Source organism: Abrus precatorius, unplaced genomic scaffold, assembly GCF_003935025.1.
Source record: "Abrus precatorius isolate BTA unplaced genomic scaffold, Abrus_2018 Scaffold2, whole genome shotgun sequence".
NCBI lineage: Eukaryota > Viridiplantae > Streptophyta > Magnoliopsida > Fabales > Fabaceae > Abrus > Abrus precatorius.
Window position 1 is genome coordinate 15,959,057 of NW_020874362.1, and position 60,948 is coordinate 16,020,004.

The following is a 60,948-nucleotide window of genomic DNA, read 5'->3' on the forward strand; positions in this document are numbered from 1 at the left end:
AGGATTGTTTTGAATTAAATTGTAAACAATAGAAAAGAAAAGAACAAGGAATAATTATAACGAAACGAAATATGAAATTCAACCAAATCAAGATCTCAATCACTACAACACAATTCTCATTGTTACACGAATATAATTCCAACGAATTTCCAATCAACACTAATTCAATACGACATTAATAACCCAAAATCTAAATCTAGATTATGAATTTCATCAAAACAAGAACTGCAATCACAAATCCAATGCTCTAACAAAATTCAGAACAATTGATTTATTGAATTAGGTGAATTCATTTATTTCAAATCTGAAATTCTCATTCTCTGTTTAGAATGCAAACAAAAAATCAATATCATGAAAAACGTAATTATCCTAATCAAAAAAGAAGAGGAAAAGCGCGAATTCGATAGAACCTAACCCAAAACTCAAATGCAATGTTGTTCTTGAAACCTTGAACCGATTGATGGATTAGCCTTGCTTCATGATCATGTTTGCTTCGGCCAAAACCAGAAAATATGAAAAGACGGAAGGTAGAGAGACGAAAATAGAGGAAAGAATTTAAAATAAAGACTTTTGTAATTCTAAAAAATTGCAGGAAAAGAAAAACAAGGATTCGTACATAGACTCATAACCTCTATTTAAAGATAAAATAATTGGGTTTAATTAAGGCCCAACTTCCTAATGAGTTTCCTAAACACCTAACTAAGTAAAAGACATAATAATTGGGCTTAATTAAGACCCAACTCCCTAACTAAGTAAAATCAACAATACAATCAAATTCTGAAAATTTTAGTGCAGGGCCGCAACATTGTGACGCAATTTTGGACTTGAAGATGCTCGAACTGGACTTTTCTCCCAACAGAGAAGTTGTAGATCTCTGTCTTATCTTTCCAGGGACACCAATTTTGTCCAATTCCTAGTAGTGTAGCTCCAGATATGGTCTTTACAAGAAACTGCATCAAAATAAGAAATTATGGCGGGAATTAAGAAAGATTTATATTTAAATCCTAAATTACTTACTAACACAAATCTAAACTAACACATCAAAATAATGCACTAATGAAGTTCAATTAAACCAAAAACATGGAAAGAAAGATGCACTAAAATAAGATTATCAGGGGTGTACTGAATCATCCATTTATATATGTAGGTGCATATCCTTTATTTTGATATTGCCTGAGATAGATGTGTGATTACTGATTTTAGTTCTGTATTGATGAAAACAAAGGCATGTACATATGTTAATCTTACCTCCACATGTAGAATATATATTAATTTTGGATAAATGTACATATATATATATATATATATATATATATATATATATTACCCTTGTGTTGGTCTAAACCAAATATTTGCGCAAAGACGAAGAAAACTTGACAGTGCAAATATAATATGTAATACATAGGTTCTACTCTGGGAGAACTGATGCATGGGTAACGAAACTAGGCAGAATTATAATTAATCCCCAGTGTTGACTAATGAAATATACATAGACAGTAAATCAAAATAAAAATAAAAGTTAATTATATAAGCAATCTTAGAATCTAAATTGGGATAAAAATCCCTAGACACAAGAATAAATAAAACTAGTCCATGATTCACCATGATTATTAAAAATACCATAAAGATACTAAGAGCTATCAATTGAACTAACACTAGATAAATTAGAATATATTATGAGTAATTTTGCCTTCTACCGCATTCTAAACTTACCATATAATAAATTTTGGCCTCAAGAAAATCATGTTGTAATCTGCCTATTAGAATCTGCATTATGCAATTGTGCCACATTAGAATCTATGTCAAAAATTAAAAACTATAATAAAATCTGTTGTATGATCGTTTGTGCCCAATAAGGGAGTCTTATACTATATTTTGCTGCTTGAACTTCCCTATATTAAGGGAGTGTTACTCTGTATTCTCCTACCCACCTATTTCTACATGAAAAAAATATATAAATAAGAAAACTGCACCTTGCTGCATGTTTATCCCTAACACAAAAGGATGAGTTATTTAGTATTTCACTACTCTCCACATGCTACACTTGCTGCATGATATTTTTAAATAAAAGAAAATTGCACCTTGCTGCATGTTTATCCCTAACTCATTTCCAATACATTAAACAAAAACAGTCACAGGCAGCATTATCACACAACTCATGTCAATTTAACATCGATGCACTCATGCTAGCCACACTCATTGTGGCACTGTGATCACAGATTTACACCATGAATGGTCGCCGGTTACCCTCGCCTCACGGATACCACGTGGGCAGTCACGGGTTGCTCAGCAAAGGTAGTGGTCAGAGGTCTAGTCAGGAAGAGAGTGTGTAGCACGTGGTGCACCCGTTCTACAGTCGATGTCACCACTACTCCCTCTTCCCCAAGGTATTTCTACCATCCTTATCTTCTACACCCCCAATGTATCGCTGAACCATTCACAGCACATCGCAACAGCGCTACATGCCCCATTCACATATATTTCATTCATGCACGCAATATTCATGCTTGCACACGGCACACAACTTATATTCAATTCACAGCACACAGCACGTAGCCTACAATTATGATTCAAATTACATGGTCCTTGGGCCCACATTTTCACAATATTCATTCAAATATACGGCACAAGTGCCCATACTCATTCTATCACACAACATTTACATATAATCCAAATCCATCAATTTCGGATCAACACACATAATGTTCATATATCACGGCATACCAATTTCCATCAAACACACAATTCCTACTCTCTATCTCAGCCACATTGTATTAATTAACAAAACACACAAGAATTACAACACATTTGAGATAGGTAGAGTCCCCCCTTACCTTGGATCGAAGACCCACAAGCTAAATCCACCAAAAAATGCTCTCCCGCATGGATTGGGGCCTAAACACATGGAAGAATTCCATTAGAACCCAAGGAAACCACAAAAACAGAGAATGGGGTTGAAAAACAGAAACCCTAATCATTAAAACTCACCTCCAAGCGACCCCCACATGGATTTAACCTTCAATCAAGCATCCGAACAGCTTTGGAGGCAATATAATCGGTAGAAAATGGTTTGGGAATGAGAGGATCAAAGGGAATTCGAAGGGAGAGGGAGAAATAACCCTCCTCGAACCCTAACCCCCTTTAAATCCTTTTCTGGTTGTGACATTCTCGCTACAGTGAGATATTTTCACTGCAGCGAGGTCCCCTCGCTACAACGACACGCCCTCACGCTGCAGCGAAAATATCAGACGAAATTGCACTCTGGTTTCTGCAGAATCTCGCTACAATGAGACCCTCTCGCTACAGCGAGACTACACCCAGAAATGCACCCTAAATTATCACTCTGTCGCTGCAGCGAGAAGGTGACAGTTCTGGTCCTTCCTCCCAGGGCCCTCTCGCTGCAGTGAGAATTCTCTCGTTGCAGCGAGAACAACCCAGAATTACTCCCTGCACTTAGGCATTTAGCTCATTTTAGCCCTATCCAGTCATGCATACACACAATACACACATCCATATACTTAATACACATAAACATCATTATCAAGTAAATAACACACATATATATGCATTTAGATTTATATAAATAACAAAAATTAATATTACAAAATTTGGGACGTTACAAGTATGAGGCCTGTGGTGTCTTTTCTCTCTATTTTCAATAATTTTTATGCAATCATGGAAAAGTATTCACCACCCTTATTTCTCCTAAATTCTCACAATTGCCCCCGTCTTCCACACTCTTAGTGTATCTTTGTGACTATCTATACTTATTCTCAGCATTTTTCATATCATTTTCTTTTCATTTCCACATACCTTTCATAGATCAACATGTCAATATGAGTTATGATTATATAAATCGATGTATTATAAAACATGTATTATAAATATACCCTTCCATGTATCATAATACATATATTGTAATACCATGAATTTTGTAATGATATTTTGATTATTAATATAAATATATGAATTGCTACTTGAATGTGCATTTGACTTGTGTGGTGATGTGGATATGTATATAAATACATAGAGATGTGTATATATGTGTATATATACTACGATTGAAATATGGATGTGAAATTGTGATTGGAAACATAGGTTGATGTGTACTGCAAGGACATTCTCGCTGGAGCAAGAAGGTCCTGGGCAAGTAGCGTGACTCTGTTGCATTCTTGTTGTAGTGAGAAAGCATCAGGAGATGGGAGTGCCTCTGTTGCGTTCTCGTTGTAGCGAAATGGCAACAGAAAGAGGGTGTTTTCTGGGTGCAGTCTCACCGCGAGGGAATTTTGCTGTAGCGAGATTATGCAAAAATTGGAGTACAGTTTGATCTGATAATTTTGCTGTAGCGAGAAAGCGTCTCTCTATAGCGAGAGTTCCTCACTGTAGCAAGAGTATCGCAAATCCTAGGGTATTCGAGGGGTTTAGGGTTTGGGAAACTCATTTCTCACTTCTCCCTTTGAACCCTCTCTCGATTCTCTCTACCCTCAACACATTTTCACTAATTATATTGCCTTAAAACCATTTGTGGGCTAGATTGAAGGTTGGAATAACATTTGGAATGTTTGAAGGTAAGTTTCAAAGCTAGGGTTTGCGTTTTTCAATCCTTTCTCGGTTCTTTTCAATTTCTCGTGGAATTCTTCCATGTATTTAGGATGAAATACTGCGTGAGGGATGTTTTCTATCAATATTTCGTGTTGGGTCTTCATTCCAAGGTAAAGGGGACTCTACCCTATCTCCTTGGGTTTTAAATTCGTTTGTAATGTTAGATAATGAAATGTGGTAGGGATAGAATGTAGGAAAATGCGTGTTTTAATGGAAATTTTGTATGAAGCATGACATGGTAGTTATTGGATGATGTGTGTGATGAAATGAATTTGATTCATATAGGATTGTGATGGAAATTCAGTATGGAATATAATGTGATTAATTGTATATGTTGACATGTCATTGGTTGATGATGAATAGTATAAAATGGGTGAGAATATGTGTGGATGGCATGTGATGCGAGTGTGATTGTAATTGCATTTGAAATGTTGAAAACTATGAATGGTTACAGCGATACATTGGGGGTGTGAAAGATAGGGGCGGTAGAAATACCTTGGGGAAGAGAGGGTGGTGGTGACACCAACAGTGAGCATGGATGCACCACAGGCCACACACTCTCCTCTTGACTCAACCTCTGACTAATACCTTTATCGAGGGCCGTGACTTCACAAGTTGTATCCGTGAGGCGGGGGTTAACCGACGACCATCCATGGTGTGAAATTGAGTAAGTCCCTAAGGTTGAGGGCATTAGGAATCTGTGATTATAGTGCCACAGTGAGCGTGACTAACATGCAGTGAGCTGATGAATCCATATTTTTACTGATATTTTAGCATAATTCTAACATATTTGATAAGAAAAATATATGAAGAAAGCAGAAAAACTCAGAAAAAGAGAAGGAATTGAAGTTTTGTTTAAATATGTAGTTATCTTAGCAATTGTGGAATTTTTGCTTAAGAATTAAGTTTTTAATCTTGTTTTTGAAGGAATAATTTGAGCAAGGATCATGAAAATGGAGGCTTGATGACAAGGAAGAGGAAAGAAGCAAGTCTGGACTCCAAAAACACAAGAACAAGAAAATGCAGATTGGGCGTGATCACTATTGTCAGTAAAAGTGATCACTCCAGAGTTCAAAGAAGAAGAAAGCTTGGGCGTTACCACTTTTGCTAGGAAAAGTGAGAGATCTGGTGAAGTCTCAGACTCAGCATGCTGGGCGTTATTACTTTTATCATTAAAAGTGAGCGTTCCAGAGAGGCAAAATATCAGGAAAGCTCTGTGTAACCACTATTGTCGTCAAAAGTGATCGTTCCAGAGAGCCTTCAACTTGGCGAGTTGCGCGTAGTCACTTTTATTCATAAGAGTGATCACGCGCAACTACCTGGACTCTGCGTAGACACTTTTATCCGCAAGAGTGATAGCTCTAGAGAGTTCTCAATATCAAGAAAGTTGCGCGTGACCACTTTTTCTCACAAAAGTGATAACGCGCAAATCTGGGAAATTCTATAAAAACCAGAAACGCTCCGGAATTAAGAGGATTCTGTTCATTTTCAGTTTTGTTAGTTAGATTCTCGTTGGAGGAAGTGAGAGAGAGGAGTGGGGAGTCGAATCTTAGAGCTTCACGAAGAGACATTGGAGTGGAGCACGTTGCCATGACGATTCTGAGTTTCTTCTTCTCTTTCTTTTCCTTTCTCTGCTGTCATGGCTGTGTAATTTCTTCATAGTTAGGGATTATAGATCTGAAACGAGCATGTTGAATTGATTTTAGATATCAATTTTAAGCTTTGGAATAGATTGAGTGATTGATTCTGCATTTTACGTAGTAATTGAATGGAAATTTGATTAACTAATTTCAGAGGAACTCTTGTCAATGGAAATTGAATTTGTTCTTCAGACCTGAACCAATCACCGAGATTATAGTTTTCTTAGGGATAAGAGACTTTGATCTTGCAATCTTGTGATTTCTTACACTTAAAGCAATATTGAATTAAATCAGATCTAAGGAATTAGAATGGCTTAATTGAATGTTAGGTTCACTAAGTTAAGGAATTAACCTCTAAACAATATAACGTGAAACTGATTGTCATTCTTTCCAATTGCTTGCTAATTCAGAACTTTATTGATTAAACATTGGAGTTTTGGTGAAGCAACTCCCTAGCTATGGTTTCTCCATCTGTTATCACATAATTTTTTGTTTATTGTTCTGTTTTTCTACAAGTTTCTTTTACTCCTAATTGTTCTGGTTTGCTGTTATTACATGTTACAACTCTCTTTCCAAACTCGTATGACTCAAATAGTTATAATTCTATGAAGTGGTACTTGAAATCTAAATTCCCTGTGGAGACGATATTTGGATCTTAATTTTACTCATTACTTGTTGCAATCCTAGTGCACTTGCTAGTGTTAGATTGCGAACAACATGAGCGCACGTGTATGTGTGGAATGTTAGGAGTGTTTGAAAAGCATGAATGTATGTTATTTAATGCATGATTTGATTTATGTTAAAAACATGCAGAATTTGCAAGGTAAGTCTCTATGCTTGTGTGTGTGTGATAGTATAGAGTACTCATCCTTACATTTATTTTTCAGGTGACCAACATGCAGAAACTGCTATAGGACTTTAAAAATTTATTCTGAAAATTGTGATGTATTGATAGGTCTTGTAGCAATGATTTGATTCAAAATTTGTAATCCATCCTTATTTTGAAATACTTTATTGAAACTATGTATTGGGAATAATTTGAATGAAATTTTTTTTTATTTCTACTTATTTCAAAATTTATTTATTTGGAAAATTAAATTAAGGTGTTACATATATCATAATCATATCAATCAATCTGTTATGACTCATGTATTATAATTACACATCTCATAATTCCACGTTCATATCACTTTATTCACTTTTGTACATAACACCCTTTCTTAATCCGAGGACATTCGCACATCTCATAATTACACATCAATAATATAAATCTATCAATTTTAGCATATCCCAGCTATCATACAACATCCATGTTCATTACACAGAAAGATTATCAATCAGTTTTACATCACATAGATTAGTATAATATGTTGAAGGTCGAACACCTTTAGACTTAACCCAAGCGTACAATTTCAACACACACACTTTCTCAGTATTAATAAAGTTGTCTATCCTAAAGTGTGGCATCACCTAATATTCATAATATGTTTATTATTCAAAAGTATCAAATAGTAATCGCAACTACCTCTGAATGGTGTTCACTAATAAAATCATAATATTTCTCAAAATGGTTTCGTTTAAAGCTTTTACTATAAATTGTATTTAACTAGTTCTGAAAATAATCATAGGTTTCTCATGTCAAGAATCTCTATTCCTACACTTAAGATTTTAAGAAAACTTTAGTATTCTAGAGTTCTAATAGAAAACTTAGTATTTTCAAACCAAATTACCCATAAGGAGTTAGGGTTTAGGATCAACTTCCCTTACCTAGAAATGGGTCTCTTAGACTAAGATTTCCTAGAGATCTAAGGGAGAGGCACAATGTCCAAATAGAGGATATCGTCTTAAGGGTTAAGGTCTCCTTAAGTATCACAAAGTATATAAAACTTTAGATTAGAAAAAATTGAAAAATAGGAATAAAGTTGGAGAACCAAACTCCAAGAAACTTACTTGGATCTGAATGGTTTGAACTACTAAGCCCGAATTCAAAGGAAGATTCAAGTTTAGAAGAGTATTTCTGAGAAAAGAGGGTGAAAGATAAGAGAAAACAGAGGAGAGGTCAAAAATTAAGATTGTAATCTAAATTTTCTAGGTTGAAGATCCTTAAATACTCCTTAACTCGCAATATTCTTGCTATAGCGAGCTATCTGTCGCTACTACAGCGAAAAAACCAGATAACGTTTTCCTTTGTTCCTGTCATTCTTGCTACAACGAGAGCTCCTCGCTATAGTGAGAGAATTCTGGCTACAACGAGAATACTATTGGGTTGTCCTTATTCACTTCTTGTTACAGTGAGGATCTCTCACTACAACGAGAGATTGTTAGAGAGCCTAATTTTGGATGCTCTTTTTCACTACAGCGAGAGATATCTCACACAACGAGATACCGTGCACCAGAATTCCTATTTTTTCATATGTGGGAAATAAAATTGAAGGTATTATGCTTGGGTTCCTTAAATACCCCTCCAAACTCACACGTTCTCGTTGAAGCAATCATACTCTCCCTTGAGCAAGCCCTACTCTCACCTAGGTGAGACCATCCTCGCATGAGCAAGAAAATCAAACAGTAATATTTACCTAGTTAGCTACTATTTTTGCTTGCACGAGATGCATTGTTGTCTGAGCTAGAGGCATTCTTGCCTAGGCAAGAAGAGGTCTAGAGAGTTCCCTATTTTTCTTGCGAGGCCGCTTGGGCAAGACTCCTTATCGCCTGGACGAGAAGACAGTTAGGGCGGTATTATCCTTTCTCGCTTAAGCGAGACTAATCTTGCTTGAGTGAGACTGCTTTAGAATGCCATGTTCAACACGATTTAGCCTCGCTTGAGCAACACATACAAACATACCTCACTTGAGAGAGAACTCTTACACCAAAACTCCAATTTTTTCAGATTGAAGAAAATGTAAATAAGGTTTTATAATAAGAGGCTCTGCTATATTCATTACGTTAACACACACATAAAACACTTACTGATCGATCACAAACCTTCACTACTAATTACATCAAATAAAGAAACCAAATTGCATTGCAAACGCACAACTTTTATTTGACAACTGCATAACTCATCCATTTTATATACCAACATAAATAAAAATTCATATAGTTCAAGCAATTACAACCCAAATTAGAAGGAATAATATATTACATACATATATAAATATATAGCTTGACAATTATTACCTTGTGTTCCTAAAAGTTAAATTTTAAGTTTTCTAAATTAGCTTACATTCTTCTTAAAACGTGTTTGTGATTGAATATTTTTGTTCAAAACACTTGGAAGTCCTTCATCCCAGAATTTCTATATGACATTCTCCCTTATTTCTTCTCTTTTGTAGCTTCGATCCTAACTTCCAATATTATATAAAGTGTGGTAAAAACAACATTACTATGACATGCTATAGGAACTGCACATGATTTTTCATCCATCTCCTACTCAAGGCACATTTTCATTATTTGGTTATAGGTAATGCATTAGAGGGGCAGAATGGAACTTTCTTGTCTCACTTTTCCAATTATAATAAATGATGATTCATAATTACTTCTGTCAAGTAAAAGACATTTCCATTGTTTACCTCTTCAAATTGTTGCACTGTACTCCAAATTAATCTAGGAAAAAGAACCTACCAAATCCTACTCATCATTAATTTAGAGAAGCTTCTAAGGTCACTTCATTGCTGACGAAGTGGCTTAGCAAATGGGGAAAGATTTACTTGTCATATCACCTCTCACTTGCTCCACTAGGATTGCTTATAGCCACCTTGTCCCTTACCTAAATTCTGACCGAGACAAGCACATACACAAGACCCCTCCACCTTTTAATTACTCATCCATTTTCACATTGCAAATGACGTTAAGAGGAACTCTCCCAAGGAAAATCATCTCTGGTTCCATTTTGTCATGTCTTAGAATCATGCTCTAACCTTTTTTTTTCCCTCTCTTTTCCAACTCCATCCCCATCTAGCCTTATCTTCGTTCTACCAAGCGTTGGCTTTCCATTGAAGAAATCTAAAGAACACTACAAGGTGAGCGCTCTTAGCAATTCTGTACCTTAGTGTGTTCTCACTCTTTCTCTCATTTCGTCCATTTCTCTTCATTTTAAGGTGCTTAATACTTCACGGTGAAGAAGGATTTGATAAATTCAGATTTTGTTGGGTTTTCAGTTAGTTTTCTAATATCTTTTTAATAGAAAAATGTAGTTTAGAAGATAAAACTTCATAAAAATATAATTATTCAATAAATTCAATTTTTGTTTTTAGTAATTCAAATTGTTTGAATTAAATAGAATTCTTATGTAAATTTTGTTGTTGAATTGGTTTTACAGAAAATTCTAAGGAAAAACACCAGTTAGAAGCACTAAGAGGTCAATTGGGCTAAGTATAGTCACTTTCAATGTAGAAAGTAAACGTTCCAGGGGCTTTGGGGGTGAAATATGATTAGCGTAGTCACTTTACCCCCAAAAGTGAGCATCACAGAGGCTTTAAAGATGAAATATGGAGTGCATAATCACTTTTGAGACAAAAAGTGATCACCTTGAAAGCTTTTAAAAGGGTGTATGGTGCATGTATTCACTTTTACATGCTAAAAGTAATCACTCTGAAAGCTTTAAGTAGGTATACATTGCGTGTAAGCACTATTTATGTTGAAAGTGAGTGTTGCAAAGGCATAGGTTAAGAGATACATTGCGTGTAAGCACTCTCAATGCCAAAAGTGGAAGTTCTAGTGCTTAAGGAGAGAGAAGGAGCCATAATCACTTTCACCATTGAAAGTGATCACTTCAAAGTGCAATAGTGACTAAAGGCCTGCGTGTAAACACTCTCAGTGCCAAAATCATTCACTTCAAAAGCTGTGACCTTAAGTGTAAACACTTTTAGTGCAGAAAGTGAGTGTTCCAGAAGCTATCAAGAGGAAACAGCCTACGTGTAAACATTTTCAGTGGTCAAAAGTGATCATGCCAAAAGCATAAGAAACTATTAAATAGCAAAAAACTTAGAATTAAAAGGAGTTTTTCTCATTTTTTTTTCTTTTTTACACTCTTAGAGAGTTAGAGAGAGAGAATTAGGGACATATTTAAGGCTCAATTCAAGAGGAATCAGGCTTAGGGCTTAGAGTTATGAAGATTTTTTGTACCTTTTCTTCTACTCTTTCTTTATCTCATTTTTCTACAATCATGTTCTGATTTCTTTTTGGTTAGGAATTTATGGATCCTATTTTAAAATTGTAAATTGATTGTGGATCTGAGTTCTAGATTCTTGATTGTATTCAACATTTAATTCTTTCCTTAATGCAATTCTTAGATTAGTTATTCAATTAAATTGAACTTAGAGACTTAAAATCAATGGAAGTTGAGTGAACATTTCATATCTAAATTGAATATCAAGATTTATGATATCTTAGGAATAAACATTCATTAGCTTTGGCTTCTTAATTTCTCATGCTTATTCCAATGTTTGATTGAATTATACCTAAGGAATTAAGGTAATTGATTAGATATTAGAATCATTAAGTCAATTAATTAAACTTTGATTAAATTAGTGAAATTGATCATTAATCAATTAATAAAGTAAGAAATTTAGAATGCAATTAGTTTTGCAGTTGACGAATAGGTGAAATCAACCCTAACTTCATTTGGTTAAAAATCTCATTTCTCAATCATTCACTTTGTTCGTTAATTCTTTCTATTTTACTACACTTTTATGTTCTTGTCTCAAACATTCAAACCTTATCAAATTTTGATTAGCTCAAATAGTTTTTAATCTTGCAAATTGGTAATTGATTGTTTCAATCCTTGAGAACAATACTTAGAACTCACAATTCTACATTTTATTACTTGCTACAACTACCTAGTATAGAATCGTGCAACCACCATTTCTTTTCTCTTTCTCCACCAAAGGAATTCCTTGTCACAAGTAAAGGGGGAGTTCATTTTATTGAGGTTTTTGCTAGATATTACTTGCATGCACATTGGGAGAACTCTCATTCATTTTGAAGTTGTTGTATGTTGATGTGTGTGGCGTGTAGAGCCAAAACCATGACTAAAAGAGTGTTGAATTGCTTAACTTTCTCCTTGCATGTGGTGTATGATTTTGATGAATAATGTTGGAGTCATTATATGTTGATGTGTGTGGTGTATGGAGCAAAAATCGTGACTAAAAAGGTGTTGGATTGCTTAGTTTTCTCCTTGCATGTGGTGTATGATTTTGATATATGATGTTGGAGTTGTTGTATGTTGATATCTATGGTGTATGGAGCCAAAACCATGACCACAAGTGTCAGGCGAGTGTTATGTGTATACTTATTTACTTTTAAAATTGATGTTGTAACCCATTATTTATGACGTCTTTTTACTTTATTGTGATGTTTTATGTTGGTTATGGTGTGAAATGACTTGAATTCATGTATGTATAAAATATATGGTTGTTGAGTAAAAAGTTGATGCATGTTGTGTGAGTTTGGAGGATTTTGGTAGATGTTGAACTGCAAGATATCTCGCTGTAGCGAGAATTGGTCATCTAGAATAAGGTTTTCTGCAGCTTTCTCGCTGTAGAGAGAGAGAGTTTTGCTGTAGCAAGAAGTGGATGAGGTTGACCCGACTAGCACTCTCATTGGAGTGAGAAAGTCTTGCTGGAGCGAGGAGATTCTTGCTGTACCAAGAATTACACATAGCAATGAAAATGACACATAGCAAAAAGGTTCCACTATCTGGTATATCTCGTTGTAGCGAGAGATGCTCGCTGTAGCGAGAAGATCAGGAGCTGAGGGGTATTTAAGGGAGTTTTGAGCTAAAAACTTTCATTTCTCACCAAACCATTATTCCTTCTCACCTTCCCTCTATTCTCTCACCTCCCTCCCTCAAAGAAAACCTTCTCAAGGCTAAACTTCTTCTTGATCCAAGTGAGAACCTCTACTTGGTGCAGATCTAGGTGAGTTCTTGTGACTTGGTTTCCCATTCTATCCTTTTGTTTTTAGTTTCTCTTTGCAAAGGTTTCTATTTTCTAAATAGTGAGGAGATATAAGCCTTTGGACATTATTTTTTTCTCTGGAACTCTCGTGGACCTAGATCTAAGAGAACCCATTCCAAGTAAGGGGAGCTTATTGAGCTGGCCTTGTTCATTCCATAGATGTTGAGATATTTAGGTAAATAATTTTGTCTTAACTGAGAATAATTTGTTGTATGAGCAAATCTTAGGTTAGAACCCAAAATATACGTGGCCGAGTTTATTTCTCTATTATTTGATAAATGTTTGGAATGTTGTGGTGGAAAATGACATGTTGAAACATTTGATAAGTGTTGTGAGCTACTTATATATGGTTGTGCTACTGAGACTGAATGAAAGTGCATATGTAGTTGTATTACTAAGGCTGAGAATTTGTATATAGTCGTGCTGCATCATATTGATTTTCATCATTATAGAGTCGAGTTACATGTTTAGGTGGTTAGACATATAATGATAGAAATGTTGAGCTGTGTTGTGTCTAGATCCAAATACTTGGATGGGTCGCTCACAGACCAGGAATAGTTCCTTCTGAAATACTTAGGCTGTGAAACCAGTTGGGGCTGAAATATTGCATTTGCGTTAGATGGGCTGGAAATGGGCTGAATTATGGTGTTGAATTGCTGAGAATTGTAAAAGTTGTTTAAATAATTATGACATTTTCATACTCTTTAGTGATATTTGTTGGTTATATAAGCTCACCTTTGCATTTTTTTGTATTGATGTGTGTACTGCGATGATCGTACGGTAATACACGAGCAGATGTTACAGATGATGCATCTACTTCTCATGTTGAAAGGTTTGGCTGAGGGATGCGTAGAGTTAACGTGCTTTTGGGGAGATTGTAGTTTTATTTATTTTGTTAGTCTAAATCTTAAAGGTAGGTCTAAACTATTTAGCAACAGTCTTCAGAAATGTAATTGTTGTTTATAAATTGTATTTTGAGCTCCATGACGAGTAACTCTGATGTAAATACTGTTAATGGATGATTATGTATAGTTATATTCAAAATTTTATTATGAGATCTTGTTTTATTATTGAACGGTGGACGTTTACATTTTGCTAATTTTTATCCTTTAAAAATGCTGAAATTTTATACTGTAATGAATTATTTAGTACGTCATAGATCCTATATAAAAAGGGGTCTTGACAAAAAGGGTGTTGGATTGCTTAGTTTTCTCCTTGCATGTGGTGTATGATTGTGATGAATGATATTGGAGTTGTTGCATGTTGATGTGTATAGTACGTGGAGCCAAAACTGTGACATTTTTCTAGTTACAAGGGACAAAACTAGGGGTTTTCTCTTAAATGGTGTAGTTTGAGAAACTAAATCTCAATTTAGAGTCACAGGAAAATAAATTTCTTGTATGGGTGAAGAATGACACGTGAAATAAATGTCGTAACACACATTATTGACATCTCTTTTATTTATTTATTTATTTTGAGTATCATAAAATATGATATCGATACTAGCACCATTAGACACATGTCGTAATAATTAACGAGAAGAAAACTAGAAAGCGTATCAAAGACTAGAGTCGAGACACATGGCAACGTTCTAAAGTGTTGGTTGGCTCAACTCCAGTTTCTCTGTTGGCACTGTTAGGCCTTGCCTCTCTCCCTTACATTCGTCTCTGCTTATTCTTCTACATTCATCTAAGCTGTTGCCAAAAAAACTAGTAAATTGGGTGGGTTATCAGCACAAAAAATTATAGCATTTTACAGCAATGAGTTCACTTTTTCAATATTATACAAGAGAGAAAGAAGTTATTTTGTATTAAATATAAATATTAATATATTTTTATATATTTACATTTATTTAACGTTTTAAGAAAAAATTTAAAGAAAGCCACAACATCCGGTAGGAGTGAAAGTTTTTTGTTACATCCACGTGTCCAACAACAGAGGTGAGTAAAAAAATAAAAATTACAAAGTTTTTATAGTTTTTTGTATTTATAAAATAGAAAAATAGAATTTTGTATTTAGAAATTACAAAGTTCCGATAGGTATTTAAAATTTATATTAGATTATTTTTATTATTTAAAATTTTGTAGGTTAAAAGTATTATTTAAAAGTAAAACTAATATAAATATTATTTATTATTATAATTATAATTTTGTACATATAATAAAATTACAAACATATATAAATCTAAAAAAACTATAGATATATTTAAATAATAAAATTATATAAATATATGAATTAGAATTACACATTTATTAGATTAATAAAATAAAATAATATTTGTGATAAAAATTATAATTGTATGTATCCTAACCATTATGATAGTGCATAGGATCCTAATCACCAAATATAATCACAACTTCATTTTGTTTTGCTTTCCATACTTTTTTTTTTACTATGAAATTGATTATCCAAATTGTCCACTAATTCTCTCTTAGATTAATGAAATTGGTACTGATGATTCTTATTTCACCATACCTCCCATTTATAAAAAAAAAAATGTGTCAAATTATTATATTTAAACATCATTTCCAAAATTTCAAACAAAAAGGACATTATCTTCAAATTCACGTACCAAGAAAGTATGAACAAATAAAATTTGAATCTAGTTTTGTGTGTTCTTGAACAATCATTATATTTATGCATGTATGTGTACCATCCCATTTTGTAATTTTTCACTTATTTGTATTTTTTGACAACTATACTCTTATTCTCCAAGGACATCCAGAATTATGATTTACACAATTCACAAAATGAATTGTTGTTTTTGATTCAACCATAAAAAAAAAGTTTGATGTTTCCTCATTGCATAATATTTTACAACTATTTTAACATCTTTTTTAGAGTCAAAGAGTTGTCTAACATATAATGCATCTCCTTATATCAATGATTATGACGCATGCAACTCAAGAAAATTCATTTCTTGATCAGGGTGTTCCTAATTAATCTCAGTATAGTGTGAATATATATTCCAAAAAGGAATTATAGATCTATATTAAACATCCACAATGTTGGTTATTAAAATTTCACAAATAATTCATTGTATAAAATTATACCTCTTGATTATTGTTAACATTGTTATTTCTTTCAATATTTGGAATATTTATCATTGAATCAAAATCATCATCTAAATAAGTATCAAAAGAATTGTCTAATAGAATTTGTCCTTCATCTTCTTCATATGTAGATAGATCCTACATGTTCAGATATATTATTAATAAATAAATAAATAATATATATATATATATATATATATATATATATATATATACGGGAAAGGATTTTCTTATACCAGTATAAGTTTAAAAACTCTTATAATTAATTTGAACCTTTTATTTAACTTACATCTAACAGCCAATAAAATAATAAATTATAACCCGTTAGATATAAGTTAAATGAATGACTCAGATCGAGTATAAGAGTTTTTAGACTTACACCAGTGTAAGAAAATCTTGCGCCTATATATATGTATATATATAATAAATTTAAACATAATATTATTTAATAAAGTATTATATATTACCTCTTCCAATTGCATACTCTTTTTCATTGTCACTAACATTAACAAGTGAGAGTGATAAATTTAAAGCTAATGGTTATGTAACAACAAGAGAAGTTTGCCCAACTGCAAAATCCACATATAACTTCTACATTTCTTTGATGTTGTTGTTGGCATGTACTTATCGTGCAATCAATGTTTTCATCATCACATACATATAAAACTGTGTGGTTTCAACCTCTTGCATCAACTAGAATTTGTAAAATCAGTCTAGAAATTGCATTACTATTAGCAATCTCAATTTTGTATATATCTTTCTTTTCAACATCTCAAAGGTAATCCCACATTCTATCATAATCATCTTTTTGTTTCCTTTAAAAATTATACCATCATTTCCTTTATACACTCTTCCATTCTAATATAAGATAACCACAATTTTAATCATCTTGTGTACCACCTTTTTTCCTTCATTACTTTATTATTAATATTTATTATTGAATTTTGTTTTAAATTAGAAAAGCATGAATGTTAGCAGCTGTAGAGAGTCTCGCTCAAGCAAAACTGAGTTCTCTAGACCAGGCGTTCTAGAGTGGTCTCACTCAGGCGAGAAGGCATAGGGTGAATGAGGAGCTTTTTGGACCCATTCTCACTCAGGCGAGAATACCCCTTGTATCACGACCCCAAGGGCAAGGTCATAACCATAATCCCCTAAATCTCAGCAATACACAATAATCACTATTAATTAAGCACTCATGGATAATCATCAAGGAAATCAACATGTATTGATTGAGAATAATTCTTAAACAATATAAGTATTACAAAATATGACTTAATTTGTCATTACAAATAAATATTACAACAATAGTCGAATACACGAGAAGTTCTAACATAGCCTAATGTCTAAACCTCCGCTTCTCCATCAGCTACTCTTGTCAGCCTGGGAAGCTGAAGCCTCACTTGCCTGATCTGCTCACGTACCGAGGTACGATCATCGCAGCACAAACATCACAACAACAACAAATGCAAGGGTGAGCTTACGAAAGAAAGAGCATATTAAGTAAAATAATCGTAGCAAATCAGCAAGAAACACCAATTTCAGCCCATGCGGCCCACCCAGCTCATGCTCATGCAGAAATGAGAAACAGTGTCCATCTGGCCTTTATCAGCACATTCAGCAGGTCCAGAGGAACTGCGCTAGTCCGGGAGCGACCCATTCCGGTATCTAGATCCAGATAGTACAGCTCAGCTTTCTAAAGCCATGTGACTACCCACCTAGCATGTGACACAGTGCCTATCATGACAGCCCTATTCAGCTTTAATATGATACAGCAATCAGCATATTAATAATTTTAGCAATAGTAATTATGTAACAGCTCAGCTAATTCAGCAAATTTTCAGCAATATACAGCATTATTAACTCAGCAAACAGCCCAGCAATTTACTACACGTCATATTCAGCACATTGGGTCATCCTCCCTAGGGTTTTTCACAGCATACAACCACAATACTCAATCATTTGGCTATCAAATTACTTCTCCTAAGATTCAACAACAATCAATCACATCAATACAACAATTTCATTTCAAAAACACAGTTTTAGCCCTCTCTCAACACCTCTCATCACTCCCAATTCATCAAAATTACCTAGGGCAAGCTCCCCTTACCTCAATCCAGTGATTTTCAAGGTGCTCTTGGTCATTCAAGTCTAGAATCCACAAGAACTTCCCTACAAATTCAGCCAAGCTCAGAAAATCGAATGGGAGTTTGAAGGAATTCCAGAAATCTCAAAGGAAACCATGGAACTTACCCAAAATGGCTTCAATCACTCCCATTGGCCTAGAATCACGCAAGAGGTTGGGGTTTTCTAGTGATTTAGGGCGAGAATCAATCGAAAATACGAAGGGAAGAAGAAAGGGGTTGAGAGAGGGCTAGAACTGTGTTTTTGAAATGAAATTGTTGTATTGATGTGATTGATTGTTGTTGAACCCTAGGAGAAGTAATTTGATAGCCGAATGATTTAAGGGAAAAAGAGAGGGGTCGAGGGTTTTGATTAAATACAGTCTGAATCGCGACACGCTCGCTACAGCGACATGCTCTCTCGCCACAGCGAAAAACTCAGAAGAAATTACACTCTGGTTTCTGCAGAATCTTGCTACAGCGAGGCCTTCTTGCTACAACGAGACTGCACCCAGAAATGCAGCCTAGACTGTCAGTCTCTCGCTACAGCGAGAAGGCGACAGACGCAGGCCTTTCTCCCTGAGACCTCTCGCTACAGCGAGAATCCCCTCGCTGTAGCGAGAAGGCCCTACACCAGATTTTTATCCCTCTCATTCGAATTCAGCCACTACGTAATATATATATATATATATATATATATATATATATATATATATTCACACCAGCTCAATACACAGCACATTCAGTTATAATTCAATAATCAACACAATAAAACAAGATAAACAGATTCATTTATGGCAACATTACACTCAAGTCTTATCATTTCAACACATACAAACCAAGGCATTACACCTTGCTCAGGCAAGAATATTAGAAAATTTGGGGAAAACTATTGACTGAAGTTTTTACTTAGGCAAGAGAGGTCTCGCCTAAGCAAGAATAGATTTTGCTCAAGCGAGAATTCACGAGTTTTGAGGAATATTTAAGAGATTTTTATTCTAAAACTTGCAATATAATTCAAGTCAGCTTTTCTCTCACTTTCTCTATGATCCCTCATCTTCCTTCCTTAAGCCTTCTTTGAATCCGGACTTGGACTTTTGTTCTGATCAAATCCTAGTAAGTTTCATAGCTCGATTCTCTTATCTCTATTCTATTCTCTCTGTTTTCTATTTTTCTCAAAATACTCTCTCTTGTGATATCTGGGAATAACTTAGTCCCTTAGAGGATATCCTTCACAAATTTTCTTCTAAATCTTCATTTTGAAGTAAGGAGAACTTTATCCCATCATTATAACATAGTGAATATTTTTGGCTCATGAGAGTATTGTTGTGTATTTCTTACCTGTGAATATATGTTGGAATGATATTTAAGTGTTGTGAAAATTGATGATGCATTGTAATTTCATGATTGTATTGTATTTTCGTCATATATGCGTAATATGTCTTGAAGTATCTTACTTAGACATGATCTTTTTAGCTAAATAATGAGAATGAAATGAAATGAAATGAAGTATATTATGTGTAAAAAGTAATTAAGGAACTAGTGTGAATAGTTATAGAGATACACTAAAAATTTAGAAAAAATATAGGGTAGTAAATGATATTTGCATATGTGTACACAATGTAACGCCCCGAATTCTGGTAATATTAATTATTATTATTCTTATATATATATATATATATATATATTCATATGTGTGTTGATTTATTTGAAAATGATGTTTTATATGTATTAAGTACATGGATGTGTGTATATATGTGTATGTGTGACTGGATAGGCTGAAAATGGGCTAAGTGCCTAAGTGCAGGGTGTAACACTGGGCTGTTCTCGCTGCAGTGAGAGATTCTCGCTATAACGAGAGGGCCCTGGGAGGAAGGACCAGAACTGTCGCCTTCTCACTGTAGCGGGAGACGTCTCGCTGTATCGAGATTCTAAAGAAACCTGAGTGCAGTTTTCTATGGTTTTTTCACTGTAGTGAGAGGGCGTGTCGCTGCAGCAAGAGTATCGCGACCAAAAAGGGATTTAAAGGGGGTTAAGGTTCGGGAAGAGTTATTTCTCCCTCTCCCTTCGAAATTCCTTTGATCATTTCGTTCCCAAAGCCCTATTCCACTGATTAATTGCCTCCAAAGTCGTTCGAGAGCTTGATTGAAGGTTGAATCCGTGTGGGGAACACTTGGAGGTGAGTTTTAATGGTTAGGGTTTCATTTCTCATCCCAATTTCTCTGTTTCTCGGTTTCTTGGAGTTCTTTCATGTGTTTTAGGCTGAAATCTATGTAGGGAGCACGTCCGTGGTCAAATCCAAGTGTGAGTCTTCAATATGAGGTAAGGGGGACTCTATCCTACTCTTTTGTGCATGAATTGTTGTTATTTTGCTTGATATTGTGTTGTGGCTAAGTTAGTGGGTAGGAAATTGCTGAAAAATGTAATGTGGGCCATGTGTCGTGATATGTGAACATTATGTGTGTTGATCCGAACTTGATGGATGTGGATTGTATGTAATTGTGGTGTAATATAGATGAATATTGGCTATGTATCGTGTAATGTGAAATGCAATGTGGGTTGTGTGCCATGTGTAAGTATGATTATTGCATTCGTGAATGGAATAAATGTGTGAATAGGCGTATTAACGCCGTTGTAATGCGCTGAATGGTTCAGCAATACACTGAGAGTGTGGAAGATGAGGACGGTAGGAATACCTTGGAGAGGAGAGAATGGTGGTGACACCGACTGTGAAACGGGTGCACCACGGGCCACACACTCTCTTCCTGACTAGACCTCTGACCATTACCTTTGTTGAGCGACCCGTGACTGCCCACGTGGTATACGTGAGGCAGGGGTAACCGGCGGCCATTCATGCTGAGAATCTGTGATCACAATACTATAGTGAGGTGGCTGGTGTGCGTATGCGTGGATTTGTGTTTTGTACTTATGGATGTGAAATACTGCTTGTGATTGTGTTTGTTCAATGTGTTGGAAATGTGCTAGAGGTGAGACACTACGTTGATTATGTGTTTTTGGGTAGTGTAGAGTACTCACTGTTACATTCATTTTTCAGGTAATCAAGATGATCAACACCGGACTCAGTGAAGGGATGAATGGACTGTTATAAGACTTAACTTTTATTTTAAAACTGTTGTAACTGAACTAGTCTTGTAGCAGTCATTTGATATTAATTTGTAACCCTTCCCTTATTTCGAAGTATTTTTATAAAAATTGGTTATTCAAATTTGTGAAATCCTTATTAAATTGAAAATTAAAATTAAGGTGTTACACACAATTTATTTAAGAGTGAATGTGTCACATAGCCTCACACTCGTTTTTTAACTAGACTCTTGACTATACCTTTGTTAAGGAGCTCATATTGTATACATTGTATCTGTATGCATCAGTATGCATAGGATAACCAACGACTATTTATCTATTAGTGTAAGACCTCATGAAGTGCTACGGGCATCAAATACTTGTGATCATAGTGCACGAGGAACTGTGTACTTGAGAAAAAAGCTTAATGATTTTGTGGCTAGACATGTATAAATTAGTGGAAATTACTAACGTAATGACTTGGGTTCAATGATGTGATATATGAATTGATGGTTAATGAAGTTTTATGTAATGGTATTTGTTGACATGTTTATCATTATGATGTTATGAAAAAGTGAAATTGATTATGTTTTAATGGTGAAGAGAGAACTCACCCTTACTAATATTTTCAGGGAACAAGGAAAAAAATCCTCGAAGACCCATTAGATTGCCAAAGTGGCAAGGAAATAGTAGACTTAATTATGTATTTAGGGAGTAGCAGTGCTTTAGCCATTGTAAATTTGTTGTAAATAGTAATAGTGGATCTGGTAATGTATTCACTCTTTAGATGACAATAGGGTATAATATTATTTTTTATTACCCTATTAGTGGTAGGATCCACCACACACTTAGCTTGTACATATACAAAGGTATAGTCTGGATGCTAGATGTGGTGAACAATGTGTACACCTTCCATGACCACAACCAGATAGGAAAATTGAGTACTTTACCCAAGAGTTGGTGACAAGTACTGAGGTCATTACTAATACCAGAGACCTTGGTGATGATGAGGACTAGTTTGGGGATGATGACTAGGATTGTGTCCTCAGTATTTTAGTGTGGATATTGTTGTTCTTTAAGACTTAGACTATTTTTGATATTGTAAATACGTAAACTAAGTCCTAATGTATTTTGATAATGGTATGTAATTATTTAACCTTTAAATATAAATGAAATACAATTTATGTATATTTCTTTATTATTCCAGTGTAAATTTATTTATTAAGGTACAATTTATCTTTTGTTGTTTTCGAATACCCTTGGATTTTATTTTTTTTGTAAATTGAATTGTGCAAAGAAAGTTTTAATTTTATCACATTTTCATATTACATGTATAATGAATTCTTTTACTTTCTTTATCTTGTCATAAATTATTATATAAACTAAATAAGAAATTAAGGGTGTCTGACAACCACGTGGTAATAGTTTCAAACAAAACTAGATTACTCAAATAATTTTGCAATATAGGGAGCAAACCTAGGTCATTTCACAAGGACACAAATTCATTCTGTTTCCAATTTTTAAACATGCAAAAGTGGTTAGATTGGGGTGGTTTTTAAGAATTTAAACAAAAACATAAAATCAACAACAGCAAATTGAATTAAAAACTGATCTAAAAAACAGAATTAAAAACGGATCTAGAAAAAAGAAACCAAATTTAAAAACAAAAGCAAATTTAAAAAACAAAAACAAATTTGATTTAACCTAGAAAAATAAAACAAAACAAAAAATAAAATAAAAGCAAATTGAAAACAAAACGAATTGGAAAACAAAAATGAAAACGAAAAACAAAAGGAATTGAAAAACAAAAATGAATTGGAAAACAAAAATGAGAATTAAAACTACAAATTGAAATCATGAATCACAGACACAAACTAGGATTACTATACTGAATTTGCCTAAATCGCAAATGTAAAAGCAATCAATCGATCAATATTACACTCAAGAATAAAACCAAATTCAATCAAATTATGCATGTACTAATCTTAATCAAGAATTGCGAAATAGTAAAAAGACAAACTCGGAGCCATCAATTGATCTTGCAATCCACACTTGAGACAAGATGATTCGTGAGAAACAAATAACTTAGAATGCAACAGAATCCGAAAAGAGGCAAGTGAATGGAACGAAAAAGATTTTATCTTAAAAGCGGGAAAAAGTCTTTAAAAAAAATGAAATTATGAAAGGAAAATTATAAAAGAGAACTGAGAGAGAGAGAGATTCAAAATCAACCTTTTGACTCCTATAAATACTGGTCTTAAATGAAAACGGAAATAAATAGGCCAAGACTTTTGAAAGTGATTATAATAAAAGCCCTAAATAAAAATCATAACCATAAAAGGTATGTTTTAAGTTAGAACATCAAAAAGTAATACAAAATAGCTCTGAACTTCAAACAGCACGATCCAGGTCCAAATTGAAGCCTGAGAAGTGAGGAATCCATTGGATAAAGAATCGGCCAAAAAGGAGATCTACAGAAAAAGTTATGGCCGAAAGAGTGGATAAAGGTCAAAATAGCAAAAATATAAAATATAAATTAAAGATAATAAATATTCATGAAAACTCCAATTTAATGCAAGAAATGAAAAAACATACTAAATGAAATAAATAAAGAAGGAAAGATATTTTGGAAAATGCAATAAAACTATAAATGTGAGTACAAAATATGAATCATCAGAGTCACATCTTGCATATTAAAAATTTAATTATAATATTAATGAAAAAGATTAATTACTTAAACAAACACTAATAGACAATATTAAACAAATTAATTTAAAACGCATCTATATTCACATATTAAAATTATACCTATAATTAATAAATTTTATTCATAACACAATAAATTCTTTTAATTTCAAAAATTAATAATCATATTAAATAAAAATTATTTTTACTTTAAATATAACCTTAAATACATTATAGTTTATTTTATTTATATTATAATATTATTAAAATTACAAATAATTTTTTCCTTGAAAATATTATTAATTTATATTACTAATGAAATTTAAATTACAAAATTTCAAAAATAGAACTTCTAACGTGGAAGACTCTGGTTTGCTTCTAGATAACCTTCTCCTATTTTGTGAAGAGTGCAAAATATTTCAAGTATATATACACTTTATATTGTGTAAAGACTTTAGGGTAAAGGGGTGTACTGAGTTTAGATCATGTAACATTCTTAATATTTATTACTGCATTTCTTTTTCTAATTGACAAATAATTTTAAAATAATGGAAGTTGCAAAAGGTCTCACTCAAGCAAGATAGAGTTTTTTAGACGAGGTATTCCAAGAGCATTCTTGCTTAAGCAAGATAAGTCTCGCTTAGGCGAGAAGGGATAACATCATCCTAACTGTTCTCTCGCCCAGGCGAGGAGACACAAGAGAAAGTGACAACTCTCTGGACTCAATTTCGCTTAGGTGAGATGTGATCTTGCTCAAGCGAGATTATCAAAAAAATCAGTATATTTCTTTTGTCTAGTATTCTCATCCAGGTAGGAGTGGTTTCACTAAGGCGATAATGTGTCTCGCTCAAGCAAGAGTTGTCAAGCAAAAAGGGGTATTTAAGGAATTCCTTGTTTTAAAAACTTGTATTATAAGTCAAGCAACCCCTCACTCACTTTTCTCTCTATTCTCTCATTTCCTTTCCTAGAGAAACCTCTCCTAAACTCCAAACTACTTCTGAATCTGATTCTAGACTTTCTTTTACTCGATCACAAGTAAGCTCCTCAGAGCTCAGTTCTTCGAACTCATTTCTATTTCTCTATTATTCTCTCTTCTCAAAGGTGCTCTATTTTGCAACATATGTAGGAAGAGTTTGATCCTTTTAATATCATCTTCCTTAAATCTTCTAGAAAATCTCCTCATTAAGATAATAGAGCTTTATCCCGCTATTAAAATGTTGAATGTAATTGTGATCATGGAAGTGTAATATGGTGTGTATTTACCTCTTGAATATATGTTTAAATGGGAGTTTCTCTGTTTATCATAGTTGTGATGTATGTTTAGTTGATGGTGAATGTTTGAAATCTATTTCATTGAAAATATTTGGTTTGGACTAAGTCTGAATATGCTTGACTTTAGGCATGATATATCTAGCTAAGATATGAGAATGAGTAGAAGAAGGTACATTATAAGTGGTGGTGATGAAAGAAATTAATATAAATGGTTACAGAGATATACTAACGGTATAGAGTCCATAGATGATTTCAAAAATCTCGGGGAAATGAAGGTGGTGAATGTTATTTGTAGTGATTATGCATAAACTAATTAGAGCAAAAGCATCATAGGCCTCACACTTAATTTTTTACTAGACTCCTGACTATGCTTTTGCTAAACGTCTCGTTATTGTGTGTGTTGTATCTGTGTACATGGGCTAATCGACAACTATTTACCTACATTCGTGTAAGATCTCATGAAATGTCGAAGGTAGCGATTAACTATGACCATAGTGCACGAGAGAATGCATATATGATAAAGAGATAGATTTTGTTATAGTTACAATGCATAAGTTATGATATTCTCAATATATGTGTTGTACTGTATTTGCTGTTGTGATGTTTTCATACTTGTATGCTTGTTGTATTTTAATGGTAAGGAGATAACTCATCCTTACAAATAAAATTTCAAGGAATAAGGATGACCACTCTAACAAGACCTATTAGGCTACCGGAGTTTTAGTATAGAAAGTAGATTAAATTATATATTTAGAGAATGATAGAGGATCTGTCAATGTAAGTTTATTGTACCTAATGAAAATGAACCTAATGATGTTTGTACAGTAGAATTAACTATATGATATAATGTTTCTTTTAATTTTTCCGTTGGTGGTATAATACACCACATGTTATGTCTGTATGTGTATACAGAGATGATTCAGATGCCCGATGTCGTGAACTATGTGTATATCTTTCACGGTTATGATCAGATAGGAAGACCAATCACCTTTACCCGAGAACATATTACTAGTGTAGAGGTTGTTGTAGATGAAGGAGATCATTACGACAAGGACCTGACACTAGGAGAATTAGAAGAAATAGAAGGTTGGTCCAATGATGATAACTAGGATCCTGCCTTCAGGACTCTTAGTGTGAGAGTACATTGCTCAATAGGACTTAGTGTATTTTGATAATGTAATTATGTAATTTTGATTCAAAATATATTTTGGATAATGACTTGTACATCTTAAACCTTCGTATATGAAAGAAATCTAATATATGTATATGTATTTCCACTACTAACGTGTAGTCATACTTAGCAAAGTGTAATGCAGTTATAATTAACTATTTTTTAGTCTTGAGTGCTTTCGTACATTTTTAAATTAATTGAGAAAATGAAAGTTTTAGATTTTTTTTTGTAAAATTTCATACCATAATTATAAGAAACTCACTCTAATTCTTCTTATTTCAATAGAAATTATTATATTTTAAGAAAAAATTAAGGACGTTATAAACTGCAAGATAAAATTTTATGTTGAGGTGTAGAGCACGATATAGTTGTCAAATTCGTAGTAGCTAACACATAAACTGTTGGACTTGTCTTAATCGACACAAAGTATCATATTATTATTTGACCACACAAAGGACACGTGTCAACGAAAAGATAAGTGTTGATTTTCATCAATTCACCACTGCTACTTTTATATTTAAAAAATTAGTGCTGCCATTTATTAAATTGACATAATAAAAAAATTAAATATGTCAACAAAAATTGTTACGACACAATATCATCATCTCCTCAATTTCCCCCTTCCATTGCTTAAAACTCTTAAAAAAAAAAAAATTGGACCTATAAGTGTGAAGCTAAGGCTAATGTAACAAAAAAAAAATACTCGGTACAAAAAAGTTGTTTGAAAAAATTAATGTTTTAACAAATAGTTTTAAAAAATAATAAAAAATAAAAAGTTAAAATCCTACTTACCTAGAACTATTAACACTTAATTATATTTTTTATTTTTATAAAATAGTTCTCTTTAAAATAAATTTTTAAAAAATTTTGTTAGAATTTAAATTTTTATATTTTTAAAATGTTTAAAACTAGTTTCTGTCCTTAACTATTATTCATTAAGTGATGAATTAGATAATAAAAAATCTAATTTATCATTAATTTTATTTTAATATTTTATTACATAAAAAATTAATATTTATAAAAAATAAAAATATTTATATTATTTTAAAAAATTATTAATAATTCTAAGGGTCTAATCCATGTACCCATTAAAAAGTAAAATATTTTAAAAATATTTTTTATTAAAACAAAAAGGGCTAAATCCTAGGTACCTAAAGTTATTAATATAGAAATCTAAATACTTACAAACAAGTAAATCTGTTCCAGAATTTAAATTCTTTTTGAAAGGGTCTATACGCCACAACGTGCTTAGAGACTGTACAAACAGTCGCTCCTATTTGTGACAATATCACGAACACCTGATTTAACTCAAAGCCTATAAAGTCTTTGTTGAAAAAGGGATAAGTGTGATAGTCATCATAAATAAAGTGAGTAAGATTTTTGAGACCATGAGTACAACCACAAACACTGCCCAATCCTCTTCTACTGAAATCTCTCCCATCCTCTTAAATTTGCCCATGTCTTTCCCAAAAAATTGTATCAAAACTATTGTAGACAAAATAGAAAACCTGATTGAATATACATATGTTCCTAAAGATGCAAAAATCCATGAATCTATAACCCCTTTGTTAAGCATTTATAATGTGTTTAGAAGAAAAAAATCTCTTGCCAATAGGATGAACTTGTTGATCCTAAGAAAACAATCTCCTATTAAGGAGTATGTCCAGTCTACTAGAATGGACCAGTGTGAATTGTCAGGTACCTCAAAAGAACAATACGTTGATCTTGAAATTTCTAAGATGTTCATTGACCATTGGAGAACTGAAGGATATACTTCTCTGCATTTTGGAGTAATTAGATTAGTCCTATCATTACATGGTAGAAAAAATCTTCCTATCACTCTCAGAATTTCCCTTCTTGATACTACTTATATCCATTATGAGCATGTTGTCATTGCCACCTTGTTAACCACCCTTCATGCTGGAAGTGTGGTCCTAATAATTTTCCTAAACTACAATGTTACCTTTAAAGATAAAACTCTTCCAACCAGGTTAAAGGTTCAAATTTAGATTACCGGAGCAGAGCAAATTGAAGAAGCTGTGTCGGCAACACTTCATCATCAAATGATTTATAGGCTTCAAAACCTTGCACATGATCTTTCTCTTTCAGGAATGACAAATGACAATCTCTTTGTCATTGCTAATAGAAATGAAGATGATGTTCCTTCTATCATCCAAATTCCAAGACAGATTCCTAGGGAAGAACTCCTCAAATTGATCCCACTTGAATGGATAACTAATTATGAAAAAATCTAGAAGAACAGCAAGCCAATTCAATCTTCTAAAGTTACCTTCAGAAGATCTGTTGATAGTGGTGTTCAGACAATCTTTAGAAGACCAGAAGATTATCACAGCGAGTCCACCAACTACTTTCAATCCATGATGATCACTCCAGTAACTTGAGAAGATAGAATTCCAGTGTACAGTTTCAGACCAGATGGATCTACCATCTTTTCTGATAAATTTGATGGTCATTTCATGTAGGATGTTGATCCTTCAATGTGTGATTTTGACTGTGACTACTGGATGCACTCTGGTGATACATTTGATGAAGACTCACGTGATGATGATGAGGATAATTCACGAAAAAAGAAAAAGAAGCCTTGCAAGCCACCTTCTAAACCACGGAGAAAAGACCCTAGATTTACTCCATGGGTAGGAATTAGGAGAGAAAGAAAACCTCTACCCATTTATCATAAAGCCCTAGAAATCTAAAGAAAAGAGGGACTCCTGTCCAAACCACCTAGTGATCAACATTTGATCACCTGGCCTCCTTCAGCAGGACTTTATAATTCTTTTACCTCTCCTTCTAAAAATGTTAAAGAATCCTATTCCTTGTATGACTTTTTCCAAGTATGATGAAGAATTTCCTTCACTTGAAAGGAAGGTAGGTCCTGTCACTAAGGTCAACACTAGACCTTTAGTAATCCCTTCTGAAGTCCAACCAGATGGAGCCTTAAAAGCTCTATCCCAAGCTGACGAAGTTCTCAACTGACAGATTGAGAATTCTTTGGCCTAAACTAAGCTTTTGAAAAAGATGAATGGAAAAATAAATCAGATTGTTGATTTTGTCCACAAAGAATCTCAAAAGCAGATTGCTAGATTGGAGTTAGACATTTTGAAGCTCACTGAAGAAAAGGTTGTATTCACAAGAGAATACCATAAAAAAAAACAAAGAAATCAGGAGATTGAAAGAATAGATCAAAGAAAGAAATGGATGAGATAATCTCAGCCAAACAGTAAAATAGAGAACATGAAATAAATTCCTTCTTTGCACCACCTCCTGTTTAGTTAAGTTACTATTCTCCTTTCTGACCATTTTCTTTTTAGTCAAGGGAGACATTTACAGCTTCTTCATACTCTCTTTCTTCAGCATATAGGAAAGGTGAGTATCTCTTCTTCAGATACTATCAAAACAAAAGATTTAGATTCCTTAGAAGATGATCAATCTTCTTTTCCAAAGAAATCTTCAAAAACTAGTCCAGAAAAAACCCTTTTCCCAAGGATTAGTAACTGAGAGAGAAAACATTACTGATGAATCTGATTCTAGTTTATTTGAAGGAGAAACGATTAAAGAATCTTCTGAAAATTCCATTCTTGATGATTACCAAAGTAATCCAGATTTGTCTGAAGAATCATCTGAAATAATTTCAACAGAACCATCAAAAACATCAGAAAATGATTTCACTGACATTACTAGAATGATGATGGTCCATACTACTGAATCCAGCAATTTTAGAGGATCCTTTTATGATTCTCAAGAAGAAGAAGAAGAAGAAGTTAACAAGAGGGATAAAAAAGGATCCAAACTTAATGGAGGTCCTTATTTTACTCTCGATGATGTTTCTCCTGAACATTGGAGAAAAAGGCTACTTGATTTTGGTGGTTGGCTTGACACAAAATTCATGAAAGCAGATGCTGATCCATATAAAGTTGTAATGGCGATGAAGACCGAGACTCAATAACCCTACTACTTTTAGATAACTTGATGTGTAATGTATATAGATTGCTATTAAGAGTCTTGGACCAAATGAGATTTTTTTTTTTTTTTACATGAGTGCATAGGATTATTCAACCTGGTTTATGGATACCAATATCATTCTTGAGTATTGAGAAACTTGTTTTTTAATGTATTTTAAAGTGACACACGGTCACGGCTTGGATCTTGATTCTTCATGCACCTGATAGACAACAATTTATAAAGATTCATGTCATGCTCTTATTACTAAAAATTACTCATGAGATTTTGTTTTCTTCATTTACCCATAGTTAGAACCTTTAGAAAATCATAATATTAGTAAGTACCACTTAAATAATATAGCCATACCATGTATTGATATAACTATACAAGTGGACTCCAATCTTTTTCATCTACTCATGAGCCAATTACTAATAATATGACATACAACATGTGGTTTATCTCTTCAACTAGAACTCTCTTAGGGGACAAACCCACAGAGTTCACATTCATCACCTGTATGCATTGAAGAACCAATTTTTTGCCTATTTAATTCCATCCAAATAAAAATCAAAAGATAACTGATAACATAAACCTGGTCATATAAATAATCTCATAATTATCCAAAGTAACTGCAAATTATCCAAGAATCTTAAAACACGATCCATGATCCATGACCATCAGAGTACCAAGCTCTGGGTAAATAGTTCACTTAAAATAATTCACAATTTTTACAAAATAATATTTACTCAAACATCAAGTGTAAAATAATTCTCACTCAAAGATCAAAATTCGTCAAAGCATACTCATAATTATATTTTAAAACATCAAAAGTCTCAAGTAAATATTCAAAAATGTCAACATAATTCAAATAGCACATGTCTCCTAATACATGTGTTCTAGACCTCAGGGTTAAGGGACAACCCTCTTTGATTTATTTTCTTCTAATTGTTTACTTGAAATACCTCCTCCCCCTTACCTTTGTGAGTGAGGTAGTCTGCAAGTTTTTTTTCTTAGACTTCCCGGTGTCAGAATTTCCAATTTCTTGATTCGTTGTGTTCCTAGTCCAGAGAGGAGTCTATCAGAATCCTTTGAGCCAAAATGGCCAAGAGCTAGTATTTTTAAAAATTCAGAAACAGCCATGCACTTATTGCAGAAAATTGGAAAACATCATATTTGCATAATGTTTGTAAAATTAAGTGTAATGGACTCAAAAGAAGTCCAAATCACAATCCACAAACTTTGTTAGAAAGCAAAGATCCTAAGGGTCAAAATAAACTCTTAAAAATTAAGTTTTCATTCACAGGAAAGTGCAGAAAAATCAAACTTCGTTGCTGTTCACGCAGGTTTTTCAGCTTCACACTGTTTTTGTATTCATTTTGCAAGGTATTTAAACAAAGTCCAAAATTAACATAAAAATATGCGTTGGAAAGCTGTTTTCATGTAGTTTATGAAATTAATTTTTCAGGTTAAAAAAGATCAATACAGAGGGCGTAAAAATTATTTCTTTATACTGTTTCTGCAGAAAACATAAAAACGAAGGTCCTCACGTATTCTAGGCGATTATGGGGCAAACGATATCAGATTTGAGCTCAAGATACACCGTTGGAAAGATAATTCTGCAAGGAACACATAGGGATGTTGCATGTCAAGTTTTGGAGATCATAGAAGTGAGAAAAATAGTCTCCTTTTCTGCTAAAACACTGAAAAAGCTGAACAAGGAGTGATCTCACCATTTTCACTATAACTTGTGATTTTGATGTCCATTTTGAGTGAAACCAGTTGCGTTTGAAAGATTTTTCACTACAAAATCTAAATATGCAGAGGTTAGGCCAAACAAAATATGTTCAGATGGTCAAAATTGACCCACACAGTGGCTAGACACAGAAAGCTCCATGCTTTTTCATGGAGGAGGTGCAAAAACTTCATCTCCTTGCTTTGATTGGTGAAAACATTGAGAAAGAAAGATAAAAGAGTGTTTTTACCTTACTTGGATGTTCAGAGAGCAATCAACACACTCCTTTCAACATGTAAGGGTGAAAGAAATGAGTTTCCTTGGTGCAGTTGCGGTTTCAAGTTTTGCGTTTGCCACCTACATTGCATGCTCCTAAAAAGAACGTGGGATTGCCATCTATATTAAAATCATGCAGGGGCATCATGGACTTTTCACATACTAAAAATCTGAAATCAAAATTTGACTTAATAGAACTTGAACCCTAAGTCCTCCAAGTCCAAAGTAAAGGACCAGCCCTTACACCACTACACCACCTTTGTTGATGTGTAAGAAATTTGGAAATCAATTATAATTAAGGGACTATAAATAATTCAAAGTATTAGAAAATCTCATCTTTCAAAAATAAATCAAACATGTATTCAAAGACGAATTATTTTAACGAAATAAAAATAAGTACTTTTATCTCAAAACTTATTTAATCAACATCGTAAAATTTTGCACAATGCATTGAATTATCTTTGAAAAAGATTAAATCATGCTAACATACATGAACATGGAGAGAGTAAAAATCAAGATGTTACAATTGTCATTGAAGAATTTTGTTGTAGAATGACTGGTTCTTTAAAAGAATGGTACCATAATCTTGGGAGTGTGAAACAAGACCAGTTTCATCAATTGGCCAATACACGCTCAGTTCTTGGAGCAATTCACCAAGAATTTGTGGGAGACATGGATCTTTATGATAAAAAAAAAAGTCAGGCAAGATTATTTTGAAATGAAGTGTTGTTCATTGAAGAAAAGTCATCTGAATAAGCATCATAAGAGAATAGTGGAAAGTTTCTATCTCCTCAATGGGTATAATGATACAAGTCTTAAAAACACTTATGTTGCTTCTCTTCTCCAGGAATTACAACTAGAAATTCACAAGATGATTAGTGCACAAGGGAGAGACTTGACCAATTTAAGTCTTGGACAAATTCATCAGATGGTTATAGAAGCTCTGGATAAACTTTGTAGACAACATTTATTTTTCATAGATGTTATGAATTAGAGATCAAAATTCACTAAAGCCTGCAAGAAAAATTATCTTGAGATTGGATGCAAAGACAAGAAGTGTGTATGCTCATCCAAAAAGAAAGGGAAGATAAAGAAGTTCTCAAAAAAGAAAAAAAAAGAAGAAGATGAAATTTTTCAAGAAGAAATCAAAAAAGGGGAAAAACAAAGGTACCAGATGTTTTATATGTGGCAAAAAAAAGGCATTTTGCAAAAAAAAAATGTCCCAACAAAGATTCCAAAGCTCAAAATTTGATAAATTCGTTAGATCTTGTTGAAGGAGATATTGAATCAGAATACTCCAAGAAAGAAGAAACTGATCAAGATACAGTTTTTTCCATACAAAATTCCTCTGAGGATTCCTCTGATAAAGAAAATGATTTCATTCCACTTTACTCGACTCAAGAAATTCAAAGTCTCACTCGAACTCCTTCACAACCTTGTATTGAAGTCCAGGTTCTTTCTTCAAAGTTTGCTACTCCAAAAAAGGCTATTGCTTTTATGGATACTAGAGCTCAAAGAACAATAATGAATCCAGATATTCTTCCCAAAGAAATTTGGAAGAAAGATCCATCATTTTTTATAGTTGTCCATGGAAAACTCTTCAAAAGTAATCTAGTCTCAAAAATGCCCATTGGAATCAAATAGTTTAGATGAAAGTTATAGAAAGCCATCTTCCCAACAAAGATATTATCCTTAGCATAGATGCCTACTGCCTTGCTAAAAAACTCCAAATTCTTCCAAAAGGGATCAAATTGAAAAGAAACTTCAAGCCTTATACTGACATCTTAAAGTTTTATTCCCTTGAAGAATGTCCAGAAGAATATGCTGAAATTAAAGAAAAACTCAAAAGGCTATGAGTTGAAGGTCATGAGAATTTTTCTCACTCAAATCCTATTTGGCACAATCCAAAATTCTTTATTCAGCTTCTCTTTAAACTCAATGAAGATATCAATCCTACAAAAGCCACTCATCCTGGAATGAGTCCTAGCGATCTTCAACTAGCTAGATAAGAATGCAATGAACTCTTGAGACAAGATTGAACCAACAAAGTCTGAATGGGCATGCCAAGAGTTTTATATAAAAAAAGATCAGAAAGACTGAGAGAAAAAAAAGAGGTTAGTTATTGATTACAAACCTTTGAACCATTTCCTCAAAGATGATAAGTTTCCTATTCCAAAAACTTCATCTCTTTATACTCTAATCAAAGAAGCCATGATATTTTAATCTGGTTTCTGGCAACTTGGGATTGATCGCACAAATCGATACAAAACTGCTTTTTGTATTCCTAATGCTCAATACCAATGGAAAATACTTCCATTTGGTCTGAATGTTGCACCCTCACTTTTTCAAAAGGCCATGACAAGAATCTTTGAGCCTATCCTAGACAGTATTCTCATCTACATAAATGACGTTCTTCTATTTTCAAAGGATAAAGAATCTCATAAGTTTCTTTTAAACAAATTCTTTGAACTTGCTGACCTTCATGGAATCATGTTGTCTGAAAAAAAGATACAATTGGCTAAAACCTAGATAGATTTTCTAAGAATACATTTTTCTCAAGGAAATTATCAACCTCAATCTCATATTGTAGAAGAACTACTTAATTTTCCTAATGAAAATTTTTCTGTAAAACAAATTCAACAATTTCTAGGGGTCTTGAATTATATCAGGGATTTAATTCCCAATGCTATCAGATATACAAGTCCTCTATCAAAGCTCTTAAGGAAAAATCCTCCATCATGGGGTCCAGAACATACTGAAGCTATCGTCATCTAAAACAGATAGCCCAGAACCATCCTCCATTAAAGATCCCTAGAGAAGGAAAAAGGATTTTACAAATTGATGCCAGTGATCACTACTAGGGAGTTGTATTTTTGGAAGAAATAGAAGGAAAAAAGACTTACTATGGATAATTCAAAGAATCCAAGAAGCATTATCATACCACATACAAAGAAGCTCTTGCAGTAAAAAATGGAATTCAAAAATTTGATTTTCATTAAGAGGACATAACTTTGAAGTTCAAATGGACAACTCCTCTTTCCCTGCTCTTCTTGAATTCAAGAATAAAATGCCTCCTGATCCTCAAATCCTTAAACTGAAAAATTGGTTCTTCAGGTATGATTTTTTTGTTAAACACATCGAAGGAGAAAAGAACATAGTCTCAGATCTGTTATCCTGTCCAAAAATCCTATCTCCATTGTTACTTTTGTCCAAACATATCCATTAATATTCCCGCTCAATAATGTAGAAGCTAGCACTAGTTATTGTCCTTCCCACATGTTTCCACCAGATTTTAGAACTGATGATTTCATTACCCCATAATATATAAAAGACTTTGCCCGAAATCATATGTTTCATTATCTAGCCCTCTCTCTTCATAATCATGGAGTCAAACCAAAACCTTCATGGTTTCATCCAGATGCTCCTTATCTAAACATTTTTACCTTACTAATGGAGGTACCCATGATTGAAGAAGATCTCTGGTACTTATTGTAACGCCCTAATTCTCCTGATTTATCTAGTGACCCTTGAATCGTACTTACTTGCTTATTCTGGTTCTTTAGTATCAGAATAATTACATAGAGGTTAAATTATTTTATTTTGATAGAATATTGATTTATTTCTAAGATTCGGCATTTTAGGATAACTGCATGCAATATATGGTTTCAATATCGTCCAAGGAATTCTTTGAGTATGTTCAGTTGTACTGTCCGCAATACCCCTGATAACTTTATCCAGAAAAGTTAAATTTTATCTTATTTAAATTGTCAAATCAAAATTATTCGCCTTGAAAAACGTGAGATTTTGTAATCATTCCTTAGCCATCGAAATTCTGCACGGAATTTCACGAAATCTAGTAATCATTACTATAAAGATTTCCAAATATAGTATCGGCCACTAGAATTTCATGCAAAAGATTCTTGCCTCCCGATTTGTAGACATAATTATTCCGGAACTTTCTTATCTTGTCTCCTAAAAGGCCGGCATCATGATTACTTTAATTAAATGCTTTTCTTGAAATTTGCACCATGTCAAATGTCCTTTCAAAAGTCAATCTCGTCACATCAAATTCCTCGTCGGCCAATTGCATTGCATGCATTTGCTGTCTAGAATCTAGCCTTTGGAATTTTGTGCAATTTTTGGAATGTTCTACTCCAAAACCGTGTGCATGTAGCCTCCACATTCCTCCATGCATTTTGCTTGCCAAATTGTATTTACCTAACTTGCAAGTTTGCAAAAAGAATTCACTATTCATGCACAAAAAACCGTGGCACCCTTATTATTCAAATTTCTCCCCAAAATTCACTTCCAAATTGCTTCAAATCAATTTTGTGTAGTTTTGGCAATTGAATCTTGTCCCACAAGCCCAAACCGTGAGCATTAAGTTACATTTGGCAAAGGAAAATTGAACACTCATATAAATAGGTCAAGCTACCTTATTTCCTCTCTTTTTTCACTCTAAAAAACCGTGAGCCTCCCACTCTTTCTCTCAAAATCATTTCAAGTCCCATTCTCTCCATTTTCTTCAAAGAAACCGAGACCCTCTCTCCCTAAATCTCTTCAAAATTTCTCATCTTCTCAACCTCTCAAGACAAGTCAAGGAGCTCCAAGCTTTCACCTTTGCATCCTCTTGCTTGATTCTTCAAAATCGTGACCATTTCTTCAAGGAGGTAAGTTTTCTCACTCCTTTTTCCTTCTTTGATTTGAAGAACCTTGGAAGCCTAACACCAAAAGCTCCTAAAACTTCCTTTCTCACTTTGATCTTAACCATTTTGAAGCTTTTCCCCTTTTCTCTTCAAAGAACCGAGGAAGACAACCTAGCCAAGAGGAGAAAGATTGAAATTTGAAACTCATCCTCTCGGTCCAGCACCTTTCTTTTGAAGAACCAGCCTAGATCAACTCCTTTTGCTCACAAATTTTTGACACATTCAAGGAAAGGGGGAGTTCTCACCATTGATGTGTTTGCATGTCCATTTCTTGGCTGTTTTTGCTCATTTTCCCTTTGAAAAATAGTGTATATTGGACTGCATGTTTGAAGAACTTCAAATCTGAACTTGCATGTTAAATTTTGTTCAAGAAGTGTGTGGATTTCTTGTTTGCATGCCTCGGTTACATCCTAAAGAGCTTGATTCCACTTTTAATCAACTTTGTTCCTTAAAAGCTTGAAACTTTGATGCGTGGATGTGGATTTTTCCCTTGTGCATGTTTCGATCTCTATGTCTCCTTGGAGAAATCTTTGAATTAATGATATTTCTTCCTTGAAACCATGAACCGTGAACTTGATTGACATATCCTTTCACTTGCATATTGAATTTTAACCATGAAATGCTTTGGATCCCTTTGTGCATGCCTCGGTTTCACTTTTGTTTGGCTGGATTCTTTGTTTAAAATGTCGATCTACTCTTGTAATCAATAAACCTTGGATTGCATGTGAAATGGAAGCCATTGCATGTTGATTTCAGCCCCTAAGTGTTTCGGTTTTCCCTTGGAAGTTTGAATGTCACTTGGAAATGTTGCCCCTGTTCTTGGACGATGAAACTATGTCATTGCATGTTAATTTCCTTTGTGTTACCTATTTTTAACTTGACAGAAATCTAGTGGAAAGGCTGGATAGATTTGACCTTTCATGAAAAAGACTAGCTAGCATATTGAACCACACTTTAGAAATTGAAAACCGTGCTACACTTTGTGTGATTGCATGAAAATGGTTGCTTGCTAGTTTGGATGATGGATGATTGAATTGATTGTGATGTATGTTTCTACTTGGTTTAAAAGTTTCATGCATGTGGTGCTTTGGGAATTTGTGGTGGACAAGAAAGTGAAAACTATTCACTCTCGGTTTTGATGATAAGGAATCCTAAAAGTTGTGCTTGAAATTGTGTTAATTTTGATAAATTATGGGTGATAAGGATTGTATAATGATAGGGTGTGTTTGCTGTTTGCACCTGGATTCGTGAGTATTAAGATGAATCATGCATCATGTTCATTCCATTATATAAGGAGTAAAAAGGAAAAAAAAAAAATCAAGTGCAGCCCTTTTTGATGGAAAGTTTACCAAACTAAAAAGATAGTAATTAAAGGTATGAAGATGGTAATTAAAGGTCTGGACATAGTAGTTAATTGATAAAAGTCATTCTTGGAAAGATCTCACTATTAGCTACTTAATAGAACCCATCGCGTGAGGACTTAATATTAATAAACCTAAAGAGAGCTAGAACTAAACTAAGTAACCTTGAATTAAATAGGTAATCGGGAATCAATATAAGTAATTATAAAATAACCAAATGGAAAAACTAGAGAGAAAGAGGAAAGTGGAAACAATTCATATTTACGTAGGAAGTAGTATAGTTAATAGCGAGGGAAATGATAAAATGAGCAATGGTAATATAGTAAATTATTATAATAGAATTGGGTGAGGAAAATCTGAGTGGGTTATGTCAAAATTACTGAATTTATGTGTTGAGAAGTAGTGGATGTGTATTGATGGGATTGGAAACTCGTATGTAATTCCTAAACCTTGTTGTTTAACAAATTTATGCTGGATGAGAAAGTGAATAATGATTGAGCAGGCCTTGTGAGGGCTTTGATTCTGTGCTTGAATTCCTTGTGATCCAAGATTGAGAAAACATTGGGGAGAGAAAAGAAAATCATGCTCCATGCATCATAACATTTCTTTGGAACGACTTGATGGCATAACAGAGGCACAGCTGTAGGTATTGGAGGTTCGGTCCCGAGTAGACCTACGGGGCTGGTGAAAGGGGGAACAATCGACCTAGATGGCGCAGTAGAGCTCTCTGTGGCCGGGTCGTGACCCTACTTGCAAGCCTTAGCCAAACCCGACAAGAACTCCACATCCTAGGGTCGTTGAGGTCCATTCCCGAAGAGACCCAGTTTGGGGCCAGCACCAATTTGAGTGTTTTTGAATAAATGATACAAATTCTTTTCTGTGCAATTGTGATGTAGGGAATGGAGTCCTCCGATCGCCACACGACTTGGATATGAAATTGTTAACTCTACACTAAATGCTGGGCAAGTCGCTGGCAGTAGAGTAAGGGATCCCCATGCATACCAAATGCATTAAAATGAAAATTTGAGGGATGGATAGCGAGAAAAGAAACTTGCATTCATGCATCATGTGCATTATTAGTTTGATGAACCTAGGAATTTTCTATGGGAAGTATGAACTGACTTATATTGTATCGATGTTTGTTTTGAGACTTGATAATGATGTGGTTTGGGTGATGGTGTGAAAAGCCACCTTCCTTGGGGTACGACTATTGGGTGTTTGTTTGTGTTTGGAGAACTCACCCCTGTTTGTGTGTGTTGTTGTACTTTTGTATATGCCTTATACAGATGACCAGCTTCCGAGTGAAGGTATGGATCCTACCATCTGAGGAGGACGTTTGGGTGTTCGACGTGGCAGCACAGCAAAGCATCTTCCATGGAATGGCACGAGTGATTCATGGACAGGATGTCGGACACTCATGGACCACCCACTTTATGGTTGACACCCCCATCGAGCTTGTTTTCTCTACCCCACCTGGAGATTCTCACCTACCTTATCCTTCCCTTGCAGCTACTCCTTCTCCCATGTCTGTTGATCCCCGCACTCCCAGTTCTAGACCAGTACCTGCACCTGTACCATTCCCTACTGAGGATCCTACTCCACCCCCTGTGGCCACTAAGAGAGATGTTCATATGGCAGAACCCTCAGTGAAGAATGATGATGTACTACCCCACATGCTCCCTACCTACCCAAACACCTATTCGCCCTTCACTACCGACCATTTGCCATCTCATACTACTGGATGGATTGAAGAGGACACTGAGGACGCTGCCTCTTCTAGCTCTGCTTCCCCGACATCTTCTGAGGAGTCTGATCCCATTGAGGATTATTCACCTTATGAGTGATGTTTGTTGTTGTTTTTGTCCTAGTAGGGACTGCTCTTAGGGCGTTTGGTTTACTTATGTTGCTATTCTGTTTGATGTATTGGATTAATGTTTGTTGCTCTCGACATTATCTGAACATTTTACTATTTCTGCTAAACTGATGTTTAAACACCTTGAGGTACCTTTATGTCATGAGTTATGTTTATCTTTATCCCACTGTGTGGTTGAAATTGGGAAGTGAAATGATGATTGTCTATGGAATTACGGAATATTAATTGTGTGATTGAAACTCTCTATGAAGAGAAAGCTTATGTTCGTGCAAAAGAAAAAAAATCCTACTATTTTTAGGCGTCACACTTATGGTGTGTTGCTCTCGTGTTCCATTATCCCATAGTTTTTTCCACCTTCAAAATGTTTGAGTTTCTTAATAATCCTCAAAATGAGTCATCTCTTTTATGGAAATTATTAACCTGGTTTCAACCTATTCCAATTTGGAAAAGACATCCAATCAAAAATGGAAAGACTATCCATTTGGAAAGAGATCAATTTACCACCATCAGAATATCCAAGAAATGTTACAGTTGTGATCATTCATAGACCTTACTTTGGACATCTAACTACTAAGTTCCTTTATACCTAGAATTAAGTTAGATTTTGGAATACATATGGAAGTATAAAGGATGTATTTGAACTAGAAAGATCACATTTTCACTAGGTAGATTTAATTACCTATCTTCATGTAATTAATGGAACTCAGGAAGAAATGATCAAAGTAAATTCCACTTGATCAAGTCTAAAACCTATGGACATCATTTGCCCTCCAAATCCTCATGATGATAACATATGGAATAAGTTTCAACAAGTGGTTCCACCTTTTGTCTCTTCTAGTCTTGCTTTTGGAAATTGAGAAAGAGAAGGACATGTCATTATACGTGATGAAGTTGAATCATCACCAACTGATACAGTAATGGATTCTCAAGATCCTTATTACTTAATAATGGATCAAGAAGGATGGGATACTAATGACGATCCAAATCTTTGTCCTAGTCATGAAACTATTTTCAAGGACTAAAGAATCTTTGATAAAGCCACTTTTTGTAACAAAGCATCTTTATATATTATGTTTTTAGTGTGACTCATGTGTACCAAAAACTTTATGTTTTGTTAGTTGTTTAAAGTCTTTTTATAAAAGGTTAGAATCTTATCCAAACTTTTGTCATGTAATAATTATATATGTTTTTTATCCTTTATATAAGAAGGAACTCTTGCCCTTTAGAGGCAGACTAAACTGAAATAAAACTTGTGTTTCCATATATCATGAGGTCTTTCTAAGTTTCAATTTTAAATTAAACTGACAGATCCATTAATTACTAATTATTAACTTATCAGAATATGTTGTGTTTTATTTTTTAAAAAATAAATATTAAATACGAATATATATTTATTATTTTAAAAGTGAAAAAAATTATTTATTATTTATTTTATAAAATAAATATTAGAAAGATAATATATAAAAAGAATATGATAAAATTTACATTCATATAAATATTAAAATAATATTAATGAATGAATCAAACAAAACAAAATTACATATAACAAAGGTTAAAACAACTCTTATTATTTTATGATAAAATAAATTAAAATTTTCTATATACTATTTTAATTATAACAACTCTTCTTACCTTAAAATAAGAGCAACCTTTCTTCCACTAAATTTTTTATATAAAAATATTCATTCATTCGTATTCATATTCATATTTCATGTTAAAATAAAATTTTGATTGTGACCCTATTCAAATCTGCCACGTGTCCCCAACGTCAACGTAGGAAATTAGAATTTAGAAGCAATAGCAGAGACCCAGGGAAGAAACTACCTCACCGAATCCCAATCTTCCCTTCTCTTTTTCTTGCCTTGCCCTAATTCCCCATATTCCGGTTGGTCTTTTCTTCTCTTCTATTCTCTTCCCAGATCCCGGCCTTTCAACTTTCTCAGGAAAATTCTACCCGATTTTCTCGAGAAAGTGAAATCGCAAGAAGAAGAATCATGAGTTTTCAGGACATCGAAGCTGGCCAGCCCTTCGGTTCCAGGCGCGGCTTGATCAATGGGAAGCAAGACCCCACGCAAGCCGTGGCCGCCGGAATATTCCAGATCAACACCGCCGTATCCACCTTTCAGAGACTCGTCAACACTCTCGGAACCCCCAAAGATACCCCTGAGCTCCGCGAAAAGCTGTTAGTTCCTTTTATTCGTCACAATTTCGATCCTATTCATTCAATTGAAAACAATATTTTCTTTTTTTTTATTTTTCCTACGCAGAGTTAAATAAAAGCTTTTTTCTCTTATTAATTAAAATTCCGTTGCGGAATTTCGGCGCTATCTCTTGATTCAGCTGAATTGCCCTTCGAATTATGAAAATTCAAGGGCGATCGTTTTCGTAAAGAGGCTGTCGATGCTCGAAATCGTGAAGAATTTAAACGATGGGTTTTCTTGTTATAATTTTCGTGTTTTTTTCTCTATTGAATTGCAAAGGACTTTTTATTTTATTTATTTGTTTATTTTTTGGGAGATGCATGTTAACTTGCTTGGGAATTTTATTTTATTTATTTATACTGGAAAAGTAATCAAAATTTCTGTTTCTTATACTTTGATTGAGCCCCTGTTTCCTCTGCTTGTGTTTTTAATCGGGATAAAGATATAGTAGTGATATCTGAATTTTTCATATCAGAAACAGGACATGCTGTGTAATAGAGCATACAGTGATTTTCCCCGTACTCTTAATGTTTTGAATAGTTATACTATTATAAATGAAACTTACGCCAGGCCATGATTTAAAAGTAGATAATTAACAAAGCCAAGGGGTGTTGTGAACTTGTATATTAATTTTTTAAACATGCAGACACAAGACAAGACTGCATATTGGGCAATTGGTGAAGGATACATCAGTTAAACTTAAGCAAGCTAGTGACATTGATCACCATGCTGAAGTCAATGTAAGTTTGGGCCTTTATCTTGCATTGTACCACATCTGAATGTGCAAATCAGTTTGCTTATATGGTCTCAGTCTCTGACTATTTAGCTTCAATTTTTAATGAATACTGCAAAGGTTTGTTGTAGTTGTATATTGTATTTTAGGGTGCCATGACTTCAATATCTTTTGCCTCAAAACAATTTCTTACTTTTTTCAGGCAAGCAAGAAGATAGCAGATGCTAAACTTGCAAAGGATTTTCAAGCAGTGTTGAAAGAGTTTCAGAAGGCACAACGTCTTGCAGCTGAAAGGGAAACAGCTTACACTCCTTTTGTTTCACAAGCAGTCCTTCCTTCAAGGTGCTTTATCTATTATTATTAGTCTCTAAACTTTTAGGGGCACGACTGTGCTCCTCCTTTGTTTTTGAATGTGTGGTTTATGTAGAATGTGAACTGTTTCTGAATAATGAAGAGTAGGTTAGTTTTACAATACTTCGTTTGTAATTGGCTTTTTGGTGATCAATTGTGCTTCTTTAATCATTTTCAGTGATTTATTGTTGGTATTAATTCTGATCACTATTGCATACAACAATTACGACATGGGCTTTTCTTTCTGGCTTGCAGCTATACAGCTAGTGAAGTAGATGTTGGTTCTGATAAGACTCCAGAACAGCGAGCCCTACTTGTGGAATCAAGGAGGTGATTTCTCATATCCTATTGGTAGTAAATCAATGATTTCCAGACATATTTTCATGAGATCATTGCATTGTTTTCAATTAGAGATTCTGCCCCGATATTAAATTTGCTATATTATATAAAATTGATATATGGTGAAACAAGCAACACTTCAAAATGTAATTTTATCATTTGTCAATTATCAGTATTAATCATTTGAAAACTTATGTTAGGCTGAAAAAGAATTAATTTCTTTTTTCTTTTTGGTGGTTCAAAGGAGTTGGCAATGTGAATCAACCCTCTCTATGTTGTTAAATTTGATGGAAAAGTGAACATGAATTATTTATCAGAAAGGGCTATTTCCAATTTAACCTGCTACATTTAGTACCTCTGCCCTTGCACGGTCATCTGCAAAGTACTATTTTGCTGTCAAAAGAATTGATACCAAAAGCTCTCTATCTCTCCCTCTCGCTCCCCCCCTCTCTGTTTTTATCTTCTATATTATTCTGTGGTGCAATGTAGGTGGTGGCATTATAAATGGCAAGATTCTCATGTGTCACTAAATTAGATGAACAACTGAGCTTTCATTTTATCAATTTGTGTTATGAGAAAAGTCTAGTTTTCAAATTCACCATCTTGCATTATTCTTGCTGCAGGCAGGAGGTTTTGTTCTTAGATAATGAGATTGCTTTCAATGAGGCTATCATTGAGGAAAGGGAGCAAGGAATTCAAGAAATACAGCAGCAAATTGGTGAAGTTAATGAGATTTTCAAAGATCTTGCTGTGCTTGTCCATGAGCAAGGAGCTATGATTGGTAACTTACATCTTTCCCTTTTGTTTTACATGTATCTTTAAATTGCAGTATGAATTTATTTTTCTGTACTTGTTTATGTTATCTGATGCCTCAAATTTTCGTTTTGTAGATGATATTGGCTCCAACATTGAAAACTCTCATGCAGCAACTGCACAAGCTAAATCTCAACTTGTAAAAGCTTCAAAAACCCAAAGATCAAATTCGTCTTTGGTAACATAATTTTTCTTTTGCAATTATATTACTCTGTCTAAGTCTAAACCTGTTTCCATGACATAAATTTATTCTATATACGGAATCTCCTGAGTAAATATATTCTAAGAGGAATGGCTTAAGGGCCAAAAAATGGGGATTGGCATAAATCAGTATAGGTGATCTATGGTTTATCAGTTTGCATATTGCATACTAGTTTGTTTTGTTTTGGGAGAGGGCATATTTCATCATGGCACGAGTGGGTAGGGAAGGGGCTGGGAAGTAGTGCTTGATGGAATAACTAATACAGATTTCTACCATCTTGATCTTTGTTCACACCTATTTTTTTATTTTTTTTTTCCTTTGAAAGCTGTGTATTTTCCTTTGTTAATCTTGTGTTCTCTTTTATTTCTGAAGACATGCTTGCTTTTGGTGATATTTGGGATTGTGCTTCTCATCGTGATCATAGTTCTTGCTGCTTAGTCAAAGATTGTCACAATTCCATTATGGAAGCAAATGCATATATACAGAGCAGCAAATAGTATCTCCCTTGCTGATGATGTCACTTGATTGGTGTTTTCCCGGGTCTCATGGTTCACTCGCATCTGATTCAGTACATGATGTGGGAATTTCCATAATTTTGTTGTGGGGTGTTTTGTTCTCTCTCTATGTTAGTGTTTGGGGTTTTGAGGATGTGTCACGGATTATGGTATAAGCTCTCTCGTTTCTTTAATTAAAAAAATATTAATTCTTTGATTTTCCTTCACTTGTAAATGCAAATCCTAAAACAGGCAGTGCTGATGACTCTTCAGCAAAACCTTCATATATGATAATCTGTTTTCTTTTCCAAAATTGGAATTTTATGTTGTATATAAGAAAAAATGAAAATGGATGTAAATGATGACTTAGATAGGTAATTGCAAGTTGTTCGTAATGATACTTCTATGCTAAGCGAAGTTGTTCATCTATGTCTTTTAAAAGCCAGAAACGTGATAAGGAGGGGTGGAAAATTGCTAATTGGTAGAGATTTCTTTGTTTGTGCTGGTAAAATGGATCCTTCTAGGACTGCCCAATCGCTGTAGAATCATTGAAGATTAATAAATTATGTAGTAAACTGGCTTAACTTATATGTCGAATTCCAGTGAATATTGCTATCTTTTATCGTCAATGTCGCTATCTTTACTCACGAGTTTCCTAGCAATTTCTGTAAGGTTCATTCCGAAAGCGACCTTGTAACCAATTGGTAGTAACTGTTATTATGTGCAATTTCCCTCCAGCCGTAGTGGCTAGGTTATCTTCAGATTATTTGCTTTCATGCAGCAATATTTCGACAAAAGTTGGGAGTACATTTCCCGCACATTCGTTGTCTTTCTGTTTGGTTTGTATTTTAATACAATTATGTTAAAATAATTAATTTCACGAGAATTGCTTGACGTTAAAAGAGTTTATTTGTGGTCAAACAATAAAAAATATGTTATGGGACTATGGTAAGTGTGAAAATATAAGAATTTTATCAAACAAATACGGCCTTGCACAATCTTCACGTGCATAAAATTGTACCTGAGTGAATGTGCAAACTTTTCCTACACTTATGTGACAATCACTTTTAACTCTAACTAAATATTCAAATCAACTAACTACTTTCAACACAGTAGACATCGATTGTACATTTATATGCGAAAGTGAAAATTTAAAAATTTAGACTAGCAAAGCATAATAAAGAAGTATGAAAACATATTTTTTGAAAAAAGGCACCTTGTATACACCCTTTTTTTCCACCTGTGAGCAATTCAGAAAGAACTGCTGTTATATTTGGTGTTATGGAAGACAAGCAATTTTTTTTTTAACTTTTGACTATTGAGAAAATACTCCACAGATAAATTTAACAAATACGAATGTTTACAGCCACTCGAGAAAAAAAAAATGCATTTCAAAAAACCTTTACGATTGTTTTAAATATTTGTTCAGTCTACTACTAGAATAATATAATGATACAACAACAATTACTAGAGTTGATAACAAGGCTGAAATAAATGTAACAGCAGAAACGAGATCAGCATGCGCCATTTTTCCAGAAGCTATTCTCCAAACAATACGAGTATCATACAGATTAGCATCATCCTTTTCCAATTTGAACAAGCAATTGCGATTTTCCAACTTTTCCAGTGTGCTGCAGTGCACCAACATATCCGGGGCACCAAATTCAACAGGCGTGTAGCCACTTTCATTCAAAGGCTACAAAATAAAAGAGAAAGAAACGAATTGAGGCAGAATTGCAGTCTACCTGCTAAAGGACAGCATTTAGTAATATGATAGACAGCAAAAATTAATGAGTAGGCCAGTCATATACTTAGTTAAGTTTCAGTTAGGAGGAGTTAATTATGTTTCTGTTAGGAGGCTATAAAATAAGGATAGACCAAGACATTCTTTCTTTCTCTCCACATTTCTCTGATCCAGTTTCTATCATAATACTAGTATAGGACTATCAACATTAGCATTAATTGATAATAAAAGTAATTAGACAGGGTATATGTTGCATAGAATCATTTTGTTCTCTAGTTGAAGCAATTATCATATGGTGATGGTGTCTTCAAAAGATATGTACCCTCCTTACTTTGCAAAACATTAGATTAAAATAAAGGGCAAGTTTATCTGAAAATCACATCAAGATAATTGAATCATATAGCCTTACTTGATATCGTGCATGCAATGGAAGCTCTATGTTGATATCAGTTGGTTCTAGTAATATATTTGGGTCAACATTTAAGTGGATTTCAACAGCAGATCGATTGGACAAGAACGAAGGCAGCTCCAGATTTGTATCGCCAAAGACAGCTATATCACTGAACACTGCAATAAAAAGTTTTATTGACTTGAAGATACATGGAAATATTCCTGAAATTAAAAAGTAGATTTATTTTTTTTTCCTCTTTTTCTCTTTATATCTGAAAGGCAGGTGGAGAGTACTTACCACCACGCTGAACAAGATGTTGTAACTCAAACAGATCAGCAAAAACTCCAGAAGGCAGTCTTTCAATAATTATGAATTCACATGAGTAGCTTACAATTTCAGACAAATATTTTGACTGTTGGGGTTGGAATTTAATTGATGTGTCTACACATCTGTGTGAACCTTCACCAATAAGATTGCGTTTTAGATCTGATAATCTCAGCCTAAAGTTATGGTTATCTGGAAGCACTTCACACAAACTAGAAGTGACTTTCTGAGACATGAAATTTTCAAAATCTGAATCATGTAAGTTCGTATATCTCTCATAAAACGATTGCATCAGAAACTTCTGGGTGAGAGAAAAAGCTTGAGAATTTCTGATATTGGAGTTAGAATTTGGAGAACTCACCACCTGAAAATGCAAGATATTATTTGTCATAATTCAAAGAAAAGAAACATGATATGGACGTACTTTTGCATATGAGGAAGGTCAAACTAAGCAGGATAAAGGTTACAATTCGGCAAGATTAATGCAGACTATTGTGATACTGAATACTGATATCTATCAAAGAGCATTTGCATTCAAATGTTTATCTAAACTAAAGAAAATGATAAGCCAGCTTACCCGGATTTATGCATATAAGCTGTCAATGTCAAATTTTGCACTAAATAATGTTGCAATTTTTTTTCCTTCTTTTTGATAGGAAAATATTTAATAGAGAAAGAGACAAGTTAAAATTACATTACACAATATGCTCCAAAAGAAAGAAAACAAACACAAAAGCAAACAAAGCCGAATAAATAATGCTGTAGGGCCATCCAATCTCTGTTCACATCTTAAATGATTATGGAATTTAATGCTCTCAAGCCCAACAAACTTTTTGAAGGGAAAAATCCACCTTTGATATGCACTATCAGTATATAATGTATTGTAATTCTTGTTACATCCATGTTTAGGTACCTTTTATGTGTATTTTCAAGTTGAACACAAAAGAGAAAGGAGCTACCAGGAAAAGAACCAAGTATACCCATCAATCATTTAACAAAAAAATATATTTTTAGAAACAGCATTTTGTTCTTCTGTTTCTTTTTCTATTTTTATTATTTTGGTGTATTGCAGTTGCACTATAATTGCACAATGAGATGAAATTCATCACTGTTACTATTTTTAGGATAAGAGAATAGTAGAATTGAAAATTGATAGATCTCTCTCAGTTATGTTGATGTATGAGCAATTAATAAGCCAAAACAGCAATTACTTGGAACGAGTCTGATAAGGCCCCATTCCTAAGTGCGTCAGTTGAGCCTTTGGCCCATGTAGGGAAATCCAATCCCAAGCAGCTGTTGGTGTATTCACGAAGGAAGAGAAGAGGAGCTGACATGGCATGAGAGATTTGGGGAAGGCAGTTAGAGGAGAGAGAAAGAGAAAATAAGAGATATTTCTGTTATATAGGAATCATGAGTGATCAGGGGTGATCATTCTGTTTTTGTTGCATTTGGGTAGAAGAAACATATTTGTTTTTCTATTAGGAGCACTGCTCTAGACAGTAAGGAGTCTTTCTCCTTTCCATATGTTCTTTCTTGCAATGAATACAGAATCACAATTATTCTCTTCCTCTTTTCTTTGTTCTATTTCATATTTGCTGTTGGAAACTGTATTAGAGTCATGTTAGGGTTCAGAGATAAAATCAAGTTAAGGATTGAAGAAAAAGATGGTTTTATTGATCACTAGAAAGAAAAAGGATTACAGAAGAATCCCCCAAAGCTAACAGCTCCTAAATAGATAATGAAATACTCCCCAAAACAACTAACAAAATCAATAATACCCTCATAAAAAAACTAACTCTATTTATAGAATCTGTCTTAACAGCTAGCAATATGAACAAACTAATTGCATTATCAATACTAACAAACTAACTAACAAGCCAAGATAAGAGAGAGAATTGGTATAGGTTGCAAGATTCCAGCAGGGGAAGCTACGTCATACTTATTTCTTTGGCAAGTGTCACAAATCTATACAAACTCCTTGACCCTCTTCTTCATACCAATCCAATAGACATTTCCAGCCAAATGCTAATAAGTTCTTAACAAACCAAAATGCCCTCTTGTATTGGAAGAGTTGCAATAAATTTGGAATTATAGAAAAAGTCACAAAGAGTATAAATCTGCCATGATAGTATAGGATTCCTCCCTTGAAGGAATACCCAGGTCTGGAATTTGGTTCCTGAATAATTTCTTGCAAGAAAGAAACCTCATGACTTCCTTTTGTATAACAGCAAGTTGCTGCCACTAAGGAAAAGAAATTGAAGTTGCCAAACTCTGTGTCTCCTTTTCAAGACAAGGCATCGGAAGCCTTATTGGTACAACCAATTCTGTAAATCACCTCAAACTAAAAGCCTAACAGCTTTGGTATCCAGCATTGCTGGTCAACAACCACATAAATCACTCTCTATTGCAGCAATTGTCTCAAATTGCATTGATCCGTGTAGACCAAAAACTTCCTTTCCAAGAGATAATGCTTCCAATGTAGGATGACAAGAATCATAGCTATCAATTCTTTCTCATATATTGATTTAGCCAAGTACCCCTCAGACAAGGTCTTGTTAAAATACATTGTTGGTCTACCTTGCTGCATAAAAACAGTGCTAAGACTGCTAACAGAGATATTACATTCAATCTCAAACCTCCTCCAAATTAGCAAATGTAAAAACAGAATCTATCACCAAAGCTTCCCTCAAAGAATTAAATAACTTCTTTGCAGTGGGTCCCCTATATTTTCATCATTCACGTGTCTAGTCCCCTCTCCACGCAACTCCTCGTGCAGCTGGTTTTCCGTCACCCTAGCAGTGCTCATCTTCTGTATCTCTCTCAATAATTCTTGTTACATGACGTACATCTCCCTCATAATCCAAAAGTGCCTTTTGCAAAGCTTCAATATTCTAAATCTTAGATTCAAGATCCTCTACTCTCTCGTTCATCCTTGTTGATATAGGGAATGAATCCGACAGGTCAGACCAATTGTTAAGGTTCAAAGATAAAATCAAGGTAAGGATTGAAGAAAAAGATGGTTTTATTGATCACTAGAAAGAACTAGGATTACAAAAGAATCCCCCAAAGCTGACAGCTCCTGAATAGAGAATGAAATTCTCCCCAAAACAACCAACAAAATCAATAATACCCCTGTAAAAAAACTCTATTTATAGAATCTATTTTAACAACTAGCAATATGAACAAACTAACTGCATTATCAATACTAACAAACTAACTAACATTAGCTAAGTCTTATCCTTATCTTTTGTCTGCAGCTACCTCTTTTCCACCCTTCTTCCTTAAATAAACCTTCCACACTTATATTCTCTTATTGATATCAATCATATATTCCTCTGCCACGGTTCTAACAAGTCGTGTAAGAGGGTCAAGTATTGACAGAGGGAATTGGTGTAACAAACCAGATGGGAGTGGAGGAAATGAATATTCAGGAATCACAGAATGAAAGGGGAAGGGAATGTGTCAAATGGAAATGTTAGATGCATTGAATGTGTCAATTACTTACAAAAGTATGCATGCTTCATGATGCTTGCTTCATGTTCTCTTCCCGTGATGCTGTTTTTCTGTTACCACGGCCACCAATCATGAGTGCAATGTCTTTTCAATCTTCCCAAAGACTAGATTCTCTGTGACATATTATGGAACAATCAATAATCTGCATGAACTGTGCATTACTATGGTGCTGGTAATATGGTCATTTTGGAGGAAGTCATTTCAACTATAATGACAGAGGTTCTTATCATACACCAGTGTTGCGGCATCTGCTGTGGGGATAAAGAAGTGAATTGATAGAATCCTAATAAACATCAATGGTATGGACATATGGCACAATAGATGACAGTGACTGGGACTAAACTACATTAGTATTTGCTGGTAAAATGCCCTTGCTTCAAACCGTAACCAAGATGACACTTAGGGATGAGACGCTAGCGAATGAGTGGTGCAGATAAGGTTTTCAAGGAACTGGGAACTTGCTTGATAAACTCAATTCTTCCTGTTTATCTTGTGAGTTTTTGGGGGAATTATGTCATGATTATGATCGATATGGCTTGATCTCACTAAATTTATGGCTTGGATGCAAAATTAATAGCTCTGAAAGAAGGAGCAAAATAACAAATGATTTTGAGGCAGATCTCAACAATAAAACTCATGATTGGGAAAAAAAAATAGAGGTACGCACAGTCTGAAGCACGAATGGGCTAATGAAGCATGCCAAAAAGGTATGCATGCCGATGCTGGCACCTGGAAGGAGCATAGCCTGATGGCAAAGTATGTACAACCAGATGAACAATTGCGTTTAATGATGCATGGCCTGATACCAATAAACTACACAGCCTTGCATGATGATTCATAACCTAAAGCCAAAATATACATGACTCTATGGAAACAAGGATGAGGTGACTAAGGGGACAAGATGAGAACTAAAGTTGTAACTATTGAGAGCAATGAAAGAAAAAAGAGGCATTAGATGAATCCATAAGTTTCAACTACACAACAAAGTATATTTATATTGGTAATCATAATACAAGAGTAATTATAGAATATTCGGTTACCTAATCTAGGATTTTTAGGATTTGAATTGATTATTTCACTTATCAATTAGGTAAAATATATGGTTTCTAATACTAATTAGGGAATAAAATATCTATCTTATTAAAACTACAATCCCTTGATTTGTGGGATTTTCTAAATTATAACTAAATTGCATATTACATATTCAATACAAATCATTATAAATACACTCCCAAAATTGCATTAACTCCAACACTTAATTTTCATAATTACAAAAATAAACTTTCACTATTTTTATAATTACACATAATTACATGTATTTAACACTCAAGGTGGAGCATATAAACCATATGCACCTTATCACATATATAACTAATATAAGAACCTCTTAAGCTTGCCACATATACTGGATTTGAGATAATATGTAGGGCTACCTAATTATTACAAATAAGTGTAATTGGCATAACTTTCCAATTTCCAATTCTTTAAGCATCTGTTTCAATCAAATGAGTTCACATGTGCACGAAACTATAATCGATATCCAAGCAACCATATTTTGCTTCTTATTTTCTCAGGAAATCAAATTATCTCCAATAAAAACGTAGCACCCTAAAGTGGATCTCCTATCAATAGAAGTGTTTGCCCAATTTTCATTAAAGTAACTCATAATTCTAGTGTAACCTTTGTCTTCATACAAGAGTTATTTTCCCAATGCTCCATTGATATATTTCACAATGCAAAATACTGCATTCCAATGCCTTTCACAATGGAGTTAAGGAACTCCTATACTTCCCAATTAGTCTTCTATACTTCTCTGAATTAGAGAGAAGCTCCTCCTGATTTGATAGAAGTTTGGAATTCGAATCTATAAGAGTGCCCAAAGGTTTTAGTTAGGTAACCCCCATTAATAATTTGTCAAAGTAGATTACTTAGTTAACCCCCATTAGTAGTTAGTTAAAATAAGTTAGTTAGTTACCCATTAGTTGGTTAGTTACGTGAGTTAGTTTGAATAAGGCATGTTGCCTATAAATAAGAGGGACAGAAGGTGATTTGTGAAAGGAAATTAGAGCCTTTATGGCATTGGGAGGTGCAAACCCTTGAAGTTTTGCAGTGTGTGTTTGTAATTGGGGTTCATCCCTAATTCTTCTTAATAAGATACCTAATTCTTATCAGTTTGGTACCCAGTGACAGCAATGTACTCTTCCTTTGTAACAAGATCGTCAACATAACTTTGACCCTTAAGCCAAAATTGATGTCTAAAGTGACATAGTTGATCCTATCCAACTTATCCATAGAGAGTGAGGTGGTGACATAATTGCTAAAATTGAGTTTTCACCTTTGGAGGGGTAAGGTTAGCTATGGGTCAGTACAGAGGAGAGATAGTGGTAAATTGTACCAAACATCCCTGAGAAGACTGAAAATAGGGCAACATGCAACCCAAAATGAGCAAGCAAGGACAAATCTGGGTGGAGAAGGTCAAGGTGAATATTTATTTTTGTGTCAATACTGGCCAGAAAGTTCACCCAATGTGTCGCCACATGCCATGAGACACAGTGCAGAGAGAGAGACAGGGATCAGAAATGTTGGGCGGCGTGTGGGCTCCAGTTATAGTGAAACTTCAAGGGTGAGCCAATCTTGGGGTGCCACTTCTGATCTTGAGTTGGTTTGCTAAAAAAGTAGCTAAAAAATGGTCCATTCAACGATGAAGAGTAGTGAAGAACGAGAAAAGACTGGCCGAAAAGGAAGGTCATCCTGAAAGTATGGGTCCTAAAATGGGATTAGGAAAAAATTGCACCAATGGCCAGATGGCCCACTAGGTAGTCACAGATTAGTGTTGCCTCTTGTCAAGCTCTTGATATCATGTTAAGAGTGATGAGAAAAAACAAGAGGCATTAGATGAATTTCATGTGTTTCAATTGCATAATGAAGCATATATTTATATTGATAATCATAAATACGAGAGTTGTTACAGAATATTCAATTACCTTATTATCATAATTACAAAGATAAACTATCTTTATTACTATAATTACATGTATTTAACAGTAACCACCTTGCAGATGATCAATAGGAGTGAGGAAGGTGTGAGGTGTGAAACCTACAAGAGGGATATAATTAAAGAGAGAGAGGGAAGGAATTCAAGCAGTCATTCAATAAGGAATTCAATCTTTGTTCTTCTTTTTTGGTGAATATGATTGTAATGCTCCAATGGTTCAAATCCCTGATCTCTGTAATTGGGGTTTAGTCCCATTTTACTTGTAATTGAATACCTTGGTTCTTATCAAAGATGGAGCAGAATTATCTACAAACAATTACTTTACCAACCTGACTTGAAACTGAATCACCAAGCAAGCATCTTCCAGGTGACCATATGAATGAACTCCACACTAACAGATACGTGCAAAGTTTAATAAATCGCCACTTTGCCATGATGAAACTGGAAAAAAAAAAAGTTTTGAAGCAGTGAAAGATCAGTCACCCATCAGCTGAGTTATTAAAGAATCACTAAATCCATTTTTTTTTTTTAGTTCTTAATTCATCTTCATCTTATATGGCAACTAATCAAGGGTAAAAACCATACTAATATTCTTCAATTTTAAAAAAAAATTGATGTCTCCAAGGCTGTTGAACTATGAAAACACAGCATCATTTACATTCTGAAAACCACTAAGAACTCTGAGCATGCAATGAGGGCAGATAAATCAAATCAGTCTTTCATGCTATATACAAGGAACACAAAAACAAACAAATTTAGGTCAATCTCAAATGCAATTGGAAGGTCTGACAAAGGAAAACTAGCCCCCTTTGATATCCCTCCAGAGGAAGGGTTCTGAACAAATCAATTATGCTAATTACTAATCAGGTTAATAATTCATATAATAACAACCTATTTATTATACTTACTAAAAAGTTGAGCATTGCATTGCATCAGTTCAATTAGATGCAGATTTGGAGAGGAGGTGAATCTTTCTTATCTGATTTTTGATTTGTGTATTTTTCTGCTGTTTGTTTTGTTGATTCTCATTTAAGATAGTCCTTAAATCCTTTCTTAATGGACCATAAAAATCAACATTATTACCACTTAGACCAGGACAGTTTATGCAACTTATTAACTACCTACCACTGGTCCGCCACTTGAAATCAAACATCAATAAATTGTTCCTAACAGAGCTTCAAATAAGCATGATACAAGTGCAACAACAGGCTTCAAATAAATTGAACAATTGTTCCACAGATGAGCATGAGACAAATGCAAACAATCCATAGTAAGACAACCAAATGCAATCAGACAAAAAGCACTATGTTAGTAAAAATCCTCCAATTAGGAAAGTATACGTAAAAATAGAGTTGTCAAAAAGCCCAGCTGACCCAACCCTAACCCTAGCCCATATGGGTTAGGACTAAAAGGCTTAATAAATCAGAAGCCCATTGAGCCAGGGTTAGGATTAGGGCAGCCTTACAGGCCAAAAAATTTCAACAATTGCAAATTTTCAAGTCAAATTTAATTTCATTCCTAACCATCAATCATGCACAGCAACATCTACCTTGATTAAAAAAATTTACACTTCTAATTTCTTGCTTCCTTTCACGTAGATGAGCAAGCCAAAGCAATATCTACACTCCCTCAAGAAGCAACAATGAGAAATCTATGAAACCAATCCATCATTCATAAAGCGACACTACCAAAAGAAACCACTTAAACATGAACTTAATAAGCTGGTTGACATACCTTGCATTTTTACTAAGTGCTTTAAATACGAACTTAATATGCAAGATATAACCAAATATTTCAGAGGCAATTTAATATCAGTGCAGTAACATAATTTCTATAAACAATCTAGAGTTACATAAACTCATCTATAACAAAAAAACATCATTCTAAGTGCAAACACAACCAATTTCATGGGCTCCCTTGTCTTTTCAATGTAGGTAAGAAGCAGATAACAGCAAAATACACAAAATTAAAAGCAGAGTCATGAAAAAACGAAGACAGGGTGGATATGAAAAAACAGAGTAAATAACACCAAATAAAATATGAAATAACAGAAAAGATAGAATTTAAACAATTAGGTTGTTTTCAATGGGTAAATGGGCTTGAGACCTATTAATCTGTTAAGTGTTTCTTGCAAATAAACTTCCAAAACTGCTCCGTCATTCTGATGGTATCCAAAATCCATACACAGAAAGAACTTTAACTTTTAGAAAGACAGAAAATGAAATTGACTTATAAGACAGAAAATCCAAAATAAATGCATTCCATTTCATACAACACATGTAGAAAACTATTCTCCTTAATTTTGGGATTTTGGATAGCATTTAATCATTTTTTTTAGTTATAAAAAATTTAACCATAATCTGATTTATAAGAAATCAGAGCAGCAGCAGATAAAAGAATGAATGGACAGAGTTATTTAAACCAACAAAATAGAGATTACAATAAGACAAGATAATAAACCAGTTGAACCAATAGAAGCCTTGGAAGAGAAGTGGAGCGGAAGAAGAGCGGAGCAATGAGTCACTAGTTGAACCAGTTAAACCAAACACACACACTTAAGATCTAAATACAATTTTATACTCCAACCTATGCAGGAACAGTAATCATCAAGTTCACGTATCAGTTTTAATTCTTTAAGCATTGCTTCCAATACCTGTCGCATCTGATGAGGAGAAGCGTGGGTGCGCGTCGCCGGAGATCAGGCTCTGCACGGCGGCGAATACAAATTTGTCTTTAAACAGATCAGGCTCTTCGATAAACAGATTTCATGTTTTGATAAACAGACTTCTTAACCTTTGAATGCAAACTTTAAAAAGTGTTTCTACAAATTAACGCGTTTGTTTTGAAAAGCGCTTATAAAAACAGAAATTAAGGAAATCATACTTAAAAATTAACATAGCATATATCATAATAAACTAATAAAATTAACATTAAAAATAGAAAAACACCAGCGCAAAAACTAACAAATATTAAAAACAAACTAAAAATTCTAAAAAGTAAATAGTAAAAACAACATTAATGTATAAAATAAGTTAACATCACAACTATTAACTATTCTCATTTTCATCACTGTTAAAAAATTTAAATTAACATAAAGATCCTCAAATATTCATACTCAGATTCATACTTCCAATTTCCAATTCATAAACGAAAATTTTCTTTATATAAAATTGTTCATTTTTACTATTTTTTAACTTTTATGATATTATTTAATTTAGTTTAATATTTTAATAAAATGATTATTGACTTTATACGGTATATTTATATATTTTTTAAATTTTATCACTATTATTTTATTTTATGATCGTAATATTATCTTATTTATTATTTATGGTTGTTATAGACATATAGTGTTTCTGATATTATTATAACATTCAATGAAATAGAAATATTATATATTAAATTGATAGTAGTATATTATTACTTGTAATATTTAGTTTGAGCTTTTTAGGTTAATGTACCAATTTTATTGTAATGAATATAAAAAAGTAAATAATGAAAATATTATAAAATCAGGAAAAATCGTTTAAATACAATGAAAGTTAATTTATCATACAATAGATTGATAACTAAAGAAAGAGAGCAGCATAATAAAAAAATCAATAATATAAGATTGATGACTGAATAACAAATATATTAATTTTAATATTCAATATATAATTTAATACACAACAATATTATAATTTATAAAAGAAAAGTAAATAAAAATAGTCAGAGCTTCTCTGGCTATGTTGCTTTGGTAGCCAGAGCAGAGGCCATTGGTGCTCCATTGGAGGGGTGGGCATAGCGTTCTAAGTTTGTCTCGGCAGTAGAGAGGGAAGAATGAGTGATTCAGGCAGGGAAGAAGAAGCCCCAGACGTTTTATGCGAAATGGAAAACGTTCAAGGCCTAGTCGACGCCCTCACCGCCGTTCGTTGGAAGCGCCACCAGGTGATAATCCCCTCATGCATGCTCTTTCATCTTTCACAACCTAACTAACCAGTAACTAACTAGTAAACTACCTAGGACGCTGTGTTGGAGTTGTCTGAACACGGCATCGTTTTGATCGTCGAAGAAAGCGGTTGCCTCCAAGCCAAGGTTTATCTCAAACGAGAGGTACCCATTTCCTTAATTTCATTATTATTTATTTATTTATTTATTTTATTTCTGGATTTGTTTCTTAGTTTAGGAAACTGTGCTATTTGCAGCTATTCATTCGCTACGATTACAAGGCTCGAGGACGACCTCGTTTTGGAGTGAGTTTGGGGCTTTTCGTGGACTGCTTGAACGCCTTCTCGGTTCCTGGTCAATCAAGCGTAATTCAGATTCAATATCCAGGTCCTGACATGCAGGTTCTTCTCAAGTATGTGATTCTCACCATGCCTTTCTTTTACACTGAATGCTTATTTGAGTCCGTCTACAATGAAACAATTTTGTATAACTGTCTTGTTTGTGTCTTAAATGCACTCTCTCCACTTCGTTAGATCTGTAGATTCGCTGGATGCCAGTGTTTGTGCAGAGATCAGGACAAGGATTCCAGATACAGTTGCATGGGACTACAATTTTGAACCTGCTGGGACAAACCCTTTAACCTTTACTGTTAAGGTATGCCATAATTTTCTCATATCAAATTCAAATGCTGCTTGAATCACTTATTATCCTTCAAAGTTCCTTCGTTTTTTTACACTACATTCATAAAATAAAATTTGTTATTTATGAAATCTCCAATTTGCATTCAAATAACTTGGATGTCAATGAACCCTTTTAAATGATAAGTTAGGTTTTGTGCTTTTATTGATTCTAAATATACATTCTATGGATATACACATTTTCCTAAAATTGATTCTCGTGAAAACAACAAACATTGCTTTTTTGGTAATGTTAACTGACAATTTGATTATTAATCTACACCTAGTCTGCATCACTAAAGGAAGCTATTGAGGATCTTGAATGGCCTGGATCAAGCATCCAGATTACTCTAGAGCCTGATCCTCCTTCTGTCACATTGAGAGCTGAAGGACATGGAGACTTGCAGGTTTGTACTATTTTCAACTTATAAATGATCACATGCTGTTTGTTGATTTGAAATTTGAATTGATTATGTTCACATTTTTTTTTTCAGATAGACTTCATGTATTATGTGAATTCCGATCTCTTGGTAGCATTTCAGTGTGATCATCACACTTCTTTCAAGTATTAAGTTTTTTTCATTTAAAAACTATTATTTACATGTTAATATTGGCATTTCCCTGGCATTAAATTTATCTGTCATTTCCTTGGATTTTGTTAACAGGTACAAATATAAGTTCCTCAGAGCAACTACTTCTAATATGCCTAACAGTGTTATTAAAGAAAATAGAGGAAGTAAATTAAGCATTGGTAGAGGTGGAATGTTAAAAGTTCAGCATCTGGTGTCAATTGCCAAACCATCTGTATCGCACCCATATGTCGATTCTGTTGGCTATCAGCAGCAAGGTCGAATAGCTCACATTGAATTCTTTGTGAAACCAGAGGAAGGTGACGACTAAACAGAATGACTAGTCAAAAGAAAATTTGCCTTATTCATTACTTTTCTAACAAATCCGAAAAGCAGAGAAATCTCTTTATTAGCTCTTCCAAAATTACCAAATGACTTGTTATTAGCATGTAGATTGAAGAGGTAGATCCTTTTTATTTTGAGTTTAAAAGGAACGAGCTTGGTAAGGCCACCTACACTCTAAATAGAATCACGACAGAGTTGAACGGATTTTGAAAATTTTCAATGCCTAGTTCAAGTGGTTTATAAGGCTTTCGGGGTTTGTTAGGAATCAGCTTCTATGTGTTTGGTTAGGATGGCTTCTTTGTAATGTTTTAGGCTTCAATATGCTTGTATTACCTTGTGTATTACCTAATTCTTTGTAAATTTCTTGGTACGTTTGAGTTTGTGTGGCATAAAAAAAGAAACACATGTATCACCTTTGTTGTCATGTATTTCTAGTGTGAATTCATTTTCTTTTTTAATAAAAAGTTGCACAATTGCATAGGAGTCTCCTTAGGGCTATTACTAAATTTATCATTTGCAATTAATAAAAACTCGTTAGATGTAAGTTAAATGAAAAGTTCAGATTGAATGTAAGAGTTTTTAAACTTATACTAATGCGAAATGATCTTACTTTTATATATATATATATATATATATATATATAAACTTATCAAGTGATTATTTCTTTAAATATTTTATAATATTTTATTTTATAAAAATATGAATAAAACCTTAAGTACATTTTTTAAAATTTTTAATTTAAAATGTAGAAATAAAAACAAAAAATATGTCATTTATCTCTTCAATCATTTTCATATGCTTGTGTGTGTATGAATAAGTGTGTGTAATATCTAGTAAAT

General features: G+C 33.8%; 3 protein-coding genes across 5 annotated transcripts; 2 read left to right on the forward strand and 1 right to left on the reverse strand.

Moving 5' to 3' along the window:
• The first annotated feature begins 42,296 nt into the window (after window positions 1–42,296).
• Window positions 42,297–45,928, forward strand: LOC113858247 (syntaxin-22-like). Of its 2 annotated transcripts, none has more exons than XM_027490781.1 (7): window positions 42,297–42,670; window positions 43,336–43,429; window positions 43,625–43,764; window positions 44,029–44,103; window positions 44,736–44,893; window positions 45,003–45,103; window positions 45,500–45,928. In XM_027490781.1, the coding sequence occupies exons 1-7, from the start codon at window positions 42,483–42,485 to the stop codon at window positions 45,563–45,565; spliced, it is 822 nt and encodes a 273-aa protein (XP_027346582.1). In that variant the 5' UTR covers window positions 42,297–42,482; the 3' UTR covers window positions 45,566–45,928. The 2 variants fall into 2 exon arrangements, with proteins under 2 accessions (XP_027346582.1, XP_027346583.1); XM_027490782.1 differs by having other exon boundaries at window positions 43,637–43,764; window positions 45,500–45,871.
• A 1,058-nt stretch (window positions 45,929–46,986) lies between these two features.
• On the reverse strand, window positions 46,987–57,418 carry LOC113858947 (phosphatidylinositol-glycan biosynthesis class X protein). Its single transcript, XM_027491756.1, has 5 exons — window positions 57,242–57,418; window positions 54,918–55,029; window positions 48,054–48,444; window positions 47,775–47,932; window positions 46,987–47,317 (listed from the first exon to the last, which is right to left on the reverse strand). The coding sequence occupies exons 2-5, from the start codon at window positions 55,020–55,022 to the stop codon at window positions 47,024–47,026; spliced, it is 948 nt and encodes a 315-aa protein (XP_027347557.1). The 5' UTR covers window positions 55,023–55,029; window positions 57,242–57,418; the 3' UTR covers window positions 46,987–47,023.
• An 856-nt stretch (window positions 57,419–58,274) lies between these two features.
• On the forward strand, window positions 58,275–60,591 carry LOC113858680. 2 transcript variants are annotated; one of them, XM_027491406.1, is made up of 7 exons: window positions 58,275–58,518; window positions 58,594–58,683; window positions 58,776–58,930; window positions 59,052–59,172; window positions 59,483–59,602; window positions 59,690–59,760; window positions 59,861–60,591. In XM_027491406.1, the coding sequence occupies exons 1-7, from the start codon at window positions 58,411–58,413 to the stop codon at window positions 60,093–60,095; spliced, it is 900 nt and encodes a 299-aa protein (XP_027347207.1). In that variant the 5' UTR covers window positions 58,275–58,410; the 3' UTR covers window positions 60,096–60,591. The 2 variants fall into 2 exon arrangements, with proteins under 2 accessions (XP_027347207.1, XP_027347208.1); XM_027491407.1 differs by having other exon boundaries at window positions 58,409–58,518; window positions 59,690–59,738; window positions 59,861–60,087.
• The last annotated feature ends 357 nt before the right edge of the window (window positions 60,592–60,948 follow it).

Coding starts and splice junctions, on each gene's coding strand:
- LOC113858247 (XM_027490781.1), top strand. CDS start 42,483: ATGAGTTTTCAGGACATCGAAGCTGGCCAGCCCTTCGGTTCCAGGCGC. Junction 43,430..43,624: donor ATCACCATGCTGAAGTCAAT/GTAAGTTTGGGC, acceptor TACTTTTTTCAG/GCAAGCAAGAAGATAGCAGA. Junction 43,765..44,028: donor CAAGCAGTCCTTCCTTCAAG/GTGCTTTATCTA, acceptor TCTGGCTTGCAG/CTATACAGCTAGTGAAGTAG.
- LOC113858680 (XM_027491406.1), top strand. CDS start 58,411: ATGAGTGATTCAGGCAGGGAAGAAGAAGCCCCAGACGTTTTATGCGAA. Junction 58,931..59,051: donor GACATGCAGGTTCTTCTCAA/GTATGTGATTCT, acceptor CCACTTCGTTAG/ATCTGTAGATTCGCTGGATG. Junction 59,761..59,860: donor GATCATCACACTTCTTTCAA/GTATTAAGTTTT, acceptor TTTTGTTAACAG/GTACAAATATAAGTTCCTCA.
- LOC113858947 (XM_027491756.1), bottom strand. CDS start 55,022: ATGGCAAAGTGGCGATTTATTAAACTTTGCACGTATCTGTTAGTGTGG. Junction 48,445..54,917: donor GTGATTCAGTTTCAAGTCAG/GTTGGTAAAGTA, acceptor TTGCATTTTCAG/GTGGTGAGTTCTCCAAATTC. Junction 47,318..47,774: donor CATTGCATGCACGATATCAA/GTAAGGCTATAT, acceptor TTTATTTTGTAG/CCTTTGAATGAAAGTGGCTA.